Genomic DNA, 72,089 nt, shown 5'->3' with positions numbered 1-72,089 from the left:
ATCCCAATGTTCATCTGATAATTTTTTAACTGATAACCTCAATTAAAAATAGTTGAGCCATTTAGAGAAGCTATTTACAAACAATTGTGCAATATATAGATAGTATATTATCTCGTTTATCAATAGTTTAAATGGATATCACGAAATTAGTTTATTATTCCATACATATAAATATAAAATGTCAAAGTCTATGTTTATTTTGTACATACATAGATCCGTCAGTTTTCTCGTTTGAATTGCTTTTAATTTGTCATTTCTAGGTCTTTTATGTCCTGACAAGCATGAAATTTGGCATAGACCTTCCTCATCTATTACTCTTTTATTTCAGATAGGGAAGCATTTGAAAAAAATGTCGCACTTCCGGTAAAATCCAAAATGGCGGACTTCATACTTAAATCAGCCAAATATCGAAGGCTAGTACGTGAAAAGGTGTTATAATCATGCTACTATCATAATATTTGGGACAAACCTTTGTTTTTTACTACTTTTGGATATATTATATAGATTAGATGTCTTGAAAAACCCTACTTCCGGTAAAATCTAATATGGCGGACATTGTACTAAAATAAGCTTATTTTTTTAAGGAGGGTAATTGAAATATGTTTAAACATATTGCTACTATCATTACATTGTGCAGGAACCATTTCTTTGGTGCTTCTCATGGATACAATGTATAAGACATATTTCTTTAAAACCCTTACTTCCGATAATATCCAAAATGGCGGACATAGAAATATCAATTTCTTTTTTTATATATTCAACTTTTTTCAAAATGTAAAGAAAATGTGGTTTATTGTGCTGGCTTTAAGTTATCATCAAAACCACTTATTCTATTCTGTTGTAAATGTTTAAATACAAAGTTATCACTTCCGGTAAAAAAAACTAATCTGGCGTAAATTTCAAAGATGAGTCCTCAATCCAAATCTTCGATGTAAAGTTTTGGATAAATTGATTAAAACAAAATAAAATTACTTAAGTACTAAAACATTTTTAAAACTGCTACAACAATTCGTCCAAAAGGACATTTTCATTCACGATCACCACCTCATGCACACAAGGCAGTCTACGGGAGACATGACTTTTCTCGTCATCCTTTCTTACATCCACATGTAAAAGCTTCTGACAAAATGATGAGGCCTCATAAAGAGTTTTTTTAAAAGAGATCCTCTTTGTCCCTTCGCAATCCATTAGCCCTTGGACTGGGTAGCATAAGAGCCAATTCCAAGCTTGTCTCCCTAAATACCTGCCTTAGTATATTGCACGTTTTACATGCTGGAAAAGACTAGATGAGATTGAGGGAATAGCCTCAATTAGCCTTCCCTTTTGCCCAAATAGTTATTGTCTTGCTTCGTTTACCATGTTAACCCAAACTGTTAAATTGGAGGTGCGATCTTATAGTAAAACCCCGGTGATTTAGGTTGATCAATCATCATTCTTTATGTTAAAGTCACATTTTCAAATGCCCTCAATGTCTCACACGCAGTCTTTTCTCTTTTCAAGCAAAGATAGAACTGTATCACAACTGGTAAAGGCATGGATCACAATAAGTGTGTGTGATCACTCATTGCCTAGTGCATTTGAAAGTTCATTGATAGATATTAATTCAAAGTTTTTTGCCCTCCCAAACACAATCCATAGTTTGTCTACCCCTATGTCACGGAGAAGCGAAACAGTAATGACAGCATAATCAGTAACGACTGTTCGAATCATGACTCGTTTAAGTTCGTGTTTCACTGCACCATGATTCTAGTGTCAGCCTCTTAATGTGAACATAGGGATAAACTTGAAATACATAACGTGAAGGATAAGATAGAATATCCTGAACATTTGTTGCTACAACTACCATACGCATCCGATAATTCATCCACTCAAGTTTCAAGGTATTTTATTGAGGTAAGGACATAATACCCAATTAGCATACTCGTTAGCCCACAAATACATGTTTATTCAAAATCGTAGAGCTGATTTTCATTTACAAAGACTGGTAATGTTTCTTATATCCATAATGTACAAGCTCCTGATAGAGAATTTTAGGTTTCTGACGTACTTAAGGTAGCACAATACAAAGATTTTATAACTCCAACTCCCAAGTTTTAAAATGCTGTAACTTTCTTAATAATGCTTGAAAATTTATAATAGTGGTAGTTTTGGATAGCTTACAGATTACTCTTTCAAATTAATGCAATGCTAGTATTATGCATCAATTATGTAACCAATTATAATGTTAACTGTGTCTAAAATATTTTTCACCAAATTTCCACTTTCAAATGAAATTAGCTTCTTCATAGGTATCCCTAGAGGGTTGATTTTATTATATGTTGTTCTTATAACCATTATCTACAAAAGGGTGTCTCAAATTTCAGATAGAATGTATAGAACAAATTTTACACCTAATTAAACATTATCTTCTTTTATGTGGTTAGGATGTTTACACTAATTAGAGATTTATGAGAGAATGGAATATCATAGAGATATTCTGAGACACCCTTTTGAAGCCCATGATGTGTTGATTAAGATTTCGTTAAAATTTTCTGTATAGTTAAAGAGATGATAGAGCTAAATTCATTCAAGTGAACTTACCCAGATTTTGCCACTAATTACATAATAATTGATTACATAATGATTGCATAATGAAAATATTGCATTCATTTAAAAGATTAATCTTTTGTCTATCTATATATACCTCTTTTATTATTTTCTATGCATTCATAAGAAAGTTACAGTATTTCAAAGGTTAGTGATTGGAAGTAAAAAAATCTTTGTATTGTGCTACCTTAAACGTAACACACCTTAACATTTAAAAAAAAATGGTCATTGTTATCTCCCGTTGTCCATTGAACTTTTAAATTAAACAAAAATCTTATATTTTGACGTACGTAATACACCTTAACTTGTTCGTTGTAAAAATTTTTTTGTCTCCCTTTCTCCATTTAGTTCAAATCTATTTAAAATAGCGTATTCCACGAGCAAGAGTTTACACTTGTCTTATATGTGGAGACAGATAGATTTCAAATAATATACAGTTAACAATTTTTCCTATTTTCATACAAAAATAGTTTCTTTTCAACAAATTTATGAATATGGCGTGCCGTGGTCAAAGAGTATACGGGATAATGAGTTTTTAATGCATTTATTCTAATAAGGACCAAGTTGATCAAAGATTAAGGACCTTATACAAGTTCAGTTATTTAGTATAAGTAAGGGCTTTTGTAAATATATGTGAGAATACCAAACATATTTTGTGTTGTCTCATTGATAATTCAGCTTTTCTTTTTTTTAAATGAATGATCATTATCGTGTGTTCCATGATTTATCAAAAAAAGCAGTTCGAAATATTGGAAAGTTCGTTATTGCAAGTGGGAAAAAACATATCGCGGTGTAATAACTTTGCCGTATTTATAATCCCTAGTAGAGTGTCAACAGAGGTGTTACGAACGGACGGACCGACGGACAGGCAGAGGGATTAACGGTACCGGTGTGTTTTTATTATCATTCGCAGCATCGCTGCGGGAAAATAATGACTCTGAAAAAAATGCTGTTGTGGGAAGAGAAAAAATCGGCGTGTCGACTAAAAACAATACAGGGCGACATGTAATAACATTAACGGTACCAATTTTTCTTGCACCAGCTGCGCATTTCAACAATACATGTCTCCTCAGTGATGCTCGTGGCCAAAATATTTGCAATCCAAAGTATATATAAAAGATGAAGATCTATAATCCACAAGATCCAAAAAGTATAGCCAAATCCGTGAAAGGAATCAGAGCTTTGCATGAGGGAGACACATTCCTTAATTTATAATAATTTCTAACAATTTGTAACAGCAAATTTTAATAAAACAATAAATCCGTATTTTCATGCCAGTACCGAAGTACTGGCTACTGGGCTGGTGATACCCTCGGGGACTAATGTAAGTTATCCAAGGCGAGATACGGTACGAAGAATGGGTTTTAATATTTTAACCATTGATGTCAACGATTCTTAGATCATTTGACTCTTTTACCACGATAAGCGTATTAACTTTAGAAATTGACTGTCACATGGCAATTTTGTACGAGCTTAGTTGTCAATCAAACCAATACATTACCATAATTGGATAAAATTTGAATATCACGGCCCAGGCCATGTGTAAATTTCCGACAAATCTATGGCTTCCATGAAATATTTCTTAATTGTGTTTCAAGTCATATAATAATGAGACAAACGTTTCAGTTCCTAATTAAACTTGATGCTCACAAATGTTTTCGTATTGACGACGTAAAACTTGTCACTAGTTACCAATAATCAGACTGACACGGCCAAATTGAACTAAAAAGTCTTAAAAATGTTAAATGACTGAGAAAAAAAATGTAGATTTTTTCAGTTTTAAGTCTTATTTTCAGATCACAGTCCTTGCTGTAATGTATATCAGTTGAATCTGTTTAAATCTCACTCACCTACACGATCTGGTATAAAAAATGAAAAGGACTCCCCCAATCTTAATTTACCGCAAGGATTGTAATTTGAAAAATGGGTTTTAAATCTTGACAATTTTATCTTGTAAGAACGAGAGAGAGAAAAAATCTTGCATGACCTTATTCTGCAACCGCAGGAACATCTTATTCTTAATCAAGATCATTTATAAATTCAGCCCCTCTCTTTGAAAGTCCTACAAATAATTCAACTATACATAAGAGTAACCTTTACACTTGTCAACCTGTCGACCTATGCATTTATCGATTTTTTAACACCTCGACCCCTATCAACCTGTCGACCTTAACACTTGTCAACCTTGTAGACCTTTTTAGTGTCAACCTGTAAACCTTTCTAATGTCAAACTGTCGACCTGTTACTCTGTCAACTTATGTACATATAAACCGATTAACTCATCCGTTTTCCTATGGAACTACAGTACTGTGCATCTTATTTGACCCGACCTTATTATGGGATATAGTCAGGTAGTTAAACTCCGCTCTGTCAGTTCGATAGAACGCCGACAATGCAGACCTATTTGCATGTATTCTGGTATAGTGGTGTCGATAAATTCCCTCAATCCCGAGAAGACGGAAGACAGATAAAAAGGAAAATGTTAACTTTCAAATACCAAAGACCCTTTTTATTTTACGGGGAGGGGATGCATGGATAAATTTGTTTTATTTCTAACTTGTTTGGCTAAATTTTGATTGAGCCTAATTTGTCCTAGCCTGCCAACATGATTTTGTTCTATATTTCAATCATCTTGTTTTTCGGCCATTTGTTTTATTCTGCCTTTTGATTTTGTAAATACTCTGCCAAAATTTGTTTCACCATCAATTCGAAAGTCCTTCCTGTTTATTTTCAATTTTATCTAGGCCCCTCATAAATAGAGGTGCTTTGCTTTAGCGCCAATTGGCATTTCATTTTCTCCATAAAAATTCTTATTTGCGCAATTTTACAGGTACATACAGGTATATTGTTAAGGAAGCCTTTTTAAAGTCATTTTCATCAATCCCCCCCAAAAAATGTGTCCAAAATATTTGTTGACACATCACAGGATATATACAAAGAAGACAAATGAAGAGTTGTACGTGTTCTCTAAAACAACCTCAATTTATTAAAATTAATTTAAGTATATGAGGTATGATTACCAAAAAAATGAAACAACTCTCCACAAAAAACAAAATGACATAGACATTAACTATAGTCATCGTATGGATTTCAACAATGAACAAAGCCTACCGTATAGTCGATATTAGAGGCCCAGAAATGACAAACGTAAAACAATAAGAATGAGAAACTAATATAAATAATTAATTCATTCTCTGTTTGATTTGAAAATAAGATTTTGACAAGCATGGTCATTTAAAGTTTTAATAATTGTTTTTTTTTTTCTGGCTTCGCAAGTTATTTTTGTACATCTTAACGACTTGTCTTTATTTTTCAGAACATATGATAGCCTATATTTGTGTGTCCATCCTAAATTACAGACTTATTTTGTCAGTTTGTCTTTGAATTGATAAAATGTTCTTCTTGACACCTAAAACTATATAATTTCAAACCTTTAAAAACTCTATTTTTTGTTTAAGAAATGTGTATGAACTGCTTTAATTCTCCAGGGTGAATACTGTAGACACAAATGTTATTCACGATAGGGCAATGAATATTGAACTCTTCCTTTATACAATACATGTAAAATGGCGCAAATGAAGTTTTTTTTTGGCGCAAAAGAAATATAACCTTTCTGGCGCAAATAAAAGATTGGATTTTTTTAAATTGGCGCAAATGCAATGTGCCCATAAATAGTAATGATTGTATAAAAAAGAATCCTATGTTTAACGCATACACTTGTTTAATTTGTCTTAAAGTCATCTATCATTAATTTTTCGGGGGGGGGGGGGGGGGGGTTGAGGATTTGATGCGGAATGTATATTTTGAAAATTATCAAATGGGTAAAATGTAGTCCTTTTTAAAACTCAAAGTGCTGGCCAACTGTGAAATCAATTCCTTCAATCAAAATCAGGCTTTGAAATTTCTTCATTTTAAATCCCCCCTGATAATCGAATGGTCTGTGTCTGATACATCCATGTTATTTTAGAATTAAAACAATATTATAACTATCCGACTGAAATCTACAATGCTGAAACCGGCGAAGAGAGACAACCACAGTTTATATTATGTCTTATAAGTCCTTATATAATTATCCTAAGTTACTTGCGTTAACGTACGTAAGTTTCGTTTGAAACATAAAATTCTCTGATAAGATGAAGAGGCCTCACTCAGAGTTCAAAATGGTTCCTATGGATCATATTTGTTCCTTCGTCATTCATAAGCGTCTGGACTAGTTAGCATATGAACCAACTCCCAAAAACGCATGTTTTCTTGCTTTGTACTCATTCTAAATGCTTAAGTAACATCTTCAAACGCCATCCATGTCACCAACGCAGTTCCTTTTCCAGCAAACGTGTAATCTCTCAATGTCTAGTGCATTTGAAAGGTCATGTATAGATCTATATCTAAAGTTTTTCCCACTTCCAAATGCAAACCAAAGTTCGTCTGCCCCTACGTCACGGAATAGTGAAGCAGCAATGACATCAGTATCGACTGTTCGATGGTGCTAAACTTGAAACATCATCAAGTGGTGGATAACACTGAACATCCTGAGCATTTAATGCTACAACTACCTTTTCCTCAAAATTTTATTGAGTGAGCTGCTGTGAATAAAAACTAAAAATTTCTTTCTTATTGTCGTCATCTCTCAGAACACTTTGCCAATTTTGAGGAATTTGTTTTGACCCTGGATTCGTCTGTGTATTCTCTTTCCCCAAAATGTAGCTCTTGCTTCTTGTAGCAGCCTTCAAACTACCAGTATTGTCTATGTACGCATCCGATACTACATCCACTATTGTTACAGTTTCAAGGTGTTTCCTAACGAGTATGCTGATTATTATGTCCTTACCTTAATAAAATACATTGAAACTGTGACAAGAGTGGATAAAATTGTTGATGAGTATGGTGTAGTTGTAGCAACAAATGCTCAGGATTTTCAGTGTTATCCACCACGTGATGTATTTCAAATATAGCACCATGTTCAAATTAAGAGGCTGACACTAGAATCATGGTGCATGTGTCTGATTCAGTGAAACACGAACTTAAACGAGTCATGATTTGAACAGTCTTTACTGATGATGCTGTCATTACTGTTTCGCTATTCCGTGACATAGGGGTTGACGAACTATAGATTGTGTTTGGGAAGGCAAAACACTTTGGATTACTATCTATCAATGGTCTTTCAAATGTACTAGGCAATAAGTGATCACACACACTTATTGTGATCAATGCCTTTACCGGTTGTGATACGGTTCTCTCTTTGCTTGGAAAGAAAAAAGACTGCTTGGGAGTCATTGATTGCATTTGAAGATGTGACTTTAACATAACGAATGATGATTGATCAACCGAAATTACCGGGGTTATACTGTAAGATCGCACAAACTTGGGGCTAACATGCTTAACGAAGCAAGAAAATAACTATTTGCACAAAAGGGAAAGCTAATTGAGGCTATTTCCTTAACTTGGTCTACTCTTTTCCAGCATGTAAAACGTGCAATATACTAGGGAAGGTGTTTAGGGGGACGAGTATTGGATTGGCTCTTATGCTACCCAGTCAAGGCGCTAATGGATGGCGAAGGGACAAAGAGGATCCCTTTTAAAAAAACTCTTTCTGAGGCCTCATCATTTTGTCAACAGCTTGTACATTGTGGATGTAAGAAAGGATGTCTCGGTCGTTGTTAATGTGGAAAATCGGGTCTCCAGTGCACTTCTTTGTGTGCATGTGGTAGGGACTGTGAATAAACGTATGTTTGGCCAAATAGTAGTTATTTTAAAAATGTTTTAGTATTATACTGATTTTTTTTTTAATCAATCTATCCAAAACTCTACATCGAAGAAACGGATTGAGTTCTCATCTTTGAAATTTACGCCATATTTTTTACCGGAAGTGTCAACTTTGTATTTAAATATTTACAACAGAATAGAATAAGGGGTTTTGAGGATAACTTAAAGCCAAAATATTAATGACCAGCACAAAAAACAACATTTTCTTTACATTTTGAAAAAAGTTGAATATTTAAATAATGAATTAATATTTCTATGTCCGCCATTTTGAATATTACCAGAAGTAGGGGTTTTAAAGACAGATTTTTTATACATTGTATCCATTAGAAGCACCAAAGAACGGTTCCTGCACAATATGATTATAGTAGCAATACGTTTAAACACATTTTAATTACCCTCCCTAAAAAATAAGCTTATTTTAGTACAATGTCCGCCATGTTGGAATTTACGGGAAGTAGGATTTTTGCAGACATTTAATCTATATAATATATCCAAAAGTAGTACAAAACAAACATTTGTACCAAATATTATGGTTTAGCATGATAATAACACCTTTTCGCATACTAGCCTTTGATATTGGGCTGATTTAAGTATGAAGTCCGCCATTTTGGATTTTACTAGTTTGGCTTTATAAATATTTTGATAGGAGCGTCACTGATGAGTCTTAAGTAGACGAAACGCGCGTCTGGCGTACTAAATTATAATCCTGGTACCTTTGATAACTATTTACAGCACTAGGTCGATGCCACTGCTGGTGGACGTTTCGTCCCCGAGGGTATCACCTATCATATATGTATTTCAAATATAGCACCATGTTCAAATTAAGAGGCTGACACTAGAATCATGGTGCATGTGTCTGATTCAGTGAAACACGAACTTAAACGAGTCATGATTTGAACAGTCTTTACTGATGATGCTGTCATTACTGTTTCGCTATTCCGTGACATAGGGGTTGACGAACTATAGATTGTGTTTGGGAAGGCAAAACACTTTGGATTACTATCTATCAATGGTCTTTCAAATGTACTAGGCAATAAGTGATCACACACACTTATTGTGATCAATGCCTTTACCGGTTGTGATACGGTTCTCTCTTTGCTTGGAAAGAAAAAAGACTGCTTGGGAGTCATTGATTGCATTTGAAGATGTGACTTTAACATAACGAATGATGATTGATCAACCGAAATTACCGGGGTTATACTGTAAGATCGCACAAACTTGGGGCTAACATGCTTAACGAAGCAAGAAAATAACTATTTGCACAAAAGGGAAAGCTAATTGAGGCTATTTCCTTAACTTGGTCTACTCTTTTCCAGCATGTAAAACGTGCAATATACTAGGGAAGGTGTTTAGGGGGACGAGTATTGGATTGGCTCTTATGCTACCCAGTCAAGGCGCTAATGGATGGCGAAGGGACAAAGAGGATCCCTTTTAAAAAAACTCTTTCTGAGGCCTCATCATTTTGTCAACAGCTTGTACATTGTGGATGTAAGAAAGGATGTCTCGGTCGTTGTTAATGTGGAAAATCGGGTCTCCAGTGCACTTCTTTGTGTGCATGTGGTAGGGACTGTGAATAAACGTATGTTTGGCCAAATAGTAGTTATTTTAAAAATGTTTTAGTATTATACTGATTTTTTTTTTAATCAATCTATCCAAAACTCTACATCGAAGAAACGGATTGAGTTCTCATCTTTGAAATTTACGCCATATTTTTTACCGGAAGTGTCAACTTTGTATTTAAATATTTACAACAGAATAGAATAAGGGGTTTTGAGGATAACTTAAAGCCAAAATATTAATGACCAGCACAAAAAACAACATTTTCTTTACATTTTGAAAAAAGTTGAATATTTAAATAATGAATTAATATTTCTATGTCCGCCATTTTGAATATTACCAGAAGTAGGGGTTTTAAAGACAGATTTTTTATACATTGTATCCATTAGAAGCACCAAAGAACGGTTCCTGCACAATATGATTATAGTAGCAATACGTTTAAACACATTTTAATTACCCTCCCTAAAAAATAAGCTTATTTTAGTACAATGTCCGCCATGTTGGAATTTACGGGAAGTAGGATTTTTGCAGACATTTAATCTATATAATATATCCAAAAGTAGTACAAAACAAACATTTGTACCAAATATTATGGTTTAGCATGATAATAACACCTTTTCGCATACTAGCCTTTGATATTGGGCTGATTTAAGTATGAAGTCCGCCATTTTGGATTTTACTAGTTTGGCTTTATAAATATTTTGATAGGAGCGTCACTGATGAGTCTTAAGTAGACGAAACGCGCGTCTGGCGTACTAAATTATAATCCTGGTACCTTTGATAACTATTTACAGCACTAGGTCGATGCCACTGCTGGTGGACGTTTCGTCCCCGAGGGTATCACCAGCCCAGTAGTCAACACTTCGGTGTTGACATGAATATCAATAATGTGGTCATTTTTATAAATTTCCTGTTTACAAAACTTTGAATTTTTTGAAAAACTAAGGATTTTCTTATCCCAGGCATAGATTACCTTAGCCGTATTTGGCACAACTTTTAGGAATTTTGGATCCTCAATGCTCTTCAACTTTGTACTATTTTGGCTTTATAAATATTTTGATATGAGCGTCACTGATGAGTCTTATGTAGACGAAACGCGCGTCTGGCGTACTAAATCATAATCCTTGTACCTTTGATAACTTATTACCGGAAGTGAGATTTTTTTTTACAAATGCCTCCCTATCTGAAATAAAAGAGTAATAGTTGAGGAAGGTCTATGCCAAATTTCCTGCTTGTAGCAGGATGTGCACAATTCGTCTGAAATATGCTTATAGCCGCCGGACTATACTGATCTGTACTTGTAAAGAAAAATCTGTGCGCTCAAAATAACGTGTTTGTTTTGAGCAGAACCTTTTATGTGTAGAATATTAAAACATGTCTTGTGGCGGTTGATGAAAAAGAAGATGATGGAGATAACGTTTGATTTTATACATAGCTTGTTGCACTGGTACACACTATCCCAGGTTAGGGGAGGGTTGGCACCCCTTTAAAAAAGTTAAACCACGCCACATTATGTATGTGTCTGTCTCAAGTCACGAGACTGTAATGCAGTTATTGTCGTTTGTTTCAATATACTATATTTTTTCTTTCTTATTTATTTTGTACATTAATCTGGCCGTAAGAGTTTTCGTTTGTTTTACATTTTTCATTTCGGGAATAGAAGACTTTGCAGTATGAATTTTACTCATTGTTGAAGCCCGTACGGGACCTATAATTGTTAATTTATATCTCAGTTGGTCTCATATGGAGAGTAGTTTCATATGTTATCATATCACATCTTCTTTTTTTATATGGAATACTTATGAAGTTTGTGGTACGTTGCAAGGAAAAAAAGGGGGAGGGGGTTATATGTACAAAACCTATAATGTAATAGATATTAACCAGAGTAAAATACATAACAACAGATAATATTATGGAAGCAGTAATAAATGTGAAAAAAAAACAAAAGCAACGAGTAGTCTTTAAAAAAAACTTAAGTATCTGCAAATTCAATTTGAGGTCATAGTTGACTGTAGTGTTCTATTGCTTTGGTTTTATACCTCACCCAGTATGATAGTTTAAAACATAATTTGAAGGTATTGTCCTACATGACACTTGAATTTTACCTGAAATTGAAATGTTTTATATGGTTAAGGTGCTCTAAACATTTTATAGATTGGATACTTGATTTTTAAAAGTTTTGTTTATAAAACGTTGTTTAAGGACTTTTTTTGATAAAAAATCTTAATGATTAAGGTTTATGTATAATAACAAACATTTACTAAAGCCAAAACAGTATCGTTTGTATTTAGGTAGAGTTTAGAAATAGCAAAAAATGTCAAAATTGAAACCCTCCCAAATTTTCACAGATTTTTACATACATGTATGACCTTTGACCTCATAAAAAAAATTGTGACCATATCAAGTCCTGACGACAGGCATATTGTTGTAGTACAATGTTTCCTCATTCCAATGATATATTATATAGGTGTGTTTTCGTTGGGGAGATTAAATTCGAAAAAAAATTCGTTCAGTCACCGCACTATAAAGGTCTACCTACTCGCCCACAATTATGAAAATGTCTTGCTTCCTTTAAAAATGTTTAATTACTGAGGATTGGTATCTAGTTATCCTGGTCGAGGGGTATGTGTCGTGGGTTGATGTGCTAAAGGTCTTGAGTTCAAGTTCCAGCATAGACAATGGATTTTTTTACATACATTTGAAAGTGTGTCTTTTCTCTATAAATATGTTACAAAATGTTACAAAACAAAGAAAAGCATGCAAAACAAAGAAACTCAAGCTGGGGTGATCTGGTAGGGATGATGCGGCTCAGATTACCCGTAAAGATAAATTTGATTTGATTTGATATATTATTGCTATTATTTGTATTTTTCCTTTGATCTTTTTTTGTGATAATTTTCATATAACTCGAGTAGAGTGAAAATGAAAACTATCGTTATTTTCTGAGGTCTTCAACAGCAGCTTATTAATCCATATCCACGCGCTAGAGTGTCGGCCAATCCGAAAAAAATAGCCGGAACTATAAAAAAAAAAAACATAATTGGACGACTTCGCTGAAATGTTAACAGAAATATACAATGTTTGGTCAATGTCAGGAATATGAACTTTACCGAGCCCTTCCCCAGTTTTGCGCTGAGTACAAAAAAAGTTTATATTTTTATGACATTGACCTAATATTGTTTTTTATACTGCAACTTAATTAATACATTGATACCTTTTTAAATCGTAAAACAAATGTCAAACTTATCTTAATCCCTTAATGGACCCCTGATTGTGGAGAAAGTGTTCCATGGTGAATTGATATTATACGAAATACAGCTAATTTACTATATTTAGTAAATAAACACAGCTATAGTTGCAGTATAAGAGATGATTTCTCGTAAGACGTTTAAATATTTTACCATGAATTTAATAATCAATTAATTTATAGTTAATAAAAGTAATCTAATCATGTTTCTAACAAATACAAAATGTCAATTCTACTTAAGTCTACTACAAATGATCGTCGGTCTGTCTGCATTTCTTCTGCATACATGTATATTTCTTTGTGTGCTTTGAAAATAAATCCCCAATGCTCAGTCATTCACACATCGGAATTATAGGACTCGGATTTCGACCTAGATACAACGCATCAATTCATAGGAAAACTTTGAATATCAGAAAAATTTATGTACACAACAATTTGTAAAATGTTCACTTGACGTTCCAAATATCAATTACTGGACATTTAGTAAACATCAAACTACTGAATCCGACAAACAAGAAGTCGCATCTCAAAATATTAATCAAACATCCAATTTACTTCCTAATATTGACTCCAAAACGATGAAAATGGTGTTCACCATAATTGAACACGCCGGATGATCAGTTGAAACAACTTTTTTCAAATGAATGAACAAGCTGTGTGTTTACATATTTGTATCAAATAAGCCTGCGCCAAAAAAATAGTACAAAAAAAGAAAATGCATTATCATCGTATAAGATGTATTTTTTGCTGGAATTTGTATTAATTAATATTCGAAAATACACATAATAGCGATAAATAGATTATTTATGTTTTTTTTTAAACAAGATGCATTTTCTCATACTCATATCGTCATATTTGCAAACATCAACAATGACAGTCTTTGCAGAAATTAAAATTAATATGTAAAAACATCGGTGTAGATTCTTAGCTGACATTGACCAACGCAAAAACGAAACTTCTTACAGCTACATTGAAACATAATAATTTTAATTAAGTTATAGGTAATGAAGTGTCAACCATGTCATAATCAGAGAGGGAACTCATCAGTAGAATTTTGGTGCACCGATTGTGAAAAAAACCTATGTCATAGCTGTAAATCCCAACACGTGTCATTCAAATTGGGCAGAAATTACAACGTATTCGAATTGCCTACTTGGTCTGTTAAGCATGCATCATACATGTATGATAAGGAAAAAGAGGATTTTACTGTTAAAAAAATACCAAATGGGTATTGTGTGATAAACATCACGATAAATAGTTAGATTTTTGTGGGTACTAAACACGAAAAGCTAAGTTGTATACTTTGTAAAAGACAATACACAAAGATTGTTGCAATGTTAAACAAAATAGATTACGTTGCAGACGACAACAAACTGGCAACTATCACAGTAAATTTGTTATCAGCAATCAAAGAATGCAATGATGAAGCAACCGATAAAGTAGTTTACTTCTGAGTTATTTAGAAATTACCTAAGACAAGTGCAAAGAAGAGTTGAAAAAATACTAGAATGGAAATTGATGACCAACTAGATTTATTTCAAAATGAAGTGGAGCAGGTTATAAACAAAAAGTATGAAAACAACAGAGGTGAACTAATGAAACAAATCACAAATATGACAGCTGAAATAAAATATATAACTGACAAACAAAAATTTGTTGAAGAAACTACAAAACTGTCTATAGGGCAAAATATTCCAGAATTGTGGGTCTTAAATGCATGGGTAAAGATTATAACGAACGCTACCAGACCCTGAAAGAATGCTGTTTACAATCTATTTCCAACAAAAAACTTTCCTATTAGAAAACAAACGACTCCACGATTATAGGTATTGATCGCATTTTGATAGAACCAAATAACAAGATGGATATAAATCTGGAAAATGAAAACAGAATATTTTGCTCCTCAGTAGTAAAACGGGAACCAAACATTACAGCAGATTCTACTTCAGCATTGTCCGTATTAGTTCCTGAATCACCATGATTGTATATGGCGTTTACATATAAATCATCTTTGCCTGGAGGAGAATTGCCGCTCATTTCAGCAGTGTCTAAAACACAAACTACGCAGGTTACATGGGCATCAACTTCTGAAAAAGGTTCATAAGCATTCGAGTTTGCTCTAACGAACTCGTTTTTTTATTGAAAAAGAAAATCGACATATTGTTATAAATGATGCAAAATTTATGCCAAATATGACTTAGCTATATCGGAGAAGTCTAATACTAGATGTATGAGTTACAACAAAGATGATTTTAAAAGGAAGCAAATTCTGCTGCTTGGAATACCACATAGCATTCCTATTATAAAATTTATATCAATCACTTTGGTGTATCTGTAATTTATAATAAACAAGTATTCGTGATATATACAGATAAATGACAGTTTGTACACTAAATTAATATTTATGACGATTTTCGAGGACTCGTTCATTTAAAACACAATCTAATAGTAAACTGTGAACATAAAGGCTTAATATATATTGATGATTCTGATGAAAAGCGATATCATACTGCTATTTGAATAATAAGCAAAATTTACTATGTTAAATCAGGAACTAAACACAATTTCACGTTTACCATATAAGAAATTATAAACGATCTAAATACCATCTCAAAGGTCTTAATTATCCAACGGGGTAACAACCGACAAAGATGATAATCTATTGAATGCATGTAATCATGGTAATGGCAATGAGACAATTCCGTACAGCAGTGAATAAACTCAATAGGCAGAGTAATTTTGGATAGCTCAGAAGGCATTGACCACCCCGTGAGTAAATAATACGATCACCATAACGTTGAACTGTTTGTAGTAAATGACGATGCCCATTCAATATTCTTATTCAAGAAAAAATAAAAACATGCTTGATGTGATGGATAAGTTAATTTTGTGCTTAGTTAACTGGATGATGACTGTCCGTATGCTACTGCATTTTAGAGTATGAATATACGTTTGTTCTCATTGTAGGTAGTAATAACATTATTGAAGAAGTATCATACGTTAATTCATTACATAAAATGCAATGATAAGATATTTCATATTTATGAATCAGCTTAATCAATTTTCCTCCGTCAAACAATATCCCTGAGCAGCACATAAGTCAGACGCGCGTTTTGTCTACACAGGCTTCCTCAGTGACGCTCGAGTATAAAAAAAATGGTAAGGGTTCCGCGTAATAAAGTGTCTTGCCCAATTTTTCTGTTAATCACAGGCTCAACAAAAATGAGGAAAAATATCAATAAGAATATTTCTCTTGTCACTATCTTATGATTGTAAGAAGCTTCTGTCTAGGTTTGGTAAAAATCAAGGATAGTTTATGAATTTAATAAATGTTTGAAAACTTTTAACTGCGGACTGTATGTAATGTTAACTGGAAGAAAAACTAAGTACATTTTAATAAACTACCGATAGACAACTACAAAATTTTAGCTGAGTTTTATTCTAGATATGAATGAATGTATTGTTGCTTGGCAGAAAAACTAAGTTAATTTATAACTAAAATACGTAAATTACGTTTTTTTTTAACAAATCTACTTCTGAATAATATCTTATGATCATATACAAGCTTCTGTCCAAGTTTGGTTCAAATCCAGGACAGTTTTAGAAAGTTATTAAAATTCCAAAATTTTTAACCACAGAGTGAATATTTGTGAACCCCGCCGCCGCCGTTGCCGACAACGAAAGGTAGGCTCGCTATGTCTCGATTTTTTGACTAAGGTCAAAGGCTCGACAAAAAGCTGAAGGCCAAAAACGGTACGGAGTTAAATAGCTTTAAAGATTGTTTGAGATTTTAGGCGGTTATCTTACTCTTTATTGATTTGAGAATTCAGATTTAATCCACAACCGCTAACTAATTATAGATCATTGAATTTTCTTTAATCTTACCGCATAGGGAATAGGGAAATACTTGTCAACGAAATGTCGTGAATAGGAAAAGTTTAATTTTGAAGTCGACACTGTGCTGGGAATTCCGTAGGATATTCTTGCCAACTAATTAAGTACCGGTCTTTGTAAGAATCATGCAGGTTCCTGTTGATAGGCGATTCATGAACCCTCTTTAAATGTTTTTACATTTTGTTTATATAGAAGGAAAGGTATGAAAATAAGTTGTATGTATTATTTTATTGTCTTTTAAACCTTGGTTGCCATGGAAACCATCCTTACAAAATTTTGCCTAAATACGTAAATAAGTAGCCGTTGAAAAATGAATGATAAAGGATTTTAAAAAACCATAGAAATAAAGTTAATCAATACAAACAATATGTTTATTTCCAGTTTTGACCAACAAAACCCCAAACTATACAAAAACGTTAAAATTTTGAATTTACTAAAGAGTTTGTTTTCATAGCAACCATTTAAAAATGTGTTAAAATTCGAAAATGAAAATTTTTAAAAACTCTTAAATTTTAAATCTGTTTATTTCCCAAGACCAACAATATTATGACATATCATTGGCAAATTTTAAAAGACCACATTCTATATATTAATAAAATAAAACGAAACTCGTGTGGTGTTTTTTCTTTAAAAAAATAATTTTAGTAAAAAATTGTCAATTTTCACCAAAATGCAGATTACCAAACAGATGAATACTGAAACATTTTGAACTTAAAAAAGCCAAATCATTCCATTTATACGTGCATTTCTGACACAAATTTGGTAATAAATAAATGAAAATATAGGATTGATAGAGAAATGTTGGTAGAGAAGGAACATTTTTCTCTCTGGGCATGGTGCCCCCATCTTTTTTTAAATTAAAAAAAAAAATTAAATTTAAAAGATTGAATTTAATTGTGAACATTTTGAGCTTTTAAACATGAAATTTCTTCAAAGGGTGAGGGCAACAATAGAACCCCCTACACCATTTTTATATATTAAGATTGTTTTTTTAGAAATTTGGAATGTGTCAAAGAGACAACAACCCAAACAAACAACAGAGCATAGCCGAAAAGCTGATGACTGAATAAAGGATAGCTCCGTCCCTAAATACACTTTTTGTGCAAATTGAAATTAAAAACCTTAAGATGCTATTTCATGGTTTTTAAAATAAGACTCTGTCCAAGTTTCATTTCAATCTATGTAAAAAAACTTAGTCTCAGACTGTCTTTAAATTTTAATTCTAGCCTGAATCGATCACCTGTAGTGTTTTGGTTAAATCTTCCACCAATGATTGTCTGTGCTTTTCAATATATAGCAATGAGTGGCTTAAAAATTCCATTTTAAATGTTCTTTGTATCTGTCGTTTTTTCTTCAAAAGCAAAAAATGCATTTTACCCCGATGTTCCAAGTTTCTTGAAGTACAAGGAAAATAAAATACAAAATAATACAAGATACTCCCAAGTTGGGCTGAAGTTGATTTAGCAAATTCAGATTAAGAAGATTTTTTTTAAAGTAAGCAAACTAAATGAACAAATTTTGAAAAATTCTCTAAAGGGCAATAACTCCATATGGATTCAATTGACAATTTTGGTCATATAAAATTATTTGTAGATATTACTTTGGCACGTATTTGGCACAACTTTTTGGAATTTTGGATCCTCAATGCTCTTCAACTTTGTACTTGTTTGGCTTTATAAATATTTTGATATGAGCCTCACTGACGAGTCTTATGTAGACGAAACGCGCGTCTGGCGTACTAATTTATAATCCTGGTACCTTTGATAACTATTAACTTTGCTGAATAATAAAGGCAACAGTAGTATACCGCTGTTCAAAATTCATAAATTGATAGAGACAAAACAAATCCGGGTTACAAACTAAATCTGAGGGAAACATATCAAATATAAGAGAACTACGATGTAACAGAGACACAATACCGAAATGTAACACACACAGAAACGAACTATTATATGATACTGTAACAATGGCCACTATCCTGACTTGGTACAGGACATTTCATGAAAAAATGATGGGTTGAACCTAGTTTTGTGGCATGCCAAATCTCCCGCTTTAATGGCAGAGAATGAATTTTTTGCTGTTTACAGTTTATCTTTGTCATTAATAATATTCAAGATAATAACCAAAAACTGCTAAATTTCCGTACAATTAACAATTTAGTGACAGCAACCCAACAATGGGTTGTTAGATTCATCTGAAAATTTGCTCTTAAGGCTTTAGTGTTTGAGATATAAGCCACACACTGCATTTTACCCCAATGTTCTAGTTTTACCCATGGCGGCCATGTTTTTTTTACAAAATAGAAAAATAAAACACACACTTTATTCTAGATATTTTAAGGATCATTCTGTTTAAGTTTTATTGGAATTTGTTCAGTAGTTTCAGAGGAGATGTTTCAAATATTTAACCCCGTACAGACGACGACGGACGCCAAGTGATGGAAAAATTCACAGTTCCTTTGAAACGGTGAGCTAAAAAAAAAACTACGTCCGTTCTATCAGAAATAAACTGAAAATAAAAAAAACTTGTACCATTGAGAATTCTAACGAGGCCACTTTCCATAAATTTAGATATTTTTAAGGATCATAACTCTTTAAAAAAAGTCCATTGTCCATCATTATAGAACTTATCCGAGATATTGTTGATGTTAAACTAGTTTATAAGTTTTATTTAAAATCTGGCAAGAATTGTACCTGTGGGAGCGCTAATGGGGCTATTTTCTATAAATTTATTATTTTCAAGGGTTATAACTGTTTTTATAAAAGTCAATTGGCCTGCAATATATAACTTGTTTGAGATATTGCTTATACCTAAAGTATTATTTCGTAAAAATCTGATAGGATTTGTACATGTGCGAGCGCTGCAAGGACCGGACAGACAAACACACGACAGCCAGATGAACACATAAGGACGGATGGCAATCGAAATGTTAAACAGACCATGTTTAAATTAAAAAAAATTAAGTTCTAATTTAGAATTTTTTGTTTATAAAATTACTATTTTTGATATAACTAAAATAAAAAAAATGAAATCTCTTTTTGGGATCTTAAATTAGCGGTTTTGATAAGAAAATAACACTCTGTAAAGATTAGACCAATGGGACAGTTTAAGTTTGGTACAGTGTATCCAATTTCCTTATCTATGGAAAATGCATTGCCTTGTATCATTTCTTTTGTTGACTAGTATACTTACTATTGCGCAGAGTCAGATTATGTACCCATAATGGCTGTTACTATTTACCTCCCATGTAAATCGACATGTATCGAAACCTTTATGCAAACACTTATTTGTCACTATGTTGATTAAACTGTGTTAAAATGGAAATTGAAGAAGAACTACAGAACCTTTCTTTCTATTATAATATATAATAATCTAACTTATGCAAAAAATTTGAAATAAATGCGGAATGTGTCCATTGGACACAGATGATGCTCCCGCTTGTATATCATAAAAGTTATAAACGGACATAACTGGAGAACGGTAAAAGTGACACTTACCAATTGTGTACTAACTTTTATGGTGATAAGTATTGTATAAAAGTTTCATGACATTTGGTTGAGGCAAACTAAAGAAATAAATACAAAGCAAGAAATTCAGCAACTTTTCCCCTCTATAAAGAGGCATGGCATAGAACAGTAAAAGTGACACCACCAAAATTCAAACTTGATCTGTATTTGGTGGTTTTAAGCATTGTGTATAATTTTAATAGCATTTGGTAAAGACAAACTAAAGTTAAAGAACAGAAACGGATAATTCAGCAATATTTCCATTTGTAAAGGGGCATAACTCTTGGACGGTTTAAGTGACACCACCAAAATTCGAACTTAGTATGTGTTTTATGGTAATAAGCAATGTGATTAAGTTTCATTACATTTGGTTGAGGCATGGTGACCTATAGTTGTTAATGTCTGTGTCATTTTGGTTTCTTGTGGACAGTTGTCTCATTGGCAATCATACCACATCTTCTTTTTTATAAAGATAGAGAACAGAAACCAACTTTTGGACATACTGACAGACGGACAAGGATAAACCTTAATACCCCCTCCGCCACGGCGGGGTCATAAACATGTGTAAATATAACAATTGATTATATTTTTAGGCAAAATTCAATAAATGGTCATTGCACATGGTTGTCATGAAGGTTTTAAAATCAAAACAGTATATGATAGTTAGGACCATAAAAGATGCGATTATTCTGCCGTATACCAATAATAATTCTGTTAGGTTTTTAAAAAAAAATAATAGACAAGCTGTCCTTTTCCACCATATACAATAGAAACATTGACAAATTCTTGCACAATTTAATGTAAATCATTGGTATATATTTCCTCAGATAGAACATATAGAATGTGTATGCCCCCACCGTAGCAAAGGGGGCATTACGTTGTACCTTTGTCTGTAAGTACGTCCGTTCCAGAGTTATACCCTTATACAAATGGAAAAAAATCCTGATTTTTTTGTTTCCGTTCTCTAACTTAAGTTTGACACAACCAAATATTTTGAAATTTATACACAATGCTTATTTCCATAGAATACAAAAGAGTTAGAATGTTATTAGTGTAACTTGTACTGTCAATAAGTTATGCCTCTTTAAAAATGGAAAAGGTGCTGAATTTTCCATTTCCGTTCTCTCTTTTTCACCTGTCAGTCTTACTCTGACCTCATTTTCTTAGAACATTGATAATGTTAAGTTATTATGATACTTGTATTATAATCTTTACATAACACGTACAGAGTTGTAAAAGTAATTCAATGATAAATAAAACCAACCAGACATTTCAGGGTGAGCCTTCTTGTTTAGCAGATCTTAGCCTAGGGTTAAAGTTTTTAAAGAATCAATCTGTTTCAAAAACCAACAATGATTTGCATTAAATTGTTACTGTAACTTCTTTATAACCATTTTGAAAGAGAAAGTATCCTGAGCTAATTTTTTTTAAATGTTCATTAAGATTTGTTTTATAGATAATCATGTTATGCTCATTGTTGAAGGCTATACGGTGACCTGTGGTTGCTTATTTCTATGTCTTTGCTCTCTGGTGGAGAGTTAATTGTCGCATTGACAATTAAAACACATCTTCTTATTCTTATACATAGACTTACCAGTAATTAAGTTTTGGATTCAACATTATTCTTTTTCATTGACAGCATCAGTCTAAGGCACGACAACGGGTTTTCCATTTTTTTTTAAACTTATGACAAATCTTACATATAAGATTGAAAGGAGGGCTACATATGCTGCCCGCAACTTTAGAAGTTGTGTTATGCTTAAATTCTTAAAATACTTAGTTCACAAGTAAACACAATGAGATACCACATTTTTTTCAACAGATTTTATAATTTTGAAAAAAAAAAAAAAAAAAAAATCGAAAAAAAGGGGAGTGCACCATACCCAGAGTGATGATTTTTCATTTTGTACAAGTATATCTTCATTTATCATATATTCTCGTTTAAAATTACCAAATTTGTGTCAGAAATGTACGTATAAATAGAAAGTTTTAGCTTTTTAAGTTCAAAATGTTTCAGTATTCATCTGTTTGGTAATCTAAAGTTTGGTGAAAATTGACAATTTTCGATTAAAATTATTTTTTTAAAGAAAAAAAAAACACGACTTTCTTTTTATTTTATTAATAAATAAAATGTGTTCTTTCAAAATTTGTCAATGAAATGTCATAATATTGTTGGTCTTGGGAGATAAACAGATTTAAAATTTAGGTGTTTTTGAAACTTTACATTTTCGAATTTTAACACATTTTTAACGTTTTTGTATAGTTTGGGGTTTCGTTTGTCAATACTGTAAATATTCATATTGTTTGAATTGATTAACTTTATTTCTATGGGACTTTAAATTCCCTTATTTTATATTTTCAAAAGGGTCTTCTTCACATATTCAGGCAAAATATTGGTTTGATGGTTACCATGGCAACGGGCATAAAACAGGGAATGTAAAGACAGAATTTAAATCATCTACCAAAGTTCTTATGATATAGGGCAAAAACAATTACTTCTGTGAGATGTCATCAATTACCTTCTGACAGCAAGATTTGTAGAGGACAGCAAATGATCATCAACAGTTGTGACGTTTATATACAAAATGGTGAATCTATACAATTTATAAAGCAAATACTTCAAATAATATGCTATACTCATCAATATCAATAATAGTCGGATTATTAAAATATCATGTTTTTGAGTAAAACATGTCTGTGTTAGTTTGAGGTGTAGTGAAGAGTGTCGTCAGGTAAAAAACATTACCAAACAAAAGGACACTCGTTAGATATCTAAAATATCGAAAGAGTTTTTACAATCCAGAACATAATGAGTTTCCTTACTTTTATATGATGTACCACAAAGGTTAATAACAAGTTCCTTATATTTAAGGGCACGGGAATATAAGCACTCACAAACAGCTGAGATGAATCCATATTTGACATTTTGTTTTCAAAGTTTAAGTAAGCAATACATTGAAGCTGTTTAGAGAAGGCGTTAATCTGAGAAGTAGTGATGTTTGTTTTTACTCTCTGTGAATTATACTGCCTTTAATGAAGGATAATTTACAATTTCTTTCTCAAGAACCTCGGTTCTGTAATCACGTCATAACAATACCACATTGTCATCTGATTTGTCGGCCGGTACAACGCTATTGTGTTCACCCTTGTATATATATTTTTCCAAATTTGTACTTTATCGAGAAAGTTTTCTTTACGTATCTACTACCAACTGCAAGATTGTTTTTGTCAATATGTAATCACGATCAGATACTTTTCTAATCTTTGTCAAATTTGACTGTCCCTTTGGTATCTTTCGTCCCTCTTTTACTAACATCTACCACAACGTATTCGTTGGTGTCTCTATCAGATACATTTGTATTTTTGTTTGAATATTTTGTCATTTGTGTTGCATATTTGTTATGTATGTTTATACAGTTTTGGCTACTGGATCCAAATGATTGTCACAATAACTTATTTTGTTTTTCAACTTTGTCAATATAAAAGAACTATGAACATCTGTCATACTTCACAACGACACAAACACAAATATGCTTTGTTGAATTAAACTATAGTTGTACATATTTAATGCTATTCAATTATATGAAAATATATTTTTATTTCATGTTTTGACAATGTCACAGATGCCTCTACGGAACATTAACCTTTTTGGAAGCAATGTCACTTTGTTGCAATCATTATAGGGATTATATCATGTATATTTGCACTGTTTTTAATATTTTCCCTGAAACTTTATTGAATTAAAGTTTTACAAGGGAGGAACACACTTTTGTCTCTTTTTTATATTTTGTTTTCAAAATCATTTCTACTAATATAAAATATCAATGTTACTCATCACTAAACAATATTTAAGCATAACAATATAACCATCAAACTAAAAATCATCTGCGCTAGCCCAGGCTTACGATCTAGTCCCCTCCTCGTCACCGATGGCGGATTTAGAAAGAATTTCAGAGACACAAGGTAATGATCTCTATCGGTCGCAGTTGTAACTGGCTGTATCTAATCAAAAAGCACCTTAAATCTACTCGTATTTTGTCCATCTGATGAGTTAAGCCTATTTCAACTTATTTTTATAGTTCGTTCTTATGTTGTACTGTTAAACCACTGCCCCAGGTTAGTGGGAGGGTTGGGATCCCGCTAACATGTTTAACCCCGCCACATTATTTATGTATGTGCCTGTCCCAAGTCAGGAGCCTGTAATTCAGTGGTTGTCGTTTGTTTATGTGTTACATATTTGTTTTTCGTTCATTCTTTTATATAAAAAAGACTGTTGGTTTTCTCGTTTGAATTGTAATTTACATTGCCATATCGGGGCCTTTTATAGCTGACTATGCGGTATGGACTTTGCTCATTGTTGAAGGCCGTGTGTTGACCTATAGTTGTTAATGTCTGTGTCATTTTGGTCTCTTGTTGACAGTTGTCTCATTTGCAATCAAATAACATCTTCTTTTTATAATTAAAGATAATCATGTTCAAATGTAGAAAATGTAAAATCTCAACGTGCTGATTGCGCAACATGTCTTTACCCTTAAAACATCAAACGATGTTTAGTGACAATTTTAAAGTCCTAAATTTTAATTTTGTGTCAACAGATAAGGCATATATCTGTGTCTACCGTCTTTTAATCTATATAACTCTGACGGAACTTTGTCTCAATTCGGTCAATTCTTTATTAACAGATATAAATTATTGTTTTAAAGTGCTAATGTTTCCCTCCAAAAAAGATTCGTTGATTGAAAATGCGCATACGCATAATCTAAACATGAACCGTAATGATATGTTAAAACGTTCTTTACAGTAGTTGTCGTTTGTTTATGTAATATATACGTGTTTCTCGTTTCTCGTTTTGTTTATATAGATTAGACCGTTGGTTTTCCCGTTTGAATGGTTTTACACTAGTAATTTTGGGGCCCTTTATAGCTTGTTGTTCGGTGTGAGCCAAGGCTCCGTGTTGAAGGCCGTACTTTAACCTATAATGGTTTACTTTTTAAATAGAGTTGTCTCATTGGCACTCACGCCACATCTTCCTATATCTATTTACGTCGCGACAAACAAAGTAAACAGAAACACTTGAAAAAAATCGTATTCTAATCATACTAATTTGTTGTGATTCGTGGTAATCACATCTTTTTTAATTGTTTTATGGACATGTTTGTACATCCGTTCGTTTTTGGTTATTATCTGAAAAAATTCAAACAACAAAAGTACCAATCTCCTAGGAAAATTCAAATCGGAAAGTCCCTTATTAAATTGCCAAATAAAAAACCCAAACATATCAAACGAATGGAAAACAACATTTGATCCTGCATAAAACTCTCCTTTTCATCTTTGCCAACAAAAAAATCAAATCATAATAATGCATACTTTTTTAATATCTTAATATCTAACTATAAAATGAAAATATACAGCACATTCCATCATGGGTTGCTTATGTGTGATCGATTTATTTCTGAATGATCGTTTATGGACGTTCACTCCTATGGAAGAACTGTAAAAAAACAAAAGCCAATACTTAAATGGTTATTGCGCAAAACAATGTAATTTGTGTTTGATAACTAATGCATGGGTTTAAGATTTCAAATACAACTGTTTTTCAATTTGTGTATAGGTGTTTGCAAACCTGGTTATATCATAAAGATATTTACTTGTTTCCTGACTTTTTTTTGGAAAATAAGGGTTGGATACTTTCATTTTATGATGATAAGCTGTTATGCACATGTCAACATATAATTTGTATTTATTTCATAGAGTGCCAATAACATGCGATCATTTCAATACAAAGATTAAAGGACGACATCAGGAGATCAATTTTGGGTAAAAAACTTATTTCAAATAGTTTGGGGAGGGAAGGTAATTAATGATCGCTGCAAGTTTTTTTTATATCTGTTATTGATTTTCTATTCCGGCCTTACATATGTTTAGACCAAAATGAAAACCACCAAATCGTACTGGAAAGCAAATTTTTGGTCGAAAGTATTGGAGAATTTAATCATAGTATTTACGTCGTTCAAACATTTTATCCAAAGGGAATTTCAAATGATATAAAACCCATATACAAGTCATAAAATTAAGATAGGAAACGGGGAATGTGTCAAAGCGACAACAACCCGACCATAGAGCAGACAACAGCAGACAACAGCCGAAGGCCACCAATGAGTCTTCAATGTAGTGAGACTATAGACAGAAACTGTTTTGGTCCACCTGACATGGTGGCATTATAGAAACAAACTTTAAAAACTATCTTTGAATACTTTTTGTTATTTAATTTAAAATGCAAATTGAAATGGAAATTAGAATAAAAATGTTAAAGTTATATAGAATTTTTAAAAGAAAAATATGACAGTGGCCAACGGTAAACAACCAAAGTATCACATTCACTTCACTCATTTGGAATTGTATTTTCCTCTTATCTACAGTTGGTACAAATGCACTGCCCTGTCATCACCATACATTTAAATGGACCACTATGTAGTTGAAAGCTATTTTCATATGAAACAATGAACTGTTATATAATTATTTCAGCAAAGAAACAAAAACAATCAAAACCATTAACCCATTATTTATCTATGCCAATAGTGGGCACATGAAAAAATTCAGAATTCAGACTAACTATAGTCTTTATTATATTTTAATTTAACATTGCCTTTTTTATGCATACATAAAACTTTTTTCCAATACTTTTTAAAAGTGATATCCAAATATCCAAGTCAATATACAGAGACAGATCAAACATACATTGTTGGGAGAAAACAGGACTCATGATACAAAAAGTATACTCTTATAGCATATGGCCTTATTGGTCAATTAATCTTTCCCAAATTAAATTTAGAAGGGGGGGGGGGCAGTGAAAATTATATGTGAATTCAGTTTTTATTCTACATTGGTCTTCTGATGTCGTCCCTAAGTAACACATGACAACAATACAATAGGTAAGTACTATTTGTATGTAAATTCCGTAATTTGGCATGTTATTTTTAAACATTCTTCTATATTTTTCTTAGTTTTTCTTCCCATAATATTGTAATTTTAACGTTATTCATTTATTTTCATAATCTGTTAAACTATATGACGTAGAACTTGCCTACAAGGTCAATTGCTTGACTTCCACTAGTTCCTATTTCATTTGTTGCAAAGCATCTATACTCTCCAGCCGTCCCCATATTGACATAGTCGATTGTAAGTGAAGGGTTTTCAACAGTGACACCACGGATAGAAATCATCCCTGAAAGTATCGTTGCTGTTGTGTCATTGTTCTTTTTCTCCCAGAAGACGTTATTATGTTGTGGATTAGAACGAATTGTACACATTAATTGAACGGAATTGCCATCATGCGCTGTATAGTTCAGCTTATCAACTGTAACTGTAGGGATACCTACAATGACATGTAAGTTGCTAAATTTGGTTTCTTTGGTCCATGAAACATGACCGGAACTTTTTTTGATATTGCGAGGAAAAGTTAATATCTGTGAATATCGTTATTCTACACACGTTATGACATTTCTGATACAAAGGTAAGATTTGAATCTCTCCTACAATAGTGGGAAACTTGAATTGATTTAAATATATATTTAAACGATCTTGTCCTTGTTTCACTTGTGTAAATTCTATAAAAACTCTTCGGAGACACAAAAGCTATAATGTGTGATGTTCATGTATAGTGGTAAATATTTATTAATGTAAGTTTACTTTTATATTTCAACTACACGCACACTTATTATATGTTTTGACTGGTCGATGTCATTGTTCAAATGTGAAATATATATCATTTTTATATGTTATACTGTGATGTTGGACATTTATCAAAGAGTTTATGTAAGATAAACGCAAACATTTCCACTCGCATAAATGTGATATTCAAAGGGGGTCATAAGCAAGGACAACACAAGGTAGAAAATATACCTTTGTCAACCAGCTGCTTGTAATTAACAATTGCTAAAAAAAGGCATAAAAAATATAGTGTGTATAGTGATCGGGCTGCGATAGCTAATTAATAATCACTCAACAGAAAAAAACAGAATGCTAGTTATTTACTTAAAGCATATACTGCGCCTATGTGGATCTTTAATTCCAATTACACAAATGAGTTGTTGTTGATGAATGATCGGGTGTGATCATCTATGTAATATTACCGATGATAAGTTATATTTACAGTTTACCTGCAATTAGATTGATGTTGACAGTTTCATTACTTCGTCCAATGCCTAAAGCATTTTTCGCAATACAAGTGTATATCCCAATATCTTCTCTCGTAACATATTCGATTGTGAGGGATGGATGGTCAACAGTTACACCAAGTACACCTGGAAGCCCATTAGAAATTGAAGTAATAGTACCATTTGTTGATTTCTGCCAGTAGACGTGAGTCAACTTTGGAGATGCTATGACATGACAACTGAGTGTAATTCTTCTGCCATATTCAACGGTCTCATTGAATGGATCGACTGCTACAATAGGTTTGCCTTTTCAAAAAAGAAATAAATGATTTTGCAATGTCTTGTTCTATATTGAAATGAATAGCACGCAAAATATAATCGGCATAAACAAATGAATACAAATAATCAAATCAACTAATCACGGTGCTCTTATTACTAGCGCAGAATAATCACATTAAATTATGACTATAAGACAAAACATACAATACTTTACATGATCTGAATGATTGAGTTGATTAAAGCATTAAATAACAATACATTATAAAGGGGTAAAATAATGAAATAAAAATTTACAAAACTGGTGAATAATACACAGCAATATGGATTTCGCTTGAACATATAAAAATATCACACAATAAAAGCAACATAAAAAAGCTCTTAAGTTAATTGTTCAATAAGAGTGCATCTCCTCTGTTTTTTGATAGATGTTTCAAAAGTTTATGAATTATATAAATGATGTCGTTGCTTAAAAGCTAAATTAATTTGTTATCCTCAAAAACTTTATCTGTGACATATATTTTACACAACGGTGGACCTACGGACGCCCGTAAAAGGAATGCTTTCGTCTTAACCATATTTACCACAAAAAAATCCATGGTCGATTAGTTTCAATGAAAGTATCAACCATTTATCAAAATAATTATGATGGAAAACGTACCACTGGAATATCATATTAAATAGCTTAATATATTAGATGCGTTGTGCAATGCCAACAATAGTTTTTTTGTGTTGTGCCGTTTCGAGAACATTGTTGTAACACCAATACAAGCAGTAAATAGTATTTAGTAATAGTAAAATAATTGTTTAAAAGCGTAAAAGGATAAAAATAATATTTGTATGAGATAAATAATTATTAGAAAACTTTACCTACTTGATCTATGAAACGTTTTATGTGGTAAATGGATGAGGAAAGATTTGAAACATTCTACTGAATGCAAGTCATGTTTTTTCATTATATATATTTCATTGTGTACGTAAAGGCACTAACTTTGAATAGACAAACGGAATTAGGTGAAGGATACACAAACAAGGTTGGGATCCTTTTTAGTTATAATAATTGAAAGTTTGTTGCAGTGAAAATCATGAAATACAATCTAGAAATATTACATTATTTTTTTCTTACAAAAAATATGACCTATAAAGAGATAATTTTGTTGATTGATGGTTCTTACTGCCGTATATGACTTTGTAGTTCGTTGTATTTCATAATAAAGAATGATATATTGAGAACCAACAAAATAAAAGTGATATCATAGCTTTTACTTCCAGTTACTGTCAATTCAGTGGTGTTGCTAAATCCTGTACCAAGTTCGTTAACAGCAAAACAAGTGAATATTCCAGAATCGGATATATCGGTAGATTTAAAAGTCAGTGATGGTGCTGCTGTAGAACTTCCATTCGTTCCCAAAGCATTTGCGTTTATCGTTGTCATAGCTCCATTAATATTCTTTTCCCAGTAGACTAAAATGGTTTCTGGATTTGACGAAACGATACATTCCAGTGTAATTTCAGATCCTGCGACTGAGACGTATGAGGACGATCCAACTGTCACAGTTGGTTGATCTAGAATAATATGATTAAGATAATAAACCTGTATATCATACGCCAACCGCCAATTGAATTAAAAATGCATTTCATTCTTTCTAAATGTCATGCTTTATTGGATAGATTTATTGAAATAAAAGTGTTCCTTAAAGTTTGCTATTGTTTTTTTTATACATAATATCACAAAAACATAAGAAAGAAACCAACATTGCTCATGCTTCATGTTGTTATCAAAAGAGCTTTAAGGACACAAATGATCCTACTGGTATACGACGTCATTATAACAGAAATCAGTGTTTTCAAATGAGGATAGTTGATTATGTAATCATACAAAAGAAACCAAACGGAAACGGAGTTTCTCGCTACATTAAAGACTTATTGGTGGACTTCGGTTGTTGTCTGCTCTATGGTCGAGTTGTCACTTTGACACATTCCCCATTTCCATTCTCAATTTTACTTACTGTTTTTATAGATTTCTATTCGAGAAAAACTATCGAATCACTTAAATTAAGGAAGTTGATCTTCATCCTCGGTTAATTATTTCTTATTTTTTTTAATATTCTTACCACCAGTAACTGTCAAATGTATTTGTGGACCATTTCCAGTTCCTGCAACATTTCTACCAAAGCAATTATAATATCCTTCATCACGTAGAGTTGCAAAGTTTATTATCAATGACGGATTGTTCAGTGTTACACCTGATGTCCCAGATTCACCTGAATAGACAATGCTCTTTTTATTTTCAACCAGTCGTTCCCAGTATACATTTGTTAAATGAGGTTCAGCAGATATTTCACAGTGTAAAATCACACTGTAACCGTATCGGATACTGTATGATGTTTGATTAGCAGTAACAGTAGGAATGCCTATAAAGATAAAATGAAACGGGCGATGTTAATGGAAACAAAAAACTGGATATTTGGAATATGAAAATGTCAAGTTGTATAGAGGGTTTTCTACCCCGGCCAAACATACATTTCCTTAACCGTTTCTGGTACAACTTAAAAAAATCAGTTGATTGTTGATTATCTGAAGTCAGCATTTAATTTTGTTTTGATTCAAGTACCAATGAAAGTCTTATACCAACAAACCACACGAAGGATACACCAAAAAATGAAATAGGTATCTTTGATAAATTCCAGAATACAATAAATATGGGACGAAACACTGTATACTACCTTTCGATTATACACTATTGAGAAATAACATGGAGATAAATTCTTATAGCTTGTCTCTTGTCGACTCTTTTAAAAAAAATAACCGTATTGAGATGCAAAGAATTTATTTTAATGTAGGTTAAAAAGTAAGAAAGAATGCCCGCTTACTTGTAACCAGCTGCTGTTTATAATTCATAAATAAACGGACTTAAAATGTGTTTGTAAATGTTTAGTTATACAAAATGAAATGTAATCTACCTCCGTATACGACTAAAGTAATTTCTTCACTTTGTCCTGTTCCTGCATTGTTAGTCGCAATACAAACATAAGTACCAGAATCAGGTGAAGTTGCAATATCTAAAATTAAAGACGGGTGTGTTTGATTTATTCCTCGGAGTCCCACGGACCCAGAACTTATAACTGTTACGATATCACTCAAATTTCTCTTCCAGTGCACATCAATTATTGGCGGATATGCATCAATGGAACAGGCGAGTATAACTGTTTGCCCATATAGTACTGTGTAATTTCTTACGTCTGTAATTACGCTAGGAACACCTAAAACGATACATCATCTTGCATTTTTTAAACACAGACATATAAGAGGCGTGGGGATAGTCCTGCGTTGCGTTCAATATCAATATCGTAACTGCTACGTAGCGGTACCTATATTGAGCATATAGCTAGTCTAGCCGCTAAATAGATCTAGATAGCCCAAAAAGTTCATGCTATCTAGGAAATAAAACAAATGAGTCTGGAAGGTTATTTCTAGTGACGTCATTTGGGTTTTAGCTACGTATCATATCCTACAATATAGATACAAATCTAAGATATAGCGTTATACTAGCTGCTACGATATTGAACGCAACATAGATCAATGAGACATCAACCCATGACAAAGGAGAGAACAATAGAACGAACAGTTCCATTTAAAAAAAACTGGAGTCTACAACAGGTACATACATTAAACATAACAAGACATCTAATGCACAAAATGTATAAGGAATTGTAATAATTTATTAGCCTTTAGTCGATACCCGTACTGTTGAACTGTTAGTCCACCATAGTATCTTTCGCTATGTATTCGGTGTTTCTGTATTGACATGAATTGAGGCAAGCTAACCTTTGCAATTCTTTGTTGGTTTATTAATAAATAATGTAGAAACACAGGTTTAAACTCTTAGACAAAGGCGACCGACGAAGAACTTTTAATTTCCCTTCTTTCTAGAAAAGATTAAACTTTTTTTTTCTTCATACATGTTTATACATCCTTCTGGTTACAGATGTTTTGAAAAGTGTTATTTTCAAGTGAGTATGAGTCGTATGTGGATTTAACGGCTTTTATACCGCATCATAATCCTAGTACATCTTATATGAGTTTTAACAAAATCTGGGAAGATTTCACTGTTGTGAACGTTTAGTTCTGGAGGCTGTTAAACAAAGGTCCAACTGAAAAAAACTTGTTATAGCAAATATGTTATGTCTATCCTAGATTGTTGTCTACATTTACAGTTCTTCTATTATAAGTTGTAAAGGAAAATTAATTCACAGGTGACAAGTGTGTTGTTTCTTAATGACTATGACTTTGATACCTCAAAATACAAATAAGATAGCAAAGTTTGATAACTTGAACATATGGCTTATTTGAGATGGGAAGTATACAATCATAACTTTAGGACGCATAAAACTAAACAACATTAAGAATTTTGCCTACGATCTTATGGTGATATTATTAAATGTGTGTACATGAGTATATAGAATAAGGAGTGCCAATGAACTATCAAAGTTCAAACATGTATGTATATAATCGACGTACATCTTGCAGATACTGATAGTTTTTGACGTTTTTCACACAAACCGGTGGATATGTGCTCTTTTGGTCCCGAAAAGTATCCCTTTATAAACCCTATGAACACATGATACTCTATAAGCACAACTATAATAGTATTCTCAGTTTAAAACAAAAGAAAATAATAGAAAAAAAGAAAAAAAGAATAATAACGAGATGATGAAAAAAAAAGAGAATATCATACACTAAAAATATAACACCAAATAAGAAAACACAACAACATAGACATGAAAGAAAAAAGACAAAAATCCAAGAAGATGAAATAATATGAAATCTTCACTTATGCGGTGTTGTGATTTTTGAAACTCCTGTATGTATTTGGAATAATATATTATAAAGACAGCGCATCAATATTACACATCGTGTTGTTTTATTGTATATAAAAACTACCAATGTCCTCTTTCCAATAATTATACACGACTTGAAAGAAATATGTTAACGCATATGTTACATGTAGGTCCACACATATTTGATGAATGTAGTCTCCGGGTGCAAGCTTTTCTCACTGCATTGAACAAATGTTAAAGACCCATTGGTGGCCATCGGCTATTTTCTGCTCTTTAATCGGGTTGTTTTCTCTTTGACATATTTCCCATTTGAATTCTCCATTCTATCTATATATATTGCCACTTCGACTGCTCTCCTTATATATTCATGCAATTGTTTTCATCTTCCGAGGTCTCTACTTATTCATTATGTATTTTCATTTTCATATGAATAACTATATTACCCCCTTTTACTGTGACAACAGCCGTGTCACTACGTCCTTTTCCTATTTCATTAATTGCGAAGCATGCATAAAGTCCTGCGTCAGATTCTGTTGCATAAGTAATGGTCAATGACGGTTCGTCTACAGTCATTCCCATAGTTCCAGGTAGTCCTGCATTTAACTCCACCAATTCATGCAATTTAAGATTGCTTTTTATCCAAAACACTTGAGTCGCCTGTGGTTCAGCGTCTACTGTACAGTTTATTGTAAAATTGTCGCCATATGATACCAGGTGGTTAATTTGGTCAATACTCACCACAGGAACCCCTGCTTAAAATCAATGTGAGGACTTTAATAAATACGTGTAACAGTTTAAAGGGAAAAAGTAGTTAATTCGTATGTTGTAAAGATATGTTTTATATATTTTTACTAACGGAGACAAAAACACTGACTGTGATGGAAACTGAACAAGATCTGACGAGTACTTTCAAGCAAGTTAACTAAACAAACTAAGTAATCAAGACTCCAACGGTTGACCAATGTCATTTAATTTGCATTAAACTAGTTCAATATGATCCGAAAAGAAGACCCTTATTATAAAATGCATATCACGCACCTCTTTGTCCTAGTTCTAGTGCTTTACAAATTATTTCGTTTCTTAAAATTGTATATATATCTTTACGATAAACATGGAACACAACTAAATTTTTTTATAACTGTTCAATACAGTAAAGGGGAGGAGCAATTAGAAACACAGCCCCAAAAAACACAGAACATGGCTTGCTCTTCCAACAATTTTTTTTTATCGAAAGGCCAAATGAAATAGAACACTGCCCGAGAAATATGTTTTTTGGCATCAACCATATTTTCTGCAATAGAATTTACGGTTAGTTTGCTATTACTGTAAAAGGCATACCCACGTCCACTTGTATTTTTGTCCATCTGATGAGTTAAGCCTTTTTCAACTGATTGTTATAGTTCGTTCTTATGTTGTACTGTTATACCACTGTCCCAGGTTAGGGGGAGTGTTGGGATCCCGCTAACATGTTTAACCCCGCCACATTATTTATGTATGTGCCTGTCCCAAGTCAGGAGCCTGTAATTCAGTGGTTGTCGTTTGTTTATGTGTTACATATTTGTTGTTCGTCATTTTTTAGCTCACCTAGCCCAAAGGGCCAAGTGAGCTTTTCTCATCACTTGGCGTCCGTCGTCGTCCGTCGTCGTCCGTCGTCCGTCGTCTGTCGTCCGTCGTCGTTACTTTTACAAAAATCTTCTCCTATGAAACTGCTGGGCCAAATTTAACCAAACATGGCCAAAATCATTATTAAGGTATCTAGTTTAAAAAGTGTGTCCAGTGACCGGTAACCCGGCCAACCAACCAAGATGGCCGCCATGGTTAAAAATAGAACATAGGGACAAAATGCTGATAACTCAAAAACCCAAGCATTTAAAGCAAATCTGACATTGTAAAATTGATAATAAGGTCAAGATCTATCTGCCCTGAAATTTTCAGATGAATCGGGCAACCCGTTGTTAGGTTGCTGCCCCTGAATTGGTAATTTTAAGGAAATTTTGCTCTTTTTGGTTATTATCTTGAATATTATTATAGATAGAAATAAACTGTAAACATCAAAAATGTTCAGCAAAGTAAGATTTACAAATAAGTCAACAGGACCAAAATGGTCAGTTGACCCCTTTAGGAGTTATTGCCCTTTATAGTCAATTTTTAACCATTTTTCGTAAATCTTAGTTATCTTTTACAAAAATTTTCCCCTATGAAACTACTGGGCCAAATTAATCCAAACTTGTCCACAATCATCATTCGGGTATCTAATTTAAAAATGTGTCGGGTGACCCGGCCAACCAACCAAGATGGCTGCCATGGCTAAACATAGAACATAGGGGTAAAATGCGGTCAAGTCAAGATCTATCTGCTCTAAAATTTTCAGATGAATTGAACATCTGGTTGTTAGGTTGCTGCCCTCCCAATTGATAATTTTTAAAGAAATTTTGCCATTTTTTGGTATCTTGAATACTATTATAGATAGAGATAAACTGTAAACAGCAATAATGTTGAGCAAAATAAGATCTACAAATACGTCAACATGATCAAAATGGTAAGTTGACCCCTTAAGGGAGTTATTGCCTTTATAGTCAATTTTTAACAATTTTTATTAATTTGGTTAATTTTTGTAAATTTTTACAAAATCATTTCCTCAGTTACTAATGGGCGAAGTTCATTATAGATAGAGATAATTGTAAGTAGCAAGAACGTTCAGTAAAGTACGAACTTCAAACACATCACCATCTTCAAAGCACTATTTTGTCATGAATCCATCTGTATCCTTTGTTTAATATGCACATAGGCCAAGGTGAGCGACACAGGCTCTTAAGAGCCTCTAGTTTACATAAATAAGGCCGTTAGTTTTCTCGTTTGAATTGTTTTACATTGTCTTATCGGAGCATATTATAGCTGGCTATGCGGTATGGGCTTTGTTCATTGTTGAAGGCCGTACGGTGACCTATAGTTGTTAATGTCTGTGTCATTTTGGTCTTTTGTTGATAGTTGTCTCATTGGCAATCATACCACATCTTCTTTCTTTATATATATAAGGAAATCATTGTTTGTGTCCTCTTTGTATAGGAAACAGAGAGTTTTGGTGGCAATATACACAAAGAAGACATTATTTGAGATGGGAAGTATACGTTCATTATAAACAACATTAAGAAATGCAGATAGTTACACTCTTACGATGAAGATTATTAAATGTGTGTGTTCGTGTATATATGTAACAAGGAGACGTGGCATGAAAGCCAATGAAACAACTAACCATCAAAGTTCAAAAATGTATGTACATACATATAATGGACGTACATCATGTAGAAATGGATTGTTTTTGACGTCGGCACAGACACACCCGTGGATATGTCAAGTTTTAGTCTAAAAAATATATATTTTATAGATGTTATTGTCTTTCAGTGACTACGTATAGTCTGTTTACCTTATATATCAAACCTTTTCAAAATTTTGTTAACAGTTTACAATTTGTCCAAGGTCAGATGGATAATTTAGCGCTGGCTGTCATGTTCATGCCGTGACATTCGTATTGTCCTCATTATAAGTTTATTTAGGTAATTATTAATTTTCCTCTCGAAAACGACAAATGTGTCCCCTACTAGTGAATAAATAATTGCTAGTGCTTTACAAATAATTTCCTTTCTTAAAATTGTATAATAAATATGTAGGCCTGAATGACTCTAAAGTGCGATTGGGACGCTAAAGTACGATGGTCACCCTTAAGTGCGATGGTATCCGCGAAAGTATAGACGTAAGAAACATAGTTGGATTATGAAGTTAACAGTCGTTTATAATACAAACTAAAAATGAACAAGAATAATTAAAAATATATTTGTTAAACCAATGCAAATGTCCATGACTGAAATAATTTAAATCTAACCGTGCTATGTCGGCTGCAGCAAATGTGTGGTTTTTAGGGTGGAGTTTTTCTAAAGGAGTAGGTCCGGTAAGGGCCGATTTTGGCCTCAAATTTCAGGTTCATCGAACGAAAGTTTTTTGACACTTTTTAAACACTTAAGTGTCTATTTCAATTGATTCGATTAGTTTATGTGAAAGATTTTAACTGATTTAGTCATTAAAAACGCTCTGATTTAAGCTTAAATATGAAAAATCTATCAAATATGCCAAAAAACGTCACTTTTCAGATGGTTTTTGTCAAAAATGAATGTGGCCGCATCAGTGTTCATCCTCAACCTTTATATATGTTTTGTATTATCTTTTAATACAACTTACATTTCAATATTATGAATGAACACGAATGCTTCCACTTTCATTTTAGACGGAAACCGTCTAAAAATTGACCAAAATGCTGAAATTTTGAAGATTTCAGTAATTTAGCATGACTTAATGATGCTAGAACGCGATATTTGTGCATTGTATCGTCAAAAACAGCTCATATTTATGTAGCAGAAGCATTTTACTTTCCAAAATATAGGTTAAAGATTACATTTTCACAATTTTTTTTAAAACTGCTATATTTTGGGGCCAAAAAGGGGTCTTAGTAAACCTACTCCTTTATAAACAATCACATAACCTAACGGTAAATCATAAAACCTATTACATTATATGTTTTATACCTTAGCATAATAGCTCTTGCAACAGACTTGTTTTTAACATCCATGTACTCTGATGTTTTAAGCCCCCGAACCTTACCATATTGTTTCAATCGCACTTTAGCGTAGCCAAATTCATCGTACTTTAGCAAACAAGCAACCATCGCACTTTAGCGTGAGACACCATCGTACTTTAACGTAGAGCATCGCACTTTAGCGTGATCATCGCACTTTAGAGTCCTACATATATATTAACGATAAACATAGAATACAACAAAAGTCATTAATATCATAGTTCAATATAGAAAAGGGGAGGAGCAGTTACAAACACAAAACCCGGTTTGCTCTTCCTATAAATACGACGAATCATGCATGGCATTTTTATCAGAAGACCAATTAAGATAGACCATTGCCCGAGAAATATGTTTTCTGACTCCAATAATATTTTCTGCAGTAGAATTTACGATTAGTTTCATATTACTGTAAAAAGCATATATAAGGAAATCATTGTTTGTGTCCTCTTTGTATAGGAAACAGAGAGTTTTGGTGGCAATATACACAAAGAAGACATTATTTTTAAATTAACTGAAAGTATTTTAGGCATTGGGACATATTTCGAGCGAATAAACATAACATAAGACTGAACTATACAATGATTGTTAGTTCTTTTTTTCATCAACTGTGTGTGGCTTTCCATGAATGCTTTTATGGTATTTATACTGATAACTTGAAATGTCTTATCTTGATCGATTGACGAGAGTTAATTTTGAACATCGTTTTCTGCTTTTGCTGTAATTTACTAAATAATTTTCACGTATTAAAAATATCCCCAATAAGTGATTGATTGGGACAAACATGTTGTTCACACCATCTTAAAATATAAAACAAAAGATTGTAAAGAGTAAAGGCTGATGATATCTCAATTGCTTGTGTTTCATTATTGCTGTCATTATTATTCGATCTTTTATAGGCTTTATATCATTTTCTCGTAAAAGCAAGAAAAATACTTTTAAAAAGGGATCCTTATATTACAATGGTTTCTGAGCCTATATCCCAGTCTTGATATGAAACTAGAGGCTCTTAAGAGCCGGTGTCCCTCACCTTGGTCTATGTGCAAATTAAACAAATGACACAGATGGATTCATTACAAAATTGTGTTTTGGTGATGGTAATTCGTTTGTAGATCTTACTTTACTGAACATTCTTGCTACTTACAATTTTCTCTATCTGTAATGAACTTGGCCCTTTAGTTACAGAGGAAAATATTTTGTAATAACGTGTAATAAATTGACTATAAAGGGCAATAACTCCTTATGGGATCAACTGACCATTTTGACTTATTTGAAGATCTTACTTTGTTGAACATTATTCCTGTTCACAGTTTATCTCTATCTATAATAGTATTCAAGATAATAACCAAAAACAGCAAAATTTCCTTCAAAATTACCAATTGGGATGAACAACCCAACAACCAGTTGTGCAATTCAACTGAAAATTTCAGGGCGGATAGATATTGACTTGATAAACAATTTAACCCCTTGTAAGATTTGCTCTAAATGCTTTGGATTCAGAGTTATAAGCCAAAATCTACATTTGTCCCCTATGTTTTATTTTTAGGAATGGCGGCCATCTTGGTTGGTTGGATGGGTCACCGCACACATTTTTAAAACTAGATACCCTTATAATGGTTGTGGCTAAGTTTGGTTAAATTTGGCCCAGTAGTTTCAGAGGAGAAGATTTTTGTAAAAGTTAACGACGAAGTACGCAGGACGACGACGGACGCAGGACGACGACGGCCGCCGGACGACGACGGCCGCCGGACGCAAAGTGATGAGAAAAGCTCACTGGGACCTTTGGGCCAGGTGAGCTACAAATTGACTGTCAAACATGGCATAGTCAAACAAAACATTTGATAAACAATCCTGATATTTACATACACCAACTTTAGTATCAATGATTGGCAAATTGCGACATAAGCAACGGAAGCGTATTTCACATTATTTCTCTTTATTTTTGTATGTTAATAGGATATCGCTCTTTTTAATCGATTGAATATCAATAAAATACTGCAGCCTGTTAGATTTGTTTTATCGCATCATTGACTACTAGGCTGATGATATCGTCGACATTCCCCATCAATTATAACGTCCTAGTGATAGTAAATGAAATTAACACTTTTTATATTTAATGAATTCAGTAATCAGTTGGAAGAAGGTATTTGATAGGTAGGTACTTTATTAAAATGTAATCTTACTTTAAGTACTCACCTGCAAAACACAAGGGTATATAAAGATCTGTGAATGATAACATATATAAATCAAAATAAAGAGTGTACATTGGTGAGCTCACAGCATGACCAATGCTACGCTATATTGAAGATTATCGTTTTTTTACTAATGTTCCTTTGATCTCTCTGACTGATAATTATCTTTCTCATCGGAGTCGACTGATAAAAAGAAATTATCGGTAGAGACTAAGGGGGCACGTGCTGTTTTTCAATTAAATTAACAAAGTCGTCATCGGTAAAATAGCGATAAACAAATTATCATTGGTCTTCTCAACTCGATTGCTATTTCGACTTGAGATAACCAACGATAATCTTGAATAAAACAATTTTCCATTTTACCAATAAGCCGCAGTATGACTCATGATAAAAAGCAAGAAAATAATACAAAATGATCATTATGGCCGAAAGTAAAATCAACGTAAAGATAAACAGCAATTACAAACCACTGAATATCAAGACTAGGTAACACTAAAAAATCAGAGTGTTCGTTAAAGAAGCTGTTCCTGAGGTATATCCGGTACTTTGATGTGGATAAAGACAGTAATATTCTCCTATTATTTTATTTATGATAATGCTTATGAAAACAAAATGTTTTCCCTCAGTTTTAGTTTGTTACCCTGATTTAGTTTTTTGTCCATGGATTTATGAGTTTGAACATCGGTATACTACTGTTGCCTTTATTTACATCCGTATATTCAGGACGGGAATATGTTTTTTTTTACTTTCACTTAAATAGTTAGCATCCATAAAAATTGAAATGATGTATTTAGCCTTAAATTAAGCTAAGTTATCAACCAGATATCGTTTCCATTTTGTAGATGTTAGTCTAGATATGATTAACTACATATAAACTTTCATACGTTTAAACTTAATTGGTATAGATGCAGATAAAATCAAGTTTTACAAAGGCCAATTCACCTTAAAATACAATACAGTGATCTCCATTTCAATGTCTCATATTGCAATAAATTACATTTTACTTAACATTTTGATATACATGTACAAATTTCATAAAAGAAAAATTGATCAAAATTGAGAAAAAATCTTTGGCCTCTACTCTTATTGAAGTCCTACGTATACGTCTTATGTGAAATATACCGTCACTATAAGTATTACTACTTTTCGTACGCTTCTGAATGTTACATACCAAAAATGTTTAAAAAATGTTGGCTTTCTTAGTGACAGAATGATAGAACGTGGACGTGATTTATCTAAAATATTTGTCACTGTCCAATCAAAATTATCGTTTCAAAGTATTTGAAATATAAGCATGCTGTATGTATCCCTATATGAAAAGCAATATATATTAGATATAAAGATTTACCTGCAATTACAAAATTGATAAAGGTGACTTTTACTGTCGTCGACATCATTGATAAAATCGACACGTCTGTAAAATTAAATAAATACCTTGTATATATTTTCACATATACTAAAGCAAATTTTATGATCTGCACTTCGACTATTAAGAAAATGAAAATACACGTTTTATAGTTTTATCTGTTAAGTACAGCTCTTTGTAAGAACCAGGCAGAGTGCGATACACGAAGGTTTCAAATTTTTCCTATAATTGGCCTAGTAGAAGCAATAAATGAATATTGCTCAAAAAATAATTTTGAGTGGGAAAATATGAGTGGTTGCCATGGTAATGGACACTCTATTTTTTGGTTGTTAATCGTGGTAAAATCTTTCAAAAATCAGCTATTAATCACCACAATTCAGAGCTTGAGTATGAATAGAATCATGCATTTTTCATTAATTTTCATATGTAACATTGATAGAACTTGGTTTAAGCTTCATTTTAATGAAGATTGCATGTCAACCAAATTTGTAAATTTTTTGAAAAATTTTGCGAAAAAAATGCATATTTTCAACTTTTCTGAAATTGGGATATTTGCTGAAATATCAAATTTTCTGTGGCGTTTTTCAGAAAAGTGCAAACGTGTACAGAATAGTTAGCACTGTAGTTATGAAGTTCGGATACTTCTTTACCAAATTAAGTAGTGAAATGCGTGGGATTTTTTTCAAGTTTTATCACCATAGCAACCGATTTTTTCCTTGGACACGGAGTTTTTATTTGCAGAATATTGCAGTTTAAGAGCTTAAATGTCCTGAATTGTTTAATAACTGATAAGAAAAATACATAAAAGCTAACGCAAACTTTAAATTACAATCGTCAAGTGTTAGTGACTTTAATTGTTACCACAGAAACACATATTATCCATAACAACATTCAATCTGAAATTGCATAAATAGAAATTTATGTAAGAAAATACTAATGTTGGGGTTGGAAGGTTAGAAAAAGTGGGGGGTAGGTTTATTTTTTAAAGATATCATACATGTAGATTCTTAAAAAGATTATGTTTGGTCGGAGAGCCTGATTATAAATAGAATCATTTTTTTCTTCAGAAAGATCGATAATCTATAACTTGGTTGTAGCTTCAGAGCTAAGTTAAGGTACATTGAAGTTCGCTTGTCATGTTTTGGGATTTTTGTCAGATTTTCGGAAACCTCATGTTTTATTCATTTGAAAGCCTTAAAAAAATGGCATTGACCCCCATTTATCTTTTTATAAATCTTTTACATGTAAAATGATAAGCCATCTGTAAAAGTCTTATAAAATTTAAATTTTTCTTTGATAGTTTTTGAGAATGTAAACCTGTCAGTGTCAATGATAAAGCTATGAAAAGTCAAGAGAGAATATTTTCCCGCCAAAATTTCAATGGCTAATATCTCGAAAACAAGCACATTGATCTGTATATTTTTTTACTCTTTTGATTCCTTTATTAATCCCCTATCGACATTCACTTATATTTGAATAGAAAGATCCAAAATAATGTCACACAATTGTGAAACTCCAAGTCAAATGGACAAAGGAGTAGTTCCGGTAAGGGCCCATTTTGGCCTCAAATTTCAAATTCATCTAACGGAAGATTTAAGACACTTTTTAAACACTTTAAGTGTCTATTTCAATAGAATCGATTGGTTAATGTGAAAGATTTTAATTGATTTAATCATTAAAAACGCTCCGAATTGAGCTTAAATATGACAAATCTATCAAATTTGCTAAAAAAATGCCACTTTTCATACGGTTTTTGTCAAAAATAAAAGTGGCCGCATCCATGTTCATCCACAACCTTTATATATGTTATGTATTATCACTAAATACAACTTGCATTCAAATATTATGGATGAACACGAATGCGGCCTCTTTCGTTTAAGACGGAAACCGTCTAAAATTTAACTTAAATGCTACAATTGTGAAGATTTCAGTAATTTAGCATGACTTAATGATGCTAGTACATTGTAGTACGCGATATATGTGTATTGTATGGTCAAAAACAGCTCATATTTACATGTATGTAGCAGAAACGTTCTACTTTCCAATAGATAACTGAAAGATAACATTTTCACAATTTTGTAAAACTGCTATATTTTGGGGCCAAAAAGGGGTCTTACTGAACCTACTCCTTTATCTTTCTGCTTTAAAATGAATTTTTAACAAGGAAACATTTTTTTTAAATCTCAGAATATGATCAAGATTCTTTGATAGAAAGTCATTGAATTTTCATTTCAATATAATGAAGTATTTTTAAGATGCTTGGGTAGCAATTTGAATAGAAAGAACAAAATTTTATTAATAAAACATCTTCATTCTATATATTTATTGCCAACCTACTTTACACAGTTCTCAAACGAGAGCTTACTTTGGAAGTATATTTATATTCGGTTATAGCTCTATTTATAGCAGGGTTGTTTTTGTTCTTTCATATACTCAATTTTCTTTGTAATATATATACTAGTAGTAACAAGTTTATCGTTTCTGGGGGCCTTTATAGTTTGTTGTTAGTGTTTACAAGCCAATGCTCCGTGTTGAAAATCGTACTTTGGCCTAATAGTATGATGGTTTACTTTTACGAATAGTGACTTAGATGGAGTTTTCTTATTGGCATTCATACCCCATTTTCTAATATTATTCTACTCATTATTGAAGTCAATGATATGAATTAATTATACAAGCATTTTACTTTGCAATGACTACAATGGTGATACATTTTAATATATACAGCCTCCTCTATTAATAACTACTGTTTCCTTTGAATCTTAAATAAGTAATAAGATAACACAAAGGTTTGCATTATTTCGGAAACATTGGAGGAAAAATTTAAAAAAATGTGTGGCGCTAATACGCTTCCGTAGATTTTAAGAAAGGTAGTGCATATCTATAATACTAAAATTACGAGGTCCAATTTGTCAGCCGTCATCACGTAAAAACGACGAATCACAGAATTCAACTTTATATATAACTAATATAGTATAAAGGTGTAGATTAAAAATTACACCACTCCAGGCCCTTTTGTTTTCCACGTAATTAATATTGCCAATAATTAAGAAGTTCCGGGTCGAGTCCGCTACCGATACCAATAGTATATTCACCTGTTACCTATTACCTTATCTGTACGTTCCGAATATGACAGGCGCACCACCAAACTTTGTATTCAGGATTAATATGTTATATACACGGGTCATAACCACAGGGTTGACACTACTAAATTGTCAAATTGTTACCTATTGTGGTATTTTAATCAGTAAAACTTTCTAAGAAAACAATACGAATACTAAAAATCTGGACTAAAAAATAAGGCGCATAGGTACAGTTTTCAATTTGTTAGTGGGCATGACGTAAAACAGCGAAGCAAAGAATTCAACTTTATTTATAACTTATATATAGGACAATGCTGTTGATTAAAAAATGGCACTGGCTACGGTTACATGGAAATGTAACTATAATAAAAATATTATTGTTACATTGGAGACTAATTGCCGGAATGCAAAGTTGGGTGAGGAACCGATTATTTACATATGTAACCATAATTACTGAGGCTACGGTTACATTACGTTATTATTACATGAAAAACAGCAATGTACGCTAGATTGATTAAACTTAAATCTTCTATAGTTGTATTGCTTCATTCTTTCATATGTACTAAACAATACTTGTAATTTAATACTGATAAATAATAAAATATTATTATTCAACAAATGGTGTACAACTTGAATAGTTTTACTACGTATTAATGGTTTTGATGTTCTTAAAGATACTACTCAAGATTAGAAGTGTGACTGTCAAAGGCGAAAAATATACTGAGTTCAATGGTTTCACTTTTTTAAAGTATTTAACTGCACACCAGTCCTACTCTTATTACTGTCATTATACTTTCGACCAATTTTGTTTATGGTGAAAAAAATAAAACTTGGGATGCGTTTTAAACGAAACTGAAACAATATCAAAACGTATACATTTCATACAGCTTTATAACTTGACGCAAATTGATAATCAAAAGCAAAGTTTGCTAACTGAACTAAAATACTAAAAAATTCTGTATGTACACGTATCCGTGGAGGACGTAATTTCGTTCATCAAAAATGTGTCGGACTTTAAAAACAACTTACTGGATATGTAGAAATTGTCATTGTAAATAAAAAATTACAGTAAATAAATTGTATGTTATAAATGTATGTAATAAATGTCCTCAACTTTTATTATTTAGTACATATTACTAGTCCCATCGTACATTGCTTTTTTCATGTAACAATAACGCAATGTAACCGTAGCCTCAATAATTATTGTTACATTCGTAATTAAACAGGTCCTTATCCAACCATGCATTCCGGCATTTAGTCTCCAATGTAACAATAATATTTTTATTATTGTTACATTTCCATGTAACCGTAGCCAGTGCCTTAAAAAATACTCCATTCCAGGACCTTTTGTTTTCCAAATAATTAATATTATTGTTTCAGTTCGACGGGTTCAAACAGAAAGACTTGAAAGCAGAGAAAAACTGTGTATCTTATAATCGGCATGACTTTATCAGATGACAATACTAATACTAAAATAAGGCTTGCGCATAGTTATATACTTTAATTCAGTCACGGACCCGTGATATCACGGGTGTGTTCTAGTGTTTATTAAGAATCGGTGCTCCCCCATTACATAAAGAATTGAAAAATGCCAGATACTCGTAATGTACAGCTGATAGAGTTGAGTATGAGCGTCATTTTTCAATCGAATGCTCACTTCATAATAATTTGAGGGAGGAACTCTTTTAGCACATTTCTAGCACATCATGCACATCTCGATGTTAACACAAGAAAACTTTACTATTATGGGGGATACTGACGATCGTATTGTTAAACAATAGTTCTTTTGAATTATGTAGTACCTGTCTTGATACTGACTGTTATTTGATATATATATATAGTTGGTTTTTTTCTATTTTGTTTTGGCTCCGATTGTGACTGAGGCTTATGGTGCTATAAAGATAATTATATCATATTATTATTGATGTAAAGTCTTCATGTTGATCCAATCATTATACCGCCGCTTCAAAAAAGTGGGATATACAGTTTTACCTCTGTCTGTCCGTCCTTCCAACCGTCCATCCGTCAGTCTGTCCGTCAGTTCATCCCTCTGTCCCATGAATATTTTCGTTGCATTTTTTTCATGAACTACATTACAAGGATTTCTGAAAGGTTTGTTGAAGTCGGCTATATCTGTGATAAGTTTTCAGATTCATTACTCAACCACTTCCTGTTTACCGAACACTTTTCACATGACAGCCAAATTAAAAAAAATCGTCATATTTTTCTGAGGAACTACAAAAAATGATTTCTGAAATTTGGTTTCAAGGTTTATATTAGTCAGCTATACTGTGTGATGCTTTTTCAGATTCACAACGAAATATTTAAGCGGGGCTTCATCAGTAGTTCGCACAATCACGGTTGTTTATATGCTTTTTATAGACCCTTTAATTTGGAAAAATGAAATATTCTGTTCTGTTTTATTCTATATCATACAGATTTCTAATTGAGTATATAGAAAGTTAAGTATTCGAACTACCTTAGCCTTATGTTATATATATGGATTTATTTCTTTATAAACATGTTATTATATCTAAACGTGATAATACAGACAGACACTTTTTTTATCCTGTTACCCTTAGGCTTGACTTGATGAGTGTTGGACTTATGGGTTGTCCGAGTTTTGGGCTGTCGAAGCAATGGATTGTCGGACTATTGGGTTGTTGGACTAATGGGTTGTTGGACTAATGGGTTGTCAGACTAATGGGCTGTTGGACCAATGGGCTGTTGGACCAATGGGCTGTCGGACCAATGGGCTGTCGGACCAATGGGCTGTCAGACCAATGGGTTGTCGGACCAATGGGCTGTCCGACTAATGGTCTGTCGGACTAATGGGCTGTCGGAATAATGGCGTGTAACTGTCTCGTTAACAATTATACCACATCTTCTTTTTTGAATTAACAGATAAGATTAAAAAAAAATCTACATGAAAGTCGAAAAATATAATATTGTATGTATGACAAAAAGAGGGCTCCAGAAAGGTTCTCCTAAGATCAAATGGTCACTTTTAGAAATTTCTTTAGTTAACCAGGCCATTTGAGGCAAATTGTACAGTTAATAGTGACACCAACAAAATTCAAACTTGATCTCTGTGTGTATACATTTTTCATAAGATTTGTTTGAGGCAAACTAAAATTATAAAATGGAAACCAACTTTGTGACGACTAATGTACTGACGAACATGGGTTAAACCTACTACAACCCCCCCCCCCCCCCCCAAATTGCGGTTTGTTAATATTATGTTACGGGATGATTTTGTGATTTATGCTGGTGGAATTACATCTCAGACGGATGTGTGCCATAAGAAATTAAGAATTTGCTTACAATTGTTAGGGTCATATCTTGCCTTTCCATAAGTCAGGTTGGCCCGGCTATTGCAATCCCATGAAGTTCATCATATGTTAACCTTAAACCAGATGCTCCACAGGGCACAGCTTTATACGACCGCAGGGTTCGAACCCTGAACAGTTGGGGCAAGTATGGACACAACATTCCAGCTTGATACAGCTCCGAATTTGGATTGCGATTAAATAGTTGACACAGCATAGTTTTCTGACACAGAATGAATGTGGTCTAAGAACTTAAACTTAAAAACTTAAAAATTGGACATTTACCTATCATGATCCAATATCCAAAATCTAAATACATGGTTAGATTCAGCATATAAAGAACCCCAAGAATTCATTTTTTGTTAAAATCAAACTAAGTTTAATTTTTGACCCTTTGGACCTTAATGTAGACTAATTAAAAAACGTGACCAAAAAATATGAATCTACATTCACAGTCAGATTCGGCATATATCAAAGAACCTTATTCAATTTTTGATGAAATCAAACAAAGTAAAATTTTGACCCTTTGGGTCCCTAATTACTAAACTGTTGGGACCAAAAACTCCCAAAATCAATCCCAACCTTCCTGTTATGGTCATAAACCTTGTGTTTAAATTTCATAGATTTCTATTTACTTATACTAAAGATATGGTGCGAAAACCAAGAAAATGCTTAATTGGGCCCCTTTTTGGCCCCTAATTCCTAAACTGTTGAGACCAAAACTCCCAAAATCAATCCCAACCTTTCTTCTGTGTTCATAAACTTTGTGTTTGAATTTCATAGTTTTCTATTTACTTATACTAAAGTTATTGTGTGAAAACCAAGAAAATGCCTAAATGGGCCCTTTTTTGGCCCCTTATTCCTAAACTGTTGGGACCAAAACTCTCAAAATCAATCACAACCTTTTTTTTGTGGTAATTAATCTTGTGTTAAAATTTCATAGATTTCTATTAACTTAAACTAAAATTATAGTGCGAAAACCAATGTGTCTTCGGACAACGAAACGCAATTATCTTTTCAAGTATCTACTTGTATGCAACATTTTAAAAAATCAACATACCCCCTCCCACTTTTTCCATGCCCCCCAACCCCAATGTTTCATTATATATTACATTTATTGAACAATCTGAAGAAAAAAACCCAGACAAGACTGTGAGTGAAGCAAAGAATGAAGTCATATTCCAATTTGAAAATAAACACCCTCTATTTATATATTTTTTTACATAAATTTCTATTTATGCTTTTTTTTAGTGGATGTTGCTATGGATAATATGTCTTTCCGTGGTAACAATTGAGGTCAACAACACTTGACGATAGTAATTTAAAGTTTGCGTTAGCTTTTATGTATTTTCTTATCGGTTATTAAACAATTCAGGACATTTAAGCTCTTAGACTATAATATTCTGCAAATGAAAATTCCGTTTCCAAGGAAAAAATCGGTTGCTATGGTGATAAAACTAAAAAAAATCCCACACATTTTTCTATTAAATTTGGTAAAGTAGTATCCGAACTTCATAACTACAGTGCTAACTATTCTGTACACATTTGCACTTTTCTGAAAAACACCAGAGAAAATTTGATAATTTCGCTAAAATCCCAATTTCAGAAAAGTTGAAAGTATGCATTTTTTCGCAATTTTTTTTAAAAAATTTACAAATTTGGTTGACATGCAATCTTCACTAAAATGAAGCTTAAACCAAGTTCTATCAATGTTACATATGAAAATTAATGAATAATGCATGATTCTATTCATAATCAGGCTCTGAAATGTGGTGATTTAGCTGATTTTTGAAAAATTTTACTACGCTTAAAAACCAAAAAATTGTGTGTCCGTTACCATGGCAACCACTCATATTTTCCCACTCAAAATTATTTTTTGAGCAGGATTAATTTATTGCTTCTACTAGGCCAATTATAGATAAAATCTGAAACCCCCCATGTATCACATGTATATGGCACTCTGCCTGGTTCTTATAAAGAACTGTACTTAAGTGTTAAAAAGATAATTACTAAAATGAAAAAAACCCAATTCATCAAAAATTTAAAATGAAGAGTCCCTTATCAGATGGCAAAATCAAAAGGTCATCAAATTAATTGAAAACATCTGTCGTATATCTGTTTTTGTACAGGCAATTCTTATGTATAGAATGGTCGATTGGACCTTGTTTTATAGCTAGCTCAATATGTCACAATTGCTTAAAATTCCATTATTTTTATAACTGATGCGACTACATAAGGAATATTGTTTTTACTTTAAAAATGTCAATGTTCCTTTTATTTAGAAATCTAGGGAGCGTTGTAATATTTAAAATAATTTGTGTATGTAATTATGTTCATTTTTAGATTCAGGTTATTTTTAAAGATTAATACCTCACGATTCAATCCATACAATACATCATATATTATCCTATCAATAAGTGACATAATCGACAAACTATGTTAAAGAAAAGGAGTTGCAAAATAGGTCACTCCACAAAACACATGTCAGAAACGTCAGCTAATATTATATGATTATTTTTTATTTTAATTTTAATCTGATTTTCGGATGTACAAATAAATCAGTGCTTTTGTTTGTATATTGTTGACGTTTGTTTCCTGTATTGTAGATGTGAAGTCAGTTTTAGAAATATAATAAAAAATTCAAAAATATAAAATTATACTGAACCGCAAAATTATTGTTTAAGTTGTAGCAAACATGATCCAAGAACAAATGCCATATTTGTAAATGAATTGGCGTATACAAATCATTGTTATTGCACACATTCATATCTTTTAAGCTAATCCACTGTTAATTGATAAAGTGTTTCACTGCCATATTACAGGATTACATGATACTAGTCACAAGTCAGTACCTTGTGTGTCTTCCATTAGCGTAGAGTATTGCTCGGCATGTCCTGTACATTAAATGCATTAGACGGTAGAAAAGATACCAGAAGTTCCACAACAGTTATCGGTCTTGGATGAGCGTCATTCAGTTTTTTCTGAATCTTGTTCTATAGATGTTCAATGGAGCTGTGCAGAGAGTCCCTTGTAGCTCTTGCAGCATGCATACGTGCATTGTCATGCTTGAACTTGTTGTTTTAATAGAGTGCAAAATGTGGCACAACATGTCTTGTAGAACTTGGTATACCGGGCTGCATTTACACTAATTCATCTACCATGTCCAAATGCCTGAGGACAACAGTGTGTCTGTCACAAGAAAGAAGCCTGTAATTCAATGGTTGTCGTTTGTTGCTGTGTTACATATTTGTTATTCGGTCATTTTTTTGTACATTAGTTTTCTCGTTTGAATTGTTTTCACATTTAACATTGTTTGGGCCTTTTATAGCTTTTTTCGTTGTTTAATGCCGTTTTGTGACTATTTGTTATCAATTTCTGTGTCATTTGGTCTTTTGTGAAGTGTTGTCTCATTGGCAGTAACACAACATCTTCTTTTATATATATTGTTCAAGCTGAATACGCCCAATTTCACGATGCTAGGAATTATCCATGGATCTCTTTTCATCATGCATTTATCAGCATATATTTCACCCTATCTTCTACAGATACGTGTCCAAATTGTATATGAAATAAAATAACGGGTTTCGTATGAAAAGAAAACCTCGCTCCACTGCTGATACCACTAATTTCGTCAATGGGTGGCCCGCTCCACTGCTGATATCACTTATTTCGTCAATGGGTAGCCCGCTGTAGTGATGACGTGGTGTGAGAATAGGACACCCTATGATAGGATGACGTTAACTCAATTTATGAGAGTTCAATCCACGCTGAACTGTTCATCACTTATTGGTCTCTGGTTAATGCCTATTGTTTGACGATCAGTATGAGTTGCGTAGAGAAACCTCTTCCGTAATGTTGTTTCTTTGGACTAGTACGTGGATGGTAATTTTTACTGCGTGTTGCATTGTAGCCTTTAGGTAGACGTTGTATGGTGCGTACACTGCAGATAAATGCATGTACAACTGTCAAGCATTCAAATATCTTATTGCCTGTTCTCCTTGTCGTGGTTTCAGTCAGGAAATCAGTAATGCATCAAACAGGTAATAATGACACAAAAACTTTGCATATCTTAAATACGCTTAACGAGGTACGGATTAAACGTGCATACGATAATCATTAGATTTGATTTGACTGCAGAACATGACCAACGGACCCAGCGAAATCGATATTAGAAAGAAACGGATAAATGAACGCAGTCAGCCATAACAGAGATTTAAATATGATCTTTGCATCATTTAAAGGTAACGTAAATAATCTACACCAAAATAAAGAAACAAATGTATTCAATTCAATTGAAAGTTTAAGTTTTAAAAAGATACGTTTTATATATTTATAAATACATATTTTGGCGGTTTACGAGTGAACGAACTAACACGTTAGAATACGAATTTAAGAAGTGTATGAGTTAATTATTAGTGAAATTTAGCATAAGTTTAGTATTATTCGATTTCTAAACTCTTGAAATAGTGTTTCTGTTTAAAGAATTAACATTTTAAGTATGAAGGACACGTGTAAATATAGATTATATCACTGTATCGAGTTGATACGACATTTATCTGCTCGAGACAGTAAAGTTTTTTCAAATCGCGGTTTCTGTCGAGAGTTGATACATATCGTCCTGCACAATATTTGGTGGTGGAGTCTGTTTTCTCTCACGATTTAAAAACGACATGCAGACAAATTCAATCCTTCCTTCGAATGATCTGCTGAAGGATGTGTTCTTTCTATGTGACGTAATCAGTCAAGGTCGCCAATTTTATTACGTCATAATTGAATTTTGACCAATGAAGAAATGAGATAAAACGAACAACACATAAGGATAATAAAGATAAATCGTGTACAGATTAGAGTGAAAAAAGGCAGGACAGAGTTTTCGACTAAAAAAGAAGGCAGGACGATTTTCTTCATCATACCCCCACCACCACCACCACCCCCCCCCCCAAAATTCAAATTTGAGCTTCCTGAGCGATATAATCATATATACATATCATTTGTTATCGTAACGTTGTTTGTAGTTTCCATTGCTTCATATGACGTGGCTCTGTACTATGGCAAATTCCTGTATTATTGTCTTTCATTTTTACTAATATGCTTTGTCTATATGCCGTTTTGTGTTTCTTTGTTACATATTTATTTGTTTTAATAGTTATCAAGATTATAACACAATGTTGACAACTGAATCCTAAATTTTGACATTTTTACCTATCATGTTCATTTGTTTTGTTCACGCACTGTCAATATAATGCAATTTTTGAGGCTGTTATACATGTCAAAGGTTTAGCTAGCTATGAAACCATGTCAAATCTATAATTTTCTACATAAGAAAAGACAGGAATGTGACAGTTGTTATCTATTCGTTTGATGTGCTTGAGCTTTTAATTTTGCCATTTGGTTAGGGACTTTCCGTTTTGAAATTTCATCGGCGTTCGAAACTGTTGTGATTAAAATTTTTAATGCAAAATATCATAATTTCAAGAGTAAATTTTCTTTGCTTTTATCAAAGTATGCAATAAAAATAAAAATAAGAAGATTTTAGACAATTGCCACCAGACAGCAAATGACATAGAAGTTATTCTAATATGACGGCCTATTATCGTCAACCAATATAATCGTAATATATCTACATTTAGCGCAAAAGCAGATATACACAAAAACGGCTGTTCCGCCCTACGACCAACTTATTTGTACTACCACATATTCTCAATTTTCGACATTAAAACCCCAGTTTACGTAGGCCAAGATTCAGATACAAGATATTTATCTCTATTCTACAGCTTAAATAAACAAATCAGTCCATTTAAATTTATTTTTCATGGTAAAATGTCATCAAACGAAAATTTCGCGAAATTATGTTATTGTCTTGGCATGGCAACGAAACAAGGTGACGTCACAAGTATGTTTCCGTAAACAAAAAAAGTAAATGTAAATATCGAGAGTTTAAATGCTTTTCGTACGCTTCAGAACAAATAAAATTACATTGGAAGAAAATACAGAAGTGAAATCTACAATAAATAATATCATTGAATTATATGATACTACTAATTTTATCAAAATTGGCTAACGCTCAGGGTAAAATAATCGAATATAAATGTCCAACTCATGGCTAAATATAAACAAATCTACGACTAAACTACTATACGTCAGCCTACGGCCTTCAACAAAAAGCATAATCAGCTGTAAGACGTTCCAAAATGACAAATGTAAAGCAATTCATACAAGAAAAAAATAATTTCCGGATTGATAGAAAAAAGCAAAACAAACGCAGTGTTAGGTATGAAGGTCAGATGTAGTATCATATAATTACAACTTCAATTGATTAAAAAAACTTCGTATATTCCAAATACATTTGTTAGTCCAGAGCTTTTCCATTTTTCTATGTCGTTGAGAATTTGTTATCCAAATTACTTTTATATAAACTCTTTTTTATTTGTTTATAATCTTTAATACACTACATGATCCAACAATTGCTAGGTACTTTTTTTTAATGCTGAAATGAAAGCGACATTAAATTGTTTAAAAAGTAACATCCAATTGCCCAAATAACTTCAGTGAGGCATACAAATAATATTACCGATCAATATTGAAACAACAATTATACTAATGTGTCGACTATTTTTGTGTCCCAAATGACATTTGAAAAATAATTTTAATTCTGATTATGAACTATACTTTTAAATGAAAATTTACAAATAAGATATATCAAAAGTTAGAATATTTTAAACAAATTGTTTGCAGTATGAACTTTTTTTTGATACATGAAAACCCATTTGTTATCTACAGAAACAAAATGATTACAATTGCAAATATTTATATGGAATGAATATTACCATTACAGACATCACTTATTCTGAATTAAAATTAGTATTTATCGTCAAAGAGTTATTTTTAAATATTCAGACAAGACTAAAAACATCGAATGATCTACATTTGTAAAAGGTGTAGTAAAAATATCGCCGTAGGAATCTTGAAATGGCATATAGATATAAGAAGATGTGGTATGAGTGCAAATGAGACAACTCTCCATAAAAGTCACTTTTTGTAAAAGTGAACCATTATAGCTATAGATAGGTCAAAGTACGGACTTAAACACAGAGCCTTGACTCACACCGAACAACAAGCTATTAAGGGCAACAACAATAACTAGTTTAAAATCATTCAAACGGGAAAACCAACGGTCTAATCGATATAAAACGAGAAACAAGTATGAAACACATCAACAAACGACAACTACTGAACATCAGATTTTTGACTTCGAACAGTTATTTAAATAAGGGGTGAATAAATAAAGGCAACAGTAGAATTCCGCTCTGAGATGTTAAACCATTTTTTTTCTTCAAAATAACCTTAAACAAAAAGCCGCCATTTACAATTATGTACACAGGCAAATGAAAATGATTTGATGAAAAAGTATACAGTTAAAATTGGGAATGGAAATATTTTTTACAAAATTAATAATTTTGCACGAAGAAGTGAAAATATATAGTTATACCTAACACCAACTAAAGCTGATATATACACAGATATTATCCTGAATAAGTAAACATTTAATAACAAAAAAAAAGCATTACAAATAGTATCAAGAGGTCAAATTAACAAGAAAGTACGATTTGAGAGTATTCGCAGTTACTGTCAGCTAGTAAAATGCCCCCCCCCCAAAAAAAACCCCAACAAATTATCCAAAAAATAAACATGCTTTAGAGACTAAAATCAACTAAAACACATCCCAGAGATTTAGTAGTTTAACGTCAAATATGTCCACTTTTGCCAACGCTGCAATACTACATCGCATTGTCCTTTTAGATTGTGAAGGTTTATTCATGTAGTTAGTTCAGAGAATAAAACTTTTTTGTAACGGTGTGTTTCCACTACTTCTAATGTGATTTTTCTATTAAATAATTGTTATCTAAATCATCTTAGAAATACTATAATTAAATGGTTTACACCTCATAAATTACCTAAAACCTTTACTAATTTTTTCCATAGATTTAAAGATTTGGTTTTGAAGTTTGGTTCTACATGAAGAAAACTTATTTCAAACGGGATAGCACATGCTCATTTTAAAGGAAAATGTTGTAAACCGTGCCAGGAAATTTAGAAAAGATACTGGTAAACTTATCGCTCCTTTAAATAAACTTGTTCTAAAAGGTTACCGATTCAACACTGTAATGCGATCATTGAATATTGTTTTTATTGTTATAAATATTGATTTTGTTATCAGTAAATAAAAAGCAAACTAAATATAACTAGTATGTTATATACACATACACATTCATGGATCTACACTATGTCAATACCTGTATCTTTTCATTGCACAATGTCATGTTTTCTCTGATGTTTTATGACGTCTTTACACTAAAACCAGTGGATGTTGGATGTGTACGGACTGATAATTTAGTCTTAGATGCATGATTTTTAATTAGTTGTTAGTGGCTTTGAACTAGCTGTCAGTTAATTGCGAGTACTCTCAGATCTGTTCTTAGCGTCTTTTTGTTGTTGGGATGTACAAGTATCCCGCTACGTCCACTTGTATTTTTGTCCATCTAATGAGCTTAGCCCTTTTCAACTGATTTTTATAGTTCGTTCTTATGTTGTACTGTTATACCACTGCCCAAGGTTAGGGATGGTTGGGATCCCGTTAACATGTTAAACCCGCTATATTATGTATGTATGTGCCTGTCCCAAGTCAGGAGCCTGTAATTCAGTGGTTGTGTTAAATATTGTTGTTCGTTCATTTGTTTTTTTTTTATATAAATAAGGCCGTTAGTTTTCTCGTTTGAATTGTTTTACATTGTCATTTCGGGGCATTTTATAGCTGACTATACGGTGTTTAAGGCCGTACGGTGACCCATAGTTGTGAATTTCTGTGTTTGGTCTCTTGTGGACAGTTGTCTCATTGGCAATCATACCACATCTTCTTTTTTATATTATCAATGCACCTTTATGTTAATAGACATGATCTCAAGATGAACATGGTTTCAAGATAATGTATTGATGATAATATACTTTTGGCGTCAGCGAACTCATACAGGAGACATTTTTAAAAGTTAGCTATGGGCATATATGACGTTTTTTCAAAAATAAATTGATGTTCCTATATTTGAATTATATGGTATGTACCAATGATAATTAATATGGACAATCAGATTATTCATGTGTACAGTTCAGAAAATGTTCATTTTACTATACTAACTTTTTTAAAGATGCGATTTAGATTCAACATGAAAATTAGTTATACTTTCCATAAAGAATGTATACAGATATTTGCTAAGAAAGATCCAAGATGAACGAGATCGTCATCATAGTATACATTTTGTACCTGCTATTTATTTTTTAGTATGAATCTTATCAACAAATGAAGACAAAGATTTTTTAATTTTCAATAATTATTCCCCGTTTCCGTAAAAGTAGAATAACCTTGTAAGACAGTCTTTGACAAAGTAAAACATCAATGTTTCCCTCTTATGTTCAAAAATGTAGTCGCATAAAAAACCACACCATATGTACAAGATAGGAATCTTTGTATTTACAACACAGCCCTTTAAGGATGTACTTAGGTGAGGTTACGTGAAAATGAAGAAATTAAGAAATTAAAATTGATACTTAAAGCTGGTAGAGCATTCGCTAAGGATAAAAATAAGTTAAAAATATTGATAGGTCATGGACCTCCTTTTCGAGATATTTTAAATTTAAAATATGGCGGGAAAAGGATGACTCTGACTTTTACCTTATGTTTGCATTGGTATTATTTGGGTCTCAAAACTAAACAAAGAAAAACAAGAATCTTCTAAAATTTTGGATGAGCTTTTAAGTCTTATATGAAAAAATAAAGGGGTGTTATGGGGCAAAATATTTTACCTGGTATTGAATGGAAAAACACCAAGGAGTCCGAACATTTGACACGAATTCCAAAACCTCACCTAAGTACATCCTTAAGTAAGAAATTAAAGTATAGGTGATTGTCCTCCATTAAATGACTTAAAAATGAATTCAACAAAGCCAATAAAAATCCACAAATCCATAAATTTATGTAGGTTATTAGTGTTTGCAAATATTTGCAGTTGGCTATCTATTTTAAATTTTTTTTTAAATAGTCGGGGTCTTTTAAAGTTAATCATAAGTTGTTTCCAGAATCTATGGAAGTTGAAATAATTATGGGGTTAAAAGAAAAAAAAGCAATAATCATATATGAGATATATTGATAATCACCACCCTTAACTAAACTGATGACACAAAGACGTAAATGACAAAACACTCCAAATGAAAATTATCAGTAGATACAATTTCTTGTAGTTTTTATGTGTTTATTTCTGTTATATAAATAACAGACTGTGCTGATAAGAGAAGCGTACAAATATATAAGAGAAAAATGACAAAATACTGAAAACAACCGAATTTTTTTTAATTCAGACCCTAACCCTATTGACATGTCACAGATAATCGCAGATTTTTCCAAATGATACAACTACAATTCCGTCCCTTTATTCCCAGGTTGCACCTATCGAGACTGATTCCAGGTTTGTATTGACACAAGCAACACCACATGTGCATCAAATGGAGCAAGACATCTTTATTATTTGGGAGCACCTTAGATCACTCCCAATTTTTAGTTAGGTTCGTGTTACTCAGTTTTTATAGACTAGATCGTTGGATTTCCCGTTTAAATGAGTTTACACTAGTACTTTTTGGGACCCTTAATTGCTTGCTGTTCGGTGTGAGCCAAGGCTCCTTGTTTAATGCCGTACCTTGACCTATAATAGTTTACTTTTATCAATTGTTACTTTGACGGAGAGTTGTCGACATTTTTCAATCAGTCTAATTGAGGTCTGGAGCTGGCATGTCAGTTAACTGCTAGTAGTCTGTTGTTATTTATGTATTATTGTCATTTTATTCTTTTTCTTTTGTTACATCTTCTGACATCGGACGCGGACTTCTCTTGAACTGAATTGTAATGTGCGTATTGTTATGCGTTTACTTTTTTACATTGGCTAGAGGTATAGGGGGAGGGTTGAGATCACATAAACATGTTTAACCCCGCCGCATTTTTACGCCTGTCCCAAGTCAGAAGCCTCTGGCCTTTGTTAGTCTTGTATGATTTTTAATTTTAGTTTCTTGTGTATAATTCGGAGTTTAGTATGACGTCCATTGTCACTGCACAAGTATACATATTTTTATATTCTCAATTTTATATTTTTTAAGTGGCCAGCTGAAAGACGCCTCCGGGTGTGGGAGTTACTCGCTACATTGAAGACTCATTGGTGGCCTTCGGCTGTTGTCTACTCTATGGTCGGGTTGTTGACGCTTTGACACAGTCCCCATTTCCTTTCTCAGTTTTATTCACCCATACAAACCGATTATAACAAGTAAGACGCATTTTTTTTAAATAACAAAACATTATAAAGAACATATGAAATTAATCATGGACTGAAACAAAAAATTTCCATTTATGGTGAATGCTTTCAATTACAATTTAATATTGACACTTTCCCCGAAAAGATGAGTCTATTTCTCAACTGAATATATAAAAACATGTTTTTTGTGGTCTTACATCTTTAGATACAAGTATATATTTCTTTTATGTAATTAATTCAGCTGTGTCTCTTTCCAAAATTTTGTTATATTAAGTATGATCTGTCTACATGCAAAATTCAATGAATTATTATTAGTAGTATACATGGTTAGATTTCCCTGAAACAACAACTACTATAACAGATAATTATTGATTGCAACGGAGTGTTTGAAAAGGACTGAATCAAACGCAGTTTATTAGTCTAAAACATATCATAACTATTCATGAGTATAATTAATTTGTATGTTAGTGTTAACATTCTAAGATTAAACCAACAAAAAATGCACCTTACGTGATAACTTACTTGTTTTAATGATCCTCTTCTTCTTTTTATATGAATAAGATAAATAACAAAACATAACATGGACGAAATGACATTTTAGATCAATAAACACACTACTTACCCGATTTTAAATGCTTCACGTATTCATTCCACACAACTATGTTTAGAATCTATAGATTTGTACATAATGATGTTTAAATAAAATTAAAAACAGATCTTATATGAAAAATGTTGATAGTTACCTACCATAGCTAGCGACGCATTAGACGTAAACAGACAAATTATCTTACGTCATAATTTTTGGCAGGTAAGACTTGTTGTAGTTTTTGCATGCTTATTTTTGTAATATGTATAGCAGAGTGAAAAACGTCCTGAAGAATAAGAGAAAGAAATCTATTTCTGTGTCATTTGATCTCTTGTGGAGAGTTGTCTCATTGGCAACATATCTTCTCTTTTATATAATGGTTAAAAATAGGAATTGTCAAATAACTTATTCAAAATAAACTTACCTTTACCGTGCAACCAAAAAGATTTAAAATTTTAAAATGATGTAATACGCAATGCAAATCTTGGAGTATAATGCTTATCAAAACAGCATATTGACAATAAACACAATGAGTAGATGCAATAACTAATATATTTCTGTGTACCACATTTCTATCAATTCTATAAAAACAATGAAAAATAACCATGGAAACGGACTATATCTAAATGTATTGCACATGATTCCCAATAAAATAAAGTACTCACTGTACTATTGACACTTGTGACAGATACGAAGTGTTGATGTCTCAGCTCAACAGTGACATATTGTTTGCAGGGGATGTGATTTAATTATTTATAAGGAAATGTTAACCCTGTCAATGCAACAGGTGTCACTCACATTGGACTTAATACTATTCCCTTAGTTTTTGTTTGTCTCCATTATTTTCCCCTTCTGAATCGATTTACGTAAGAAATTATTCATGGCAGCCTTAGATTTCTTTTCATTTAACCACGGGATGGGCATTTATATTTTACCCTGAGCGTAAGTGAGGGGTAAAATAAGAATATAAATGCCAAATTTTGATAATATTCGTAATATTAAATATTTCAATGATTTGTTTTTAAATCGCAGTTTTCACTTAATATATAGTTTCTTACAATGTAATTTTATTCGTTCTGAGGCGTACAAGAAGCTTAATACGCCCGTTATTTACATTTGATTTTTTGTTTACGGAAACATACTTGTGACGTCACCTTGTTTCGTTTCCATGCCACGACAAACACATCATTTCGCCGAATTTTCGTTTTATGAAATTTTACCATGAAAAATAAATTGAAATGTACTGATTTGTTTATTTTGTTGTAGAATAGAGATAATTAAATGTATGAATATATTGTATCTGAAGCTTGGCTATCGTAAACTGGGGTGTTTTATGTCGAAAATCGAGAATATCTAGTAGTATAAATAACTTGGTCGTAACGCGGAACAGCTGATTTTTGTGAATTACTACGTTTACGCTAAAGGTAGATATATTTCGATTATACTGGATGACGATAATAGATCGTCACATTAGAATAGATAGTAAACTACTTTCTTGATAAATAGCCAACACGCACAATGAATAAGCTTTATACACTTGTATATCATTCCCATAAAAAAAAAACAGTCGTTCCTATGGTTCCAGCAGTACTTAAAAAATGACTTTACAATATTTTCAATATAAGTGTATTTAACGTGAATGATTAAATAACTTCAACTATAAGACATCTTTTTGTGATCTACGTCTACCTTGTTTATGAATCAAATAAATAATAACACATTAGATGGAGGAAAAATAACATTTTAAATCAACAATAGCGTAACTAATTTATTCCACACAAAGAGTTTTAGAATCTATAGAATTGAACATTATTATGATGTTTAAATATAGAAACAGATCATATTTGAAAAATGTTGATATATACCTCCCATAGATCATGTAGATAGTGACGCATTATGCGTAAACAAACAAAAAAGCTCAAATGATAATTCATAGCTGGTAAGACTTTTTGCATTCTTATTTTTGCGGACAGTTCATACCATAGAAACGTCACAAAGAAGAGAACTAAATGTAAAAAAAAAATCAAATATTTTATTCAATATAAATAAAGGCAACCGTAGTAGAACGGTGTTCATAATCGATTGTAAAAAAACAAATAAAGAGGGATCACATTAACTAAGACGGAAATATAGGACCAAGAGGAACACCGAACGGCAACAAAAACAAACGCCAACACAAATATAAACGAACTAAACTACCGTTTGCCATGTAACCAAAATGGCAGATAGCACGTTTTGAAATTTAAGAAGAATGCAGTAACCAATGATTATATTGGAGAAAAAAGCTTTTGTAAATAGCATATCTACAGCATTGAATTAACAAGCAAATGCAATGAAATGTTCAATTCTTATAGTGATTAAGAGTATACCACAATGTTGACTGCTGTACCCCAATTTGTAACATTTATACCTATTATGTTTATTTGTTTTGTGGACACATTGTTGTCAATATAGTGGAATTTTATGTAACTCTCATACAAGTCAGAGGTTTATTAAGTGATACAACGAGGTTTTATCCACTATTTTCTACATAGAAACATGCTTTGAATCAAGTTAATGATAGATCAGTTTTTATTCATTTGTTTGACATGTTTGATGTGTTTGAGTTTTTAATTTTGCCATTTGCTTAGGGACTTTCCATTTTAGTTTTCCTGGGAGTTCTGTATGTTTGTTGTCTATAACTTTTTCCCCTGTCGACGCAACAAGTTTGACTCACTTTTGACTTCATACGATCCGAAGTGTTTATTTGCCTCTCTTCTGGTACGAATTACGAGATTGTCGCATCGGTAAACTAATGTCGTCTTAATTTTTCTACACGTACAACGAATTAGCGACATATTTCTTAAATTTTTCAAATTTTATATAGATAGCCAATCTTGGGTATTAGCGATACACACTTTTATTCAATGACGGTAAAATATTTCCAATATAAAGTGCTTTTACATGATATGTAATACGTAATTGAATAAATCAAACTTTAAAACCTGTGCTTAAATTCACGGTTGGTATGGTTGTCCTGCGAGAGAACGTTCTGTGCTGGTGATTCGGTCCTGACGGGTGCTGGTGATCAATGAAAAAATGTAAACAAAGACGAAAATGATGATTTTTGACGTTTTCACTCATAAAAAATGGAAGAAAACAGTTGAAATTTTTCAATTTTGTTTCTTATGGGTTCATATGTAAACCATTAAAAAGTTGACCCTCTAAACTGTTTCACTAAGCGTAACACAAAAATGCTCATTTTCAGAAAATCTAGAACTGAAAAAAATAAAACAAAAATGCTCATAGAGTCCGCTTTCTAAACCGCAATCCACACGACAAAACTATTTTGTGAAAAAATATTGCAATTTATTAAAATGTATCATTTTCTCAATTTATTCATGTCCTGATACTGTGCTGGTGGGTCCTGTCATTGTGCTGGTGGGTCCTGATACGGTGCTGGTGATTTTGGATAAGAAGTTGGTCATATTTGAAACAAATGTTACAAAATCAATAAAATTGGGCAGATAAATGTTGTCAATAGGATCTATGACTCCTATTTTAGCTCTTGTGCATCCATTTGGCTGTTTAATATGTGTTTTCAAATGATCGTAACTTGTATTACATAATTACATAAAAGGGCAACATCTTTCGTCAAATATCAGATAACAATATATAGTATCTAAAATAAGAATAGTTTTATTAAGATATTAAATGCCCCTTTCATTGATGCTTCAACAATGATCAAAGCCCATGCCGCATAGACATGTTTGTTAGCGCTCCGCATACACCTCCCCACTTCCACCCAACCAACCCTCCTCGTTTCCTCCTTCATTGTTACAGTGGTGTACCAACACAACAATTTATCACATAAAATAATAACACAAAGACACATTATTGAACAACGAATGCTCGCAGGTACTAAAAGCTAGTTCAAAGCCGCATTTTCAACTAATAGATAAACCATGTTCTCATATACAAAAATCCCAATCGTGTCGATTAAAAAAGTCTCAAAACTTAGTTCACATTTTAATGTTTGATGAAGCAGAACTTTAAAAGTGTGCAGTGAATCTTGTGCTCACAACAGTTATTGTCATAATTATGTTTACATAAGACTTATAAAGGAATTAAGAAGGTATCAAGAAATATTTTACAGTTCAATTTAATAATCATGAATGGAAGAAAATGGTACGGAAGTTTACATAGGACAAAAAAAAATTGATAGTATTTTTTGGCGAAAGACTTACACGCTTCTTTACGTTATATAGTACAGCTCTTCTATAAAAGCATACGATGACGTATGGTTGTTAACACATACTTCCTTTGGTTTCTTATGGAAATTTGTCCATTGACAACAAACATACCACATCCTCTACTTTATATAAGTATTGTATAAATTACAACGTATTTTGGTGATCTTGCAAAATGATCGTAATCCCGAAAATCGTAAACATATTTTCTTATCTTAAAAGGGGGCAAGAAGGGTTCCATTAACAGGCCAATAAATAAGATTACAGTTAATTTAAAAAAAAAAAAAATAGAGGTATTTTTTTCTCTCATAATAACAGTAAACAGATTCACAACAATGTCAATTTCAAGAAAGCAGACAACAGTTAATTAGTCAATAACAGTACAGCATCAATGATCTTGAATATATGCCACTTTTAACTAAAATAAAAAGGCACAGAACCAGGACATAGGAGCACAGAACCAGGACCGTTTTTCTTATCACCAGCACAGCGTCAGGACAATTCCGTTTAACGAACTTGCACGACTTTTGCAATATAATATTGTTGTAATATACTTTGCATGGTACTTATGACGCATCAGAGAAAAATTAAGCAACAAAACAGTCGTTTTATTGCCGTTCTGATACAATGTAAACAAACCCACCAGCACAGAATCAGGACCCACCAGCACCTGACAGGACCAAATCACCAGCACAGAACGTTCTCTCGCAGGACAACCATACCCACCGTGAAATTGTTATACCAGTTGAAGAAAAATTACCTTACCTCAGGTATAACAATTACTTAATATGTTAAATGGAATTTCATGATTCGTTTCAATTGAAGATATACACTTTTAATCAATATACCTTCTTCGTTTTTAACTTTCTGAAGTATACTCTTTATTATTCAAATGTTATGAAACACACGTCATCTTGATGAACGTAAAATTTTATTTCATAAAATATCTATATAACAGAGATTCAATGGATAGGCGATGGTTTTTTGAAAACATACATCGAACGTTTTTCTTTCTTCATAATTTCAGTTCTTCCATTTATAAGAACCTTATAAGTTAGTTCAAATAACCCCCTCATTACAAGTATTTTGAATGCATTACTTAAAATAATTTCTAAGTTTACATAATACATATTATCTAATTTAAAGCAAGAACACTTATTCTAGGCCATCACGATTTCCTCTCATAGTGATTTACCAATATTCAAATTCAAAGATAAGACATGTATATTGACTGCCACAATTTTGTTTTTCAAATATTTTAATTAAGTAATTATTGCAAATATATTGATAACAACACACAGACAATATGAAAAAAGGACTGACACTAAGATTGACTCTGTAACTAATTCATCTGATCCTTACAACCACCAACTTTTACCTGATATTGTCTTCTATTTTTTATAAATAAAGGTACAAGACTTGTGTAAATAATGTATCTGGGATCCTTGGCGACCGAGTAGTCAAGGTAATCGAACTACTGTATCACGTTTCTGTCAACACTGGCGTTGTAAGTTCGAATCCCGCACGTGGTTGGTGTCATTGATTCCAAACTTAATTGATTAGGATTGCCAGTTCTCCTAACGAAGATAGATTGTTCTCTACGGACACTGCGGCTTCCATCACCAAGAAAATCCGACCGCCACACCAAATAGTGCCGAAAATGGCATTAAACACCAATCAATCAATCTACTAATCATGGTATCGCTGTGTATCTTATTTATAAAATAGAAATCTTGATAAAATCTTTTGGATATAGGTTTTGTCGTTTTGATAATAGTCATACAAACCAGACTTCAAGGACGGGGTAGATTCCCAGTAATGACAATTAAGAATTATAAAAATTAAAGGTCAGTTGTAAATTTCGTAAGAGAACAGAAAAGAATTAATAAGTTGATATAATGACATAAATGGTACTAATGAATATAATTAGTAAGTCTATTTCAGTATAACGTTCAAAATATCACAACTAACAATTTAGATATGTAAGTTTATTGTTATCGATATCTTTTACTGTTGTTAAAAAGAAGTGCAAATAAGCCAAAATCTAAATTAGGAATGCGACCTCACTTTTGACCTTGACCTAATTTTATTTATTTTTTTGACCAAGGACACAACCAAATTTGACCATTTTGTATAACATTTTGTTTACTACACGGTAGGATACTTGCATAGTTCTTACATAAATATATAGTAAATGTATTGCGATGCATTCTAGTAACGTTTCTTATGAAAGAACGTATTGAATTTTAAAGATATAAATTTTATTATCATTGTCAAAATCTTTCATTTCATGTACAAATGAAATTTGCATACCAGCTGTAAAATGTTCATCTTATCTTAAGTTACATAAATGATTTTCTTTTATAAAGTTATGTTGAAAATTCGTTACTTCAACATGCTCAATTAAACTTAAGGAAGACTTTATCAATGCTTATTATATCTCGGTCAATGTACAAACAATCTAAATCGATAGTAAATAGTTATCAAAGGTACCAGGATTATAATTTAATACACCAGACGCGCGTTTCGTCTACATAAGACTCATCAGTGACGCCCAGATCAAACTGCTTATATAAAGCCAAACAAGTCAAAAGTTGAAGAACATTGAGGACCCAAAATTCCAAAAGTTGTGCCAAATACGGCTATGGTAATTATAGTGTGACCCTATAATAAGTGGTATAACGTCACCGAGGTTGAAAAAAGAATAGAAATAAACTTTACGAAATTATAAGATTACAGGTAACGCATGTAAAGGAAAGTATCTAATACATCGTGCCAAAAAGAGTATTTTAAAAATCTGATTTTTTTAAATTCGTTCTTTATTAAATTTGAATATTGTCTCGAAGTTTTCTTATATTATTAAGCAAAACAAATGAAAACAACACGATCAATAATTTCATGCGTCCGAAGCGCTTTTCTGGATTTACCTTCACCAGGAACGCCCAAAGCCAAACATTTAAAATCCTAGAATGTATAAGTACTGAAACCGTTGACAAAAAAACCTAAAAAAATAGCCAAATTCATCTAAAGTCAACTTTGCCTGAGGGAGTTGAAACCTTAGCTTCATGATAATTTCAAAATTTATAAACGACAAATTTAGAAAGGTTTGTTAAATCATGTCAGTACCGAAGTACTGACTACTGAGCTGATGATACCCTCGGGAACTGATAGTCAAGCAGTAGAGGTACCGACCCAGTGATGTAAAAAAATGAAAACAACACTTTTAATAATTTCATGCTTCCGAAGCCCGTCTTGAATTTAAATGTATGTAAGCGGTTAGGTAAGTGTCATGATTTTCGCATGATTATCACATCGAATTTAAAACAGTAATTTGCACAATCAACATTCATGTATTTTTTTTTATGTTTCTGTTATAGTTTCAGTTGCATAATTTGTTATGTCTTATCGTGTGTAGTTCTTATAAGTATAGAATTGCCTTTCAATAACATCATTGTCATGAAAATTACTTGTATGAGTATTGAAAAAATAATTGTATAAGTTCATGATTGCATAGAAGTAACGTAAGCGCCTCACTGTTTTTTTTTATAATCTGTGTTTGTCGTTGAAGGGATATGTTCGTTGTTGGTCTGCAGTTTGCATGTTGTGTCGACTTAAATATAATTTGTGTTTGCTTTACACTGTGTATTTGCGTGTGTTTTAGTTGTATTTTTGTCACATAGTGTTGTCATTTCCATAACTGGGATTTTAAGCTAGCCATTAAACTAGGTTCAAACCACCATTTGTCCTTATAATGTCATGTACCAAATCAAAAATATGTCAGTTGTTATCAAATATTTCAATTCTATGTATGTAAGCGGTTGTTTGTTGTTGTTTCACTTCAGTGTTCCTGTTGTTAGTTTGTTTTCCTCGGTTTTTAACACGAATTGGTTTTCTCTCAATTGATGTATGACCTTTGAACACCGATATACTACAGTCTTTCTTTATACATTCGTTTTGTATATCATTGTGCACTAAAACTTTCTGAGCTTACCAACTTGTGTAAATTTATATGAATAATTGATATGCATAGGCTCTCCTTGGTCCCTCATGTACTTGAAACCATATTGTTTAATCTGTCTACTAGTACCATAATAGTCCTGGTATCTATGATGAGTTTATTTATGATATTTGCCATTCTAACGACGTACTGTTCAAATTCCCTTATCATGATATAATCTTTGTGTGATTGGTACAATTGGTGCGATAGAGACATTTCAAAGCCTTTTATGGATAATTTTACGTTATGGATTTTATGTGTTTTAATATATATATTGAACCCGGGTTGCGAAATATGTGATTATATTAATTTTTCAGTTCAAGAAAACAATAATTTTGTAAAATTCACCAAACATGCGTAAAATTTAATAAATTTCCACATTCTAACAGACTTCTAAAATATGTCTACAGTAATGATTTAAAGCATGCAACTAGTAAGTCATTATATTCAAAATTTAAACTCATCAATTGGACCCACAAGTAGCGCTAAAACAAAAAACAGTTGGAAGCACAAAATAGAATTGAAAAACATAATAGGTGTACTAAGGTGAAATATTAAAAAACAAAAATTAAAAAATGATGCAATAAGTTGCAAGAAGATTAGTTGAGAAACAAATTAAGCTAAAATATTGATAGGTTATGGGGCTCCATTTTAAGATATGGCGGGAAAGTTTCTATCGGACTTTACCTTATATCTGCCATTTTTCATTTGGATCACAAATAAAGAAAAAGAAATAAAGAATCTGCTGAAATTTTGGAAATGTACCTGTTATGAGCTATTGAAGTCTAATTTAGAAAGAAAAAAGGTGCTATGGGGCATAATATTTCAACCTGTATTAAAGGGAGTTTGAACATTTGACATAAATGTCTTAATCTCACATAAGTACATATTAACGGATGAACTTAGGAGAAATTTTAAAAAATCAGGAATTTAGAAGTGTTACAATAAGTTGGAAGAACATTAGTTGAGATACAAAATAAGCTAAACATATTGATGTGTTATGGAGCTCCTTTCCGAGATATTTGAAATAAAAAAAATTGCGGGTGAAGGTGCACTCTGACTTTTCCTTATTTTACATTGGTATTATTAAGTTCTCAAATAGAAAGAAATGAAATCAAGAATCGGTCTCAATTCTGGAAATGTATCTGTTATAAGGTATTAAAGTCTTACATTGAAAGATAATGGGTGTTATAGGGCAAAAAAGTTTACCTTGTATCGTAAGGGAATAAACAAAGGAGTCCGAATATCAGACACAAATTCCTTATTCTTACCTAAGTACATCCTTAGAAGTAAATATTTCCCAAACCTTTTGACGGATATGAAGAAGGCTACAATGTATAAGTTTTATACCCGTCTTTTATTCTTCATCAAGCGTAATTAGAGGACAATTGATATGACGTATCTTGATTATAAAAATGTTATTTTCAGTTCAGTATGTTTCATTAAATCATAATTCTGATTTTAATAAATGTAAATTCATCTAAAGTTTTGATGTGTTTGGTTCGTCTTTTATGGGATAAACGGTACACAAACTTTTATGATTCCCCTGGATTATTCACTGTATCAATGTTCTTCATCAATATCAGAATGCTGTAGAATATAACAATGACTGACCATTAATTACTGTTACAATTATGATTACAGGACAATTGAAACAATGTTCAGAACACTCAAAGTTTTATTGTTTTTCTGCACTATTTCAGGTAAGAATGTCGCAATGTAAACGATATATCTATATATGTATATGAAATTGAAAATGTTAATTTAGCATAGCTGCTTATTTCAAACACATTAAACACTTAAGTAAATCGGGAAGTTTTCAAGCTGAAAGATTTTAAAAGCAGGGAAAACAATGTGTCTTCAAATTAGCATGACGTTTTTAAATGACAAGACGAATACTTATAATCTAGTTAAAATATAAGGAGTAAGTTTTTTAATTCAGTCACAGACCCATGTTTTACAGGTTTGCAGAAAAATAAAAATGAAAAGTAAAATCAAACTAACTCCGAGGAAAATTAAAAACGGAAAGTCTCTTATTAAATTGCAAAATCAAAAGCTCAAACACGTCAAACGAATTACTGTTATATTCCTGACTTTGTACAGGCATTTGAATCACACATGGAGAAAATTTAAAACGTCCCTAATCATGTAGAAAATGATGGATTAAACCTGGTTTTATAGATAGCTAAACCTCTCACTGGTATGACAGTCGTAGAAATTTTTATACATTATCAAGCATCATATTGCCAATCAAGAATCTCAAAACTGTGACGAATCAATTGTGAGTAATACATCTCAATTTATGTAACAACAAGGAAAACAAATGAGTTTAGACTCACACATTGATAATTTGTCAAAATGTCCATTAATACAGACACAGCCATGCACAGTTACAGTCAAGAAAAACTAAATCAAATTTCATCAAATTACAAAAAAAAAATGAATTTATTATCATCACGTTACTGATAATGGTAGTGCATTAGTTATAATGACACATTGTCTTACTGGAACATATTAGGAAAGAACTATATTATGAGAAATACACACACATTTAATTCCAAACTTGCTCATTATATGACAGATAAAAAAGTTGCCTACTTTATGAAATTTGAGTAAAGACAAGAAACTTGAGTACCTAATATTCTACAAAAAATATAGAACATTATTGACCAACGATTTTTTAGTACCTGTTTGAAGAATGGAAATACATACAAGAAATTGATATGATTAAAGTATTATCTGCAAAACTCTGGTACAGCTATTGGCACAATAGTTGCTCTATATTGAACTCTAGTGTTAGGATGTTAAGAGTATAAATGTACCAACAAATCGATATGGATTTTATATAGTTTTTAAAATCTACATTAAACAAGAACAATGAAGAATGGACGCGATTCCTATATTAAGCTTTTAACAGGCATAATAAAGAGAAGTTTCACAATCATTATCATTAAATTCACTATTGACTTTAGCGAGCATAGGTTGTCATTCCTGGATATTTCTATATTAAAGAATGGATCAAACTTGAAATGAAAAGGTTTGGCTCTAAATGTAAAACCACGCAGTGAGGTTTACTTGGGTTTGATTACTTCACGGTCTCTGTCTATTCATTTGGAATGTATAAATACGCAGCCTCTGTTGTTGTTATTACTTTAGTACTTTGTCAAATATGAAGTTAATCTTTATACCATTAAAATCGGCTAGTGATATTCATAAGCAATGCACTTCTATGCAGTCTCTTTAGATAACATAACTTTCATCACCTGTGAAATATAAGATTTGTTCCAGTTGATGTATATAATTTGTATCAAGCAGCTATCGAAAGAAATCAAATAAGAGTCATGTCACCATCAGTTATATTTAACATCCTTGACAAACTATTTGTGATCATACTATATATCAACGATTAATTTGTATGTCCTTTTTACAGTAGATTGTGAGAGCATATGACAAATTCAAAGGCAAATTCTTGCTTCTCAACATTTTGTCAGATTTGTTGCCAAGCTTTT

The 72,089-nt window shown here is 32.3% G+C and overlaps 1 protein-coding gene across 2 annotated transcripts; it reads right to left on the bottom strand.

Moving 5' to 3' along the window:
• Positions 1-25,910: 25,910 nt before the first annotated feature.
• Positions 25,911-42,054, bottom strand: LOC143043526 (protein sax-3-like). Of its 2 annotated transcripts, XM_076215802.1 has the most exons (9): positions 41,991-42,054; positions 40,647-40,673; positions 34,270-34,575; positions 31,949-32,248; positions 31,100-31,399; positions 30,252-30,551; positions 28,713-29,015; positions 27,638-27,928; positions 25,911-26,044 (listed from the first exon to the last, which is right to left on the bottom strand). In XM_076215802.1, exons 1-9 carry the CDS (start codon positions 42,037-42,039, stop codon positions 26,034-26,036), a joined length of 1,887 nt encoding a protein of 628 aa, XP_076071917.1. In that variant the 5' UTR covers positions 42,040-42,054; the 3' UTR covers positions 25,911-26,033. The 2 variants fall into 2 exon arrangements, with proteins under 2 accessions (XP_076071917.1, XP_076071918.1); XM_076215803.1 differs by lacking the exon at positions 30,252-30,551.
• Between the last annotated feature and the right edge of the window lie 30,035 nt (positions 42,055-72,089).

Source organism: Mytilus galloprovincialis, chromosome 8, assembly GCF_965363235.1.
Source record: "Mytilus galloprovincialis chromosome 8, xbMytGall1.hap1.1, whole genome shotgun sequence".
Taxonomy (NCBI): Eukaryota; Metazoa; Mollusca; class Bivalvia; order Mytilida; family Mytilidae; genus Mytilus; species Mytilus galloprovincialis.
This window is presented reverse-complemented; position numbering and strand designations above follow the sequence as displayed.

What these genes read in the sequence shown, in the direction of transcription:
- LOC143043526 (XM_076215802.1), bottom strand. Translation starts at nt 42,039, where the DNA reads ATGATGTCGACGACAGTAAAAGTCACCTTTATCAATTTTGTAATTGCA. An exon ending in TATCAATTTTGTAATTGCAG is followed by an intron (nt 40,674 to 41,990) that starts GTAAATCTTTAT and finishes TATCATTCACAG; the next exon opens with ATCTTTATATACCCTTGTGT. An exon ending in TGTTGTCACAGTAAAAGGGG is followed by an intron (nt 32,249 to 34,269) that starts GTAATATAGTTA and finishes GTATCGTTTTAG; the next exon opens with GTGTTCCTAGCGTAATTACA.